Genomic DNA, 72,089 nt, shown 5'->3' with positions numbered 1-72,089 from the left:
TTGATGGTAGACACGCAATGCACAACGACAACTGAGGCTTAGCTTCATCCAACACAATGCACAACGACAACTGAGGCTTAGCTTCATCCAACACACCTTATTCGTACATTTACTCTTAAATGTTGCTTCTATTTACAGTATACTCTGTTACTTTTAATTTTTTAAAATAAAGAGTAACTTTAAATTTAAATTTAGGGTTAGTTTAACTGTTTAATGAAGCTTCTGTTCATATACCATTATTATTTCATTTTTTGTGCTTTATAATTTTTTTTCGCTCACAAGCGCATGACCGCGTAACCGCCTACTCTTCGGCCGAACAAATCACGCGTGGCCTACCCATAGACCTGCGAAAGTGAATTAAGGTCATCATCATCATCCTCATAGCTCCTTAACGTGGGCTTTACTGTATGGCACCTAGCATAGAGCTCTTCACCCGAACAAATCAGCCGGGGTCAACCCATAGACCCTACGACCGTGAATTCAGGCCATCATAATCATCAGCTCCTTAGTATGTGCTTTACTGTATGGCGTTTCGCATACACACATTAAGCGTTCAAGGCAGTTATTTCAAGCTTTGCTTGAAAACAGCTGAAAAACGTCACAGATGCACCTGTGGCTTAAGGTACTGTACTGGCATGCGGCTGACAATTTAGCGAAGGTATCAGGCATGACAGGTCCGCTCGTGAGCCAGCTGCATTGTAGAGTTCCTCGTGTTTGGTCTGGATCTGCGGCGACGCAGTACGTGTAGGGTTACAAGCCGTGTCGCACTCCCTAGCTCGACACATGAGTTCATGTGTCCTCGCAGAAAAAAATCAAGCGACGTATGCTATGATCGCATGACGGTGTTTTTTAATTCGGAGATAAGGTCCCTGTGAACTTGCTGTCATGCTTGCCTAACCCTTACCACAAGAATAAATAAAAACAGGGGCCTTTCGGTTCTTTAAATCATACAATCGACTATAATTTGTTTTTAAGCGCGGGCGAATGTCTCATAGCTGAAGTTGCGAGTTTTCAACACAATGCTGCTTGGGCTTCTTAGTACGACATTTCAACGACAAAGCAGCGCTCACGCAGACAAAGACCCCTATCATTGACTGTTGGGTTCGAAAAGACCAGCAACTACTTGAAGTACGGGCAGTCTCATCACTGCCTCTGCATTGCACCCTGTTCGACCAAGCGGAGGCGACCAGGAGACGGAGAGGCCATTCACCACCAAACCACGCTGACTAGATCTGGCATCACATAAAGTGCTTCCGCTCTGCGAGGGACTCGTGCGAGTGGCCGTGGACATGCGATATCCCGAGGGATCGCGCAGCGCTGCGTAACCAACAATGCCCGTGCACGCACGGGTGTGTTATGACGCATTCGCAGGTGGCGCGATGATTGCACCACAACGGCAAAGCGCACCACATTGCGGAGGATCCATTCAACTCGAGGTGACCCTGTGAATTACGAAGAATGAGGCAAGGACCGTGCAAACCCGCAAGCGACGAATGATCGCCTTGAGAGACGGTTTTGCATCGGATAATTGGCCGGACGGAACATGGACCGGGCATTTAGTCTGCAGCCAATGGGATGTTCACGAAAGGGAAAGTGCTGTTCTTTGATTGGGGTGCAGGGAATCCTTTGTGTTTAAAATGTCTATATAACCTCTTGTAAATACACTGTAAATAGAGCAGGAGACGCATCAAACACTCTCTTCTCTCAGATGACGTAGTTGTCTCATCACCAAGGTGCCAGCAGATACAGAGTTCGTTATCATTCCCCATGCCAGCAGCATCAAACTGCCGCTCAACCAGCAAGGCGAACGAGAAAGAAGAGAATGGGAGAACTTGACTTTGACCCTTGTGTGAGAGTGGTCCCCCACTCTTTTACCGCTATTCTCTTCCCCCTTCTCTCTTCCTATCCTTTGAAGCCCCCACTCCTTTTCCCTATGCTGGGTTGTATGAGGGTGAACTCCCCGTCGAGTTCAACAATATCCCCAGTTCTTTTCTCTTCTCTTTTTGTTAATAAATCACCACCACCACCCACCCTTCGTGTGTGTTCCCCCTTTGTCCTTGTCTATGTCAGCAGACCTTTATAGTTGTAATGTCAAGTTTTCAGCGTTTGACCCTACATTCTTTGGATGCTAGATATTCTCCATTCCCCACACGCGTATGTTGCGAGAAAGGGCATGCTAAGTCCATGGCATATGTTGTCGCGTGGTTATCGGTTACTGGTTAAGCTAAACAATCCCCTGTTTGAGATCTGTACTCGTCACTGTGCTTTTTACAATCTCCGAGTTTTGGATATGTGCCATGCTCCCTGGTCACCCGATCGTTCAAAGACGACGGCGTAAAGGCGCGTGCCCTGTGCTTGCCTGCTTGAGTTCGTCAGTCATTTCGCCTAATAAATAGTGGCATAACGTACAGCCGACTTTGCCTGCGTCTATCGAGACGCCACAATTTGCACTCTTAGTTAACGAGACAGAACACGCATGTAGATATGCAGCCGGTGAGGCTTTTATGGCGACCACGATATTACTGCACCGACCGCTGATGCCAGCTGCCCTATTGTGTCAGTATGGGCCCACGCCGTCCTACGACACTACCACCATCCCGAAGTCAACATTTCTGCTATTGGGGGAGCGCCAGCGGTACAATATTCACAGCCTGGAGTCCCGAAGCTGCACAAGGCTACCTGCGCCAGTGCCTCAAGGCAATCACTGTGAAATGGAATCCTTTGGCAGCGATATATCGTTTGTACCGGCGCATTTTGCCCGCGAGAACCAGCTATATTCAGTTGCTCTGACGACCACCGCTCCACAGTTTTCCACAAGTGCTGAGGTTGGCGTTCCGTTCGCCCAGCAAACTCGGCTGCCCGAAGCCCATAGCGGGAAGTTTTAAAACGGAGCCTGAAGGTTACCAGTAAACGCGGCTTCTTTCGCCAGCACTCCCTTTTAAGGAGAGTGCTTCTTGCTGAGGAGTGTTATTTCCAAGGCCAAATTCTTAGCCTCTTCCTCCGTTTACGCGAATAAGAATGTTGCGGTTAAACGCCCTTTCAACAGAAATTTCCTAGATGTGAGAAGTTTAGAAATATCGCAGTGATTAACTTTTTGCGTCGAATCTTGTGAACCTGCATTACTCCGGAGTAGATTCTAATCCCACATCACAGATGATATGAGGAGGACAAGAGTGACGGATTGCTTGGCTGACGCAATATGTGAGCGCAACTACACTGAGATTGGTACTTGGACCATGGCACTCTCCCTCCGCTCAGCGTGAAGCACTGTGCGCGCTATTCGCATTTCTACAGGACATTGGCGCGTCAACAAAATTGTAGCCGTCCCCTCCTTTCAAGGAACTTCTAACTCAATGCCCTGAAGAAGGACACGAGTATTTTATTTTATTTTTTTCTCTACTGCTATTCTCCTTAACTATACGTACTACCTTCCCCCCCCCCCTTTTTTTTCCCCCGCAGAGTGGCATGTCGGCGAACTGATGTCGGCAAACCTCTCTGCGTTTGCCTCTTTAATAAACAGCTTCTCTCTTTTTCTTTCTCCTTCGCGATGTCTTTTTTTAACGAGTCCCTGAGAGACTAGAACCATCGGCTTCGATCCATGGTAGTGGCATTTCCAGAAGGCACTCTAACTTGCACCTCTACCTTTTGCCTTGCGCACGCTTCGAGCAGGTGACACGGTGCTCAGCGTTTCCTCTGGGCGCACATCCCGTGGAAAAGCAGAGACAGAACGAGGGGCAGTCGAAGAGCGTCGGTTTCGCTGGCGCTCAAAACGACACCGTCGCTCGCTGCGTGTGGGGAATCCCAGTGCAGAGGGCGACAGGGGACGGTACCGTCCTGTTGCAGGCGAATGAAAACGATCCCTGCGGTGCCTTGTGTGTGCATGTGCGGAGAGGGAAAGGAGACGGATGTCATCACGGGCTCAGGCAACGGCTCAAGCTACTGGAACCGGTGCAGGCCGGATTGGTGGGATTCGATTCAGCAGCGTGGGTGCTGTACAATGCAGCACTGTGCCGCATCCTTGCAAATTTTCCGTGTTTTATAAGATAAATTCATTCACCTCTTACGGTGGTCAGCTTTTATTGGCAGTGCATGTCGAGCTAATGGAAAATGTAGCAGCTGCTGACATGTTGGAATGGAAGGTTCACTCCGTTTTTTGAACCCTTTCAAGCAGATTTAAAACTTGTAAATGCTTTCAAGCCACTTCGCAACGAATCATTGAAACGATTACAAACGTTCTGCACACTTGTACAGTTATAGATTGAGCTAAATGCCCAATTCCACTTATGTGACACGCGATTTTAGCCAATGTCTTCAGTATGCTGCACAAACACGGAAGCCCACACGCTGGATCCTAAACGTGCAAATCTATACAGTCGCACAAGATTTCAAGGATGTCGTGCTACATTAATCCCTTCTGGGTTAAACTCGAAGTGGGAAGTAAGAAAAATGGTGAGAAACTGCAGGTTTCTGAATGGTACTTTCTGTGCCTAAAAACGTCCCCAACGTGCCTAAAAACGTGCCTAAAAACGCCCCAATCGAAGAGCGTAACAATATGTATGGGAACATGTTAGTTGGTAGGCCATTACAGGCCACAGTGAGGAGCAACCAAAATTATAGGAAGGATGTGACACACGCGACAGCGCCTGCCCTTGTACGTCCCGTTGCTCGTTTAATTTTTTTCGCTCTTGACGGTCGGTCACCTAGGATGGTAAACCCATTAAATAGGCGACGGCCGAATGCAACATTAATTAGGTGCGCACATTTCTAGCAAAACTAAATAAACGTTTCTTTTCTCGAACGGAGTGCCCAATAGGGTTTTAGCGATCTAAAAAATACTGACGGACAATTTTGCGGAATACCAGTCGGAGAGTTCGAACCCCAAACAACCAGATGCAGTTGTAAGGTCGTGTCAGCACGGAGAAGCGTCAACGCTTGGGTTCATACGCCGCAGTTCATCTTAACGAGGTGTGTTGTTTATCAATTTCTATGAAATTACTATGCAAAGGATTGTTATTTGTCCATTTCTACGGTATTTCTGTGAATCAGAATACAATATAGATCCACCGGATGTTGATCGTTGGCGGAAACTGACCGTACTCTTGACTCCAGCAGCCACAGACAGGTAAAACACCCACGGTGCCGGAAACCCTCGGGGAGTTGCACGGTATGTGCGTATAGAGGATAGCGGTTACGCGACACTGCACCGGCGCCGTAACGCTACCTCGGCAGAGAGTGGGACTGTAAACAGCCTCGTGACGCCACACAATGGGGGACTCCTGCCTGTGCTCTGCTGGCGCATATTCAATGCGTATGTATTGCATTAGGCAAGACAAATCAGCGTAAATACACTAAAGTCTCACTTGCGAGCAGCAGTTTAGGCAGTACTTCATTCTTAAAGGAGCCATGAAGACAAAATACAAGTTGGGTTTATTAGGAAGACTGCTTAGTCCCGATAACAATGATACCAATATCATCGCAATCTTCGAACAAATAACGGAGATAATAAAAAAAAAACGTGTGAAGCAGTCGCGACCCCCTATTCAATTTCCCGAAACTTTTCTATGACGTCACGGAACCTCGTTTGTGCGATTAACGGCTGCCTAACTGACCTATCGCGACGACACATGACTGGACGTCTGTAATGGGGCCTCTAGTTCCATTTGACCGCAACACTTGAATGCTAACGTGCAGTTAACGCACTGAAAACTATGTTTTATTGTTAGCCCGTATGACGTCATTCTTGCTCATAACACGTCACTCTGACGCAAAATTTGAAAGTTTTTAAATACTTTTTGCTTTTTTTTCGTTAAAACATCTTTTGTGGCTGTAATAGAGCTGAGTGAGATACTGAATCCTAGTTCTTTCAAATTAAACGAAGTTGGATTTTCTCTTCATGGATCCTTTAAGAAGTAGCAGCGTCGAACTTACAAACCCCAATTCCAAACTTAATTGTAACGGGGTAAGCCGCACTAACTCTTTTTACGGAGTATTCGTGCCTTCCAGCTAGGTACGGCTTACAACGTGCATATATGTACGCTTAAGGTGCAGTTATATCTTAAATGTGCTGAAATTTACGTAGTTTCATCGTTAATAAAATGGGGGCAGGGTCTGTATTTTCTTGCACATGCGCAGTTACCTATTACAATCGACACAGCTAGTTGTAGCATACGTCATTCCTTCTCGAAACTGAATTTTGCACATCTATCTCGCGGGAACGTCAATTTCAAAGGCCTCAAAGGTATTTTTCCACCCAAAACTATTTTTTCCACGAGAAAATACAGCTTTTGTTGCAAACCAAGTCCTTGTCACAGAAAAAAATAATTATGAGGAGAAAGTGTAGGTTAGGAAGACAAGTGTGGGCGCAATCACTAACTTAAACAAATTTACTTTCTGCGTTATTGCCACCCTACAAAAACTTGATTGAATGGATTTCTGACTTAGTACATAACTTAAACAACAAATTTACTTTCTGCATTATTGCCACCCTACAAAAACTTGATTGAATGGATTTCTGACTTAGTACATAACTTAAACAACAAATTTTTCTTTCTGCATTATTGCCGCCATACAAAAACTTGATTGAATGGATTTCTGACTTAGTACATACCTTAAACAACAAATTTTCTTTCTGCATTATTGTCGCCCTACAAAAACTTGATTGAATGGATTTCTGACTTAGTAAACAAAACCCAATATATATGCGTTTATAAACTGTGGATATAGCAACGCATTTCTGCCTTTGCTTTTGCAAAATTCCAAAGCACCTGAGCACGGGCTTTATTGATAGAATTTACAAAGCAAGTCAAATGGTAAAATTATTGCTTGTGGAGAATGGGGAAGTTGCACCATCTATCATTCAGGCAGCACTTTCAACGGTGTACTGTTTGATCATGCGGTAACACCGTTTTGCACGCAGTACCAGTCAGATGGTCCACACGGACGTTTTACTGTACTGTACTGAACATAGATTCTCCGATAACACCTTGTTTGCCAATTAACTTTTTGTTCCATATGTTATGCCGCTCTCTGCAGCGAAGGCCGGGTTGAGACTGTGACCGGAACTATCGTAATATCTTAAAAAAATGACGTCATTTCACGTCTCAGCCAACCGAACTGCGTTACACGCTGTTTTTTACGTCCATTGCTCACGATATGGCTTTTACGTTGGTAGTCTGAACATAGCCTGAACCTTTCATAAACCTTTCGCAGTTTCTTCCGCGCTTTCTTAGGTAACGAAATATACTGTATTTGCTCATTATCAAACATTTTCAGCCCTACCTTCACACTACACTGCCCAGCATCCACCGCAATGATTTTTTTTGATGCCACAAGCTTTAAGCGGCATTCAAAGAAAGGAGGAATCCACCGCCATGTTCGCGGGAATTCTGCCACGCGGAATGGACGTCACGCATTTCGGCCACCGCGAAGTGACGTCAATGTTACCGGGAGATAAGAACCCTTTCGATATGCCTATCGCGGCTGTCTATCGGCCTATCGCGATCGGCCTATCCCGGCCAATAGAGGCTGATAGTGAGGCCTTGCACCATTTATTCCCGCAGCGTCACCAACGTTCATTTTAATCGCTTTTCCATCGCCGTCGTGTTTCCTTTCCTCTTGGGCAATTTCAATACCCACTATGACTAGCAGCATTTATGCAAATAAATGTATTGTTGGGTTGAGGTGTCACTCGGAGGGGTGGAAAAGGTACAAAATGGCGCAAAGAGTCCCTGCAGGAGGACGAACAGGAAGATGGCGCACAGCGACGCGCGAAGCTCGCAGTTTAGCACGTTTGCTTTGCCATCCTTTCTTGTCATCATGCAGGGACTCTCAGCGTAGTTTTCTCCCTTGCCCGCCCCTCCAAGTGGCACCCCAACCCAACAAAACATGTATTAGGAGCGAAGCCCCTTTAGGGGTGGGGCTTTTGGCGTCTGCAGTCGTCGTCGTCGTCGTCGTCGTAACCGTCGTCTCATGTAGTAACGGTACGGAAATACCAGAAAACTCGTTTATTCCTCGCGATGGAACGTAATGCGTGCTAAAAAAATAACGGGACACTCGTTCAGGCCTCGCGCTTGAGCGCTTCGTGAGGCGCACTAAAAAACCACCGGGACACTCGTTTACATCTTGGGCTACAGCGCTTCGTGCTTCAAAGACAAGAGACTTTTACAGCAAAGCTGTACACCTCTACCCCGCAACGGTTTCGTCTCCGTTCGCAAAAACGCCGAGTCGTCAAGAATACACTTTTGCACTGCATGCTTCGCCCCTCCCCACGTTTCACGTTAGTGGAGATGGCCCGGGATTTTGGTTTGCATGCCAACTGCGCGTCGCTTCAAAACGACGCCAGTGTTTTAGCGTATTCCACCCCTGGTGGTAGATTAGTGCACACAAAATTGCTTCTTTACTTTAGCATCTGTTGTATTTTCGATGGTTGCCGAGCTGAACTGCAAGACTGTAACAAAAGAAAGAAGACCACAAAGGATATGACTAGATAATATAGCGAACGTAAATGACTTTTGTGTATCCTTGCGAGGGTAAGTGTTGCGAAGGTAGAGCCCCTATTTGAGCATGAAGAATACCTTGCAGCACACAATATTGCACGCCGTATACCAAGTGGCTAGTGTGAAATAAGACAGCATGCTGAAGAGAACGTAACGCTGTGGTGACAAATGGTCCTGCTTCTTTTCTGCTTTTTTTGTGTCATTTGCACAATAGAATCTGATATGCCCTACTTCAATGCAGAGGCAAAATGTATGCTAGAAACATTCCTGCACTCTTGCCGGGATTACCATTGCGTTTTTATTGATCCAGTGACGTGATCCGCAAGTGGTAGTTGTATTTGCCTCGTCCGTCATGTCTGCATGCCGCACTGCGTGCATCCATTCAAAGCCTTCTGCTACGGGCACCGTGCCAACCCGAGACGCGCCGCCGACGAGGCTGACGAAGCGGCCGGCATCGCCAAAGTTATGCCAGTGTGCACGAGAACGAAAACAAAGCGCTTTGCGCTTTGGAACGCCTCTTAGATGATGGGACCACAGTCGTTGGACGGCTATGAGATAAGAGAAGATGCAGCTGTAGCTTCAAAAGAAAACTCAAAAAGCAATTGTCGCAGCCAACCTGACTAATTTTTCGCAACCTTAGGCCCACTCTGCACCTGCGGAACGCTTACAGGCACTCATTTGAGCTTTCTGCACCTGTGGTGGAACGACCGCGTAACCGGACGACCAGTTGATGTTAAACGAGGTCACGTTAGGCTCGCACCTCCCAGATATGTCTGCGGCTACGGGTGAGATTTATCGTTCGCCTTGGTTGGAGCCATAGCGGCAACACTTCCCTGAAGCGAGGCTGAGAACTTGACGCCGTGTTGTTAAAAGCGGCGAACGCAAGGCTGGCGACCCTGTCGTCCATAGACAGAGAGGCCAGCCCTCTTGAAAGGCGGCTTCGTCGATTCTGTTCCGCGGGCTCCACCGCTTGAACGGCGAAAGGGTACCGCGAGCGTGGGACAGTTCCCATGATAGAGCGCTCCGGTTGGCACCGGGAGAAGGCGTATCCGGAGTCAGGTGAGCTTGGCTTTAGAACATGAGGCCATGGGCCTTCATGTTGGCGGAGAGCGAGACTACTGGTGGCGCTGCAAAAAGCGCTTCCCTGACGCCAGCTAAGGGAATTCACCTGCGCCGTCTGCTTCACTCGTGCTCCCAACAATGCATTTTTTTGCGTTCTCTTGGCATGGGAAGCTTTCCCACACGTAATTTTACGACTCCGTATGTTTTTATCACGGTTGTGGGGATCGCGACTTTCACGCGAACCCCTTTTCTGGCTAGCTTCCCGTTGCGGCCGGCGTGCACACGCGCCTCGCTCACGCGACGGGAACCATACGGGAGGGCGCCAGCGACCGGACGGTTTGTTTTCGCCCTGGTGGAAGCGTTGACCCTTTTCCCCTCTGCCTTATCCGAGAACCAGTTCTTCCTCGATACTAGCGCCACCGTAAGGCGAAGTCTGGTGGGACGTAGCATGACGAGGGGACGGGCTCTTCTCTCGGGGATCCGGTAGCGCGCGGACGTTTCGGCGCGCGGGTCCTGACCTGGGGAACACGCCACAAAGGACGCGTTCGGACGAGCTGGGAGACTGCAACCGCGCTCGCACTCCGCAGCGCTCCGCTGCTCCGGTATGCCATCGGTGAGTCGAACCATCTCGATCTCTAGCGTTGTTTAATGTCTCGCTCCCAGTGTTACCGTTATGGCCTATGAGTAGTCTGTATGCAGTGTATTTGATTTGCACTTTGCAATAAATGCTGCCATTGATGTTTTGCCCTCGCCGCCTCCTGCCTTTGTCTGTCTCCGCAAACAACGGACCCGTCCGCAGCCGGCGCTCGCAAGGCATGTTTGCTGAGCGCGGATGGCTGCGGGGTGGGAAATCACTAGTGTGTGAAATGTAGAATCCCACATCTGGCGCCCCAACGTGAGGCCTTGTTTGCGGAGACGAGCAGGAGGCACGGCAGCATCCTTTGTTCTGGCGTCGGACGATCCGAGCACAGACAACAGACTGCAGGCCTAACTTATTGGAGCGAGTTATTAGCAGAGGCGAACTTTCCTGAGAGTGAGGCGAATGATTTATTGCTGCAGCGTTTTTAATTTGTTAAGCGCCGAGTTTGCAGCAATCGTGTATATGGCAGGACATCGGTGCCAATTAACACGTGGTGTCCGAATTTTTGTCGGGACGTTGTTGTTTATGGAAACGAGGGTTTCCGAGTTTGCATCCACACGAGGCCGGGAGCCCGCGCCGTTGTGTCAGCCCGAAGTGAGTGTGTACGGAAGCTGCAATTTGGGTCCGAGTTTTTCTTTTTGTTTTGTCGACTCCGGGAGTCGAGGCTCTGGGAGCCGTGTGGCTGGGCCACGTGTGCCGCAAAAGGCTAGCTGGTATTGCAGCCTGGCATGGGCGCTCCGATACCGCGGAATGCGGTAGGCGCCGCTCGCTCATAAGCTGCTTGTGTTGCAGCGAGCGTGTAGGACCCTAAAAAGCAGATGTCTCCTCACGGCTGCACGTACGGGCACGTTCAGGGTTTCTTTCGTTTGGTCTGTTTTATTTTGTTGTGTTTTTGGATGCGGGTCGTTTGCCCGCTTATGGTCAAAAGATCCAAAGAGTCAAAAGGTCCAAAAAGTCAAAAGATCCAATAATCACGTGACAGCCGAGTCAGAAGATCCAACGGGTCAAAAGGTCCAATGTGGGTCAAAAGGTCCAAAGAGTCAGAAGATCCAATGAGTCAAAAGGTCCAAAGCGAGTCAAAAGATCCAACGAGTCAGGAAATCCAAGGGGTCAAAAGGTCCAATAATTCCGAAACCGCGTCAGAAGGTCCGACGAATTACGAGAACTTTCGGAGCCATGGCTAGGGTGTGCAATTTATAGACTGCGTCATTTTATTGTATTTTTAGTGTTATTTTCGCTCCCATACTTGAACTTTCACTTCTAAATGTAGAAGATATGCACTTGGCGCGCCGAGTGACGCCGTGGCTAATTTGAACGTTATGAACAACACCATTCATCAAGCTTGTTTTTATTTCTGATTATTTTCTCAGGTTGTTCTCGTTTCTCGCTCCTCTGTCATTTGATACTATTACATTAGAATATTTTGGTAGTTATTGCTTATGTAGAATGTGAGCTTCAACGATGTCGACGAGCCACGACCACATGTCGCTCATGTTCGGCTACGCTGCGCTGACTTGTATGATTGCTGCTGAAAATATTCCGGACAAATGTTCTTGCATCTCGTTTATCAAAGTCAATATCCATCAAATAAATGACCCTTATATGGCTCATGATTACACCCACAAAAAATCAAGAGTTCGAATAGCAGTGCTACATTGCTACCCTTTGGGAAGCTGATTACTAGGTTTCCAGGCGACCTGAGTTGAAGTACGTCATGATAACCTGAAGCCGCTAGTTGCAGTCCGCGTGTCTCTTTTTTTACAGTCTCGATAGTGTAGTGCCAACCCCTGCTTGTGTGGCTTCGCTTCCATTTTCCATTTTGTGCAGCTAGAGAGCTACAGGCGGTGGGGAGCTGATGCTGACATTGGTCTCGGATAAGAACAAAGCCACGGCCAAAGTATGGCCAGTATGCTTTGAGGAAGAACGCCGAAAATCACAAATGACCTCTTCTTTCTGCAAATTAAATCTATGTATGTTCCAGAAAGCATTAACAATGCCTTTGGGCATTTCAAACCACAAACACACTAAACACACCGATTTCCTGGAAATGGGGGTGACTCCGAGACAGAAACGTCCGGTGAGGTAGAGAAGGTGCCCTTGGTAACGCATCCGTAATAAGGCATTATGCGCGTTGTGTTACCAGCCAACAGAAGAGCATATGGATGCAAAATGCCAAAAAATTAGAAGTTGTTTGTGATTGAGTTAGAAAGCGACTGGTTCCTATCCCCTAGCGAAGGCGATCCATTACGCAGCTTTATCACAGGTACTCGAAAGTGGAAAAAAATTGTTAGCGTCACTGATTTTTAAACAAAGTTATGGTGATAATAAGTCGCTAAAAATAAAGCGGTATACGCAACAATAATATTAACTCAAAGCTACAGTTATTACGGCAACAAGTCCGCAGATAAATAGTGCTTCATTTGGGAAGGCCGCATGACCTTTTCACTACGTTAAAATAACGCAGAATTACGAGAAAGAACACGAGTAATAAATAAGTACGATTTTGTGTCTGTCTGCTACGACGCACACATCTTGCTGCCTACAACGCGCGCTTGAATTGGTTTTTGTACCGAAAGCTCCGTGTACCGAAAGGCCCCGAAACCGAAACGCCCTATACTGAAAAGACCGGAGCCGGTAAATGGCATTGTTAATGTTCGCTTAACCATTGAAATAATTTCCCATGCCCGTGACGCAAACGTATTTTTGTATGAGAGCAACATGCATATACTTGAAAGAAAAACTAGCATATATGGCTCGGAAATTGGTGCTTAGAACGAATGAACACGCTCCTTGTAGGGAAAACGAAGAGGCAACGGAGTTATAATCTTGGCCCTTAGCAAACAAAAGTACGCCAAGGTGAGGCTCATAAAGAGACTAGATCACTTGATTGGCTTTAGCCCCGTCAAAAGATAGAAGTCAGAATGTATAATATTGGACCTCTTGACTCGTTGGACCTTTTGACTCGCCTTACCCGCGTCAAAAGGTCCAATACGAGTCAAAAGATCCAACGAGTCAAAAGATCCAAGGGGTCGAAAGGTCCACAGTGAGTCAAAAGATCCAACGAGTCAAAAGATCCAACGCGTCAAAAGATCCAATATTGGACCTTTTGACTCTTTGGATCTTTTGACTCTTTGGATCTCTTGACTCGGAATCTCGTTTGCCGAAGTGAGTGACCCGAAGGCTTTCACAGCCGGTCCTCCCGGAGAAGGCACGACCTTGGGAACAATGCGAGGGCGCATGGAGCGCTCCCCCTCTTTTGTTGATCGCCTCGCGCGAGAGAAAGGAATCTCTCCCGCCTCAGGAAAGACTTGCTTTGACCCCTCGCTGCTTGAAAAACTGCTTTCCGCAGCGTAGTTGTTTTGTTGTCGCGCCACGCGGGCGACGGGACTGAAGGGGGGCCTCATCCCTCTTCCACTGACGGGGAGAATTACGCGAGGCAAACTTTGCGCCCGCTGATTGTAACGTCGCAGGAGCCCTCTTGTTCGGCTCGAGAGAACAAGCTCTGTTCACGTAAACTAAGCGTCAGTGTGTTGAAACGTATTTCAGCATTTTTACGCAAGCGGTGTTCATGTGTGTGAACATATAGGGCTGTCGTTGGGAGCAAATACTGTTTCCGCGTTCATGTGTATGAATGAAGTGTTACTGATGCGAGCAAATACTGCTTTCGCATTTGTGTGGTTAAGCATCGCGCCGGGCGGTCGATGCGACCGTGTGTGTTCTTTGTGCCCTGTACCGTATAGGGTTAGAACAGGTTCTAGCTCTGTGGACATTTCCAGAGCGGTTGCATTGGTGAGAAACTTAGCAGCTGAACCATCGGATTGTGTCACGTTATCGATGCAATCGAGTTCGTATTTTCCCTACCCTGCACGCTGCAGGGTTAGGACAATTTGGCGTGCTTTGTTGACGCTAACAAGCTGGTAATTATGCCGAAGCCTTGGCAGTTGTGATATTCGACATCGAACCACATGATCGATGGGATCAAAGGGCTACTGCAGCCTGTTTTTTCCTGCCCTATGCATTGTAGGGTTTGGACTATTTATTGGGCTTTGTTGACATTAACAGAGCGATGGCAATGCTGACAACTCGGCAGTTGTCGTTAGGATCGCGCCACAAAGGCGGTGCGATCGGAGAGCTATTTTTTCTGCCGTACACTGAAGGTGCGGGGAGTTTCTTTGTGCAGCTAAGCCACCCCGGCTTGGACCACATGATGGAGCGTGTTTATGCTGCTGTCTACTGTTCCGGGCGAGCTGCCGAGCCTGCTGAAGGGGTGCGGTGCGGCATGCCGTCACCAGCCTGGCTGAGAGAGTCGGCAGTCTGGTCGCTCAGCGGCCACGGGCCATCACGGATGTGCCGCCACTTGAGCAACGCTTGCTTGGGTTGGCTGGTGCGATTCTTCCCGGAGCTACCCGCCTGCAGACATCAGCGGGCGACGACCGGGCCTGCTGGTACACTACCAGCGGTGGCATTGGACGAGTGGAAGCCGGCGTAGGCAACACGATGCAGTGACTAACGATTTAATCGACGAACGAACTTTTCGTCGCCTCTAGTCCTGTAGTCAGCTCTCACCGGCGTACGCAAGGAATTTAGGAGGGAGGGATGTGGGGATCGCGACTTTCACGCGAACCCCTTTTCTGGCTAGCTTCCCGTTGCGGCCGGCGTGCACACGCGCCTCGCTCACGCGACGGGAACCATACGGGAGGGCGCCAGCGACCGGACGGTTTGTTTTCGCCCTGGTGGAAGCGTTGACCCTTTTCCCCTCTGCCTTATCCGAGAACCAGTTCTTCCTCGATACTAGCGCCACCGTAAGGCGAAGTCTGGTGGGACGTAGCATGACGAGGGGACGGGCTCTTCTCTCGGGGATCCGGTAGCGCGCGGACGTTTCGGCGCGCGGGTCCTGACCTGGGGAACGCGCCACAAAGGACGCGTTCGGACGAGCTGGGAGACTGCAACCGCGCTCGCACTCCGCAGCGCTCCGCTGCTCCGGTATGCCATCGGTGAGTCGAACCATCTCGATCTCTAGCGTTGTTTAATGTCTCGCTCCCAGTGTTACCGTTATGGCCTACGAGTAGTCTGTATGCAGTGTATTTGATTTGCACTTTGCAATAAATGCTGCCATTGATGTTTTGCCCTCGCCGCCTCCTGCCTTTGTCTGTCTCCGCAAACAACGGACCCGTCCGCAGCCGGCGCTCGCAAGGCATGTTTGCTGAGCGCGGATGGCTGCGGGGTGGGAAATCACTAGTGTGTGAAATGTAGAATCCCACACGGTGTAAGTCTTCATATGTAATAAACTTAGGTAACGAAACTTTATTACATATGAACTCAAGGCCTGCTCTAGTATATGCTTGGTTTCTTCTCACCCCTTCAAGGTAACCATCACCTACTTCACAAGATTCTACTGGAACGCGCGAAGAGTCGTGCTGGTTAATGCGGAGAATGCGCAGGGCGTTGAGGTTTGTGTACAGCAGTTTTGTCCATCGAACATGCCCTACATCCGAGAACGAGAAAGGCCAAAAAAAGATTGAGACATTATTTAAGTGAGGAACTGTGGGTTTTGCCAGAAGGCATTACACTCCTCGGTTCGGTGGCCGTTTGGAAGCAAAGTGCAAGAGTTCTTTTTTTTTTTTTTTTAAACATTGCAGAATAGTCGAAAGTATTGTGTCGCACGTTTATACGTCGTCACAGCGCGTGCGCGTGTCGGCATCTAGTGGGGCCGCAAAGTTTAGGTTGGGTTCAATAGCTTATTTGGTCTTCGGTGTCCTCAGTTCTTATTCAAGGCGTCTAAATAATACGTATGTTTATTGAGGAGAAACTTGAGGCTTGAGCATCATACCAAGTCGTCGGTTGAAACTTGGAGTTAGTGTGCTTGCTTACAGGGTAAGCCTTGCATAACAATCTCGTTCACTCAAAAGGTCCGCGTACATGCTCGCTTTGCTACAAATTGCCGGCTGGCACCCTTATCGCACCGGTACTTCGTCGAAGAAGACAGCCACTCTGGGATCCATCGCAGCATTTGCGGCTACCGTTCACTAAAGGTAAGAATTCTAGAATGCATGATTTAGTGGCTATTTCGCAAAACGAAGTTCTAGCTAAGTAATGACGCAAATTCCCGGCGCCACGGTTACCAGTTGAAAATATCAGCAAACATTTCGTTCTGGTGAGGCCAGTGGTCGAGTCTTGCGCATCCTTGAACTTAAAGAACCCTCCTATCGCACTTTTTTCGCGTCAGTGTTTTTTGCAAACTTGTTACTCTGAATGAAACAAAAATATCATGAGAAATTTCAATCTGTGAAGGTGGATTACCAGATAGAAAGAGAATAGACTTTAATGATACTGGTGAAGTTAGCCTGACCAAGACACCTGGCTTGTTACACCAGATGTATGAAGAAAATGAAATCGATGAAGCGATGATGATGTCTATAATGATGATGATGCACTCATTAATAGAGTCCTGTTCCGAGAGTCTGATCAAGTCCTGTACCTCGCCGGAAAGACAATAGAGCTTTTGTCGCTCGAGATGCTGGTTTAGAGTTTAGGCCTAATTTAGGCCTAACACGTCGGGACTAGCCTAATTTATGCCTAGCTCGTTTTGGCCTACCACGTCACTTAGAGTTAGTCTTCTAAGCAGTGGAAGGCCCAGGGAAGGCTAAAAGGGACGTCTTAACTGCTTCGTACTGAGTACACTAACATAATACGTGGTTAAAGTCCTCGCGCACGTCAGAAAGAGTGCAGGAGGGGGAAGCGGCCTGTTTAATCTTGCAGCAAAAATAGCTTGTGTAAGCGACATTTAGCCGCATGCTGTGAAGAACCGCTTCGTCATGTTTGGACAGTCCGTCAGGCATCCTAAAGGTCCCGTGCGGGTCTATGGAGTAAAATGTGGAGTAATTTTGCGGTGCAATAGCCCACTTAGTGCAGCTTTGTAGCACCGGACATAGAGGTGACACAGTATTCAGGGAAAAAGCATGAGCAAATGCTGTTTCTCTTGAGCGTCGACTGCGGTCACCCTCGAGAAAGACGCATATACACGCACACACTTTTATTTTGACTATTCTAATTTTTAAAATGGTGCTTTGCCATAACTAATCTACTCGTGCCCAAGTGACGAACTGTAAAATCCTGAGGTCCAAGTCAAGTTCTGGTCTTTAAAATGGTGCCTATCATGTATAAACGATGAGACGTATAGACTTGAAGTCCAAATCAGTGTTTGAACGGCATGCGACTTTATGATACTGTCAAACCCGACTATAACGAACCCGGATAGAGCGAATTATGCTATATATCAAACAAAAATAAATCAGTTACGGAAATACACGGAAACATATTCCTTATAACGTTCCTTATAAGTTCACATCTGATATATAGAACTGGGCGTGCCTAGAATGGCCGCCAAAATGCATGGTCTCGGAGTGGTGATTGAGATTCTGATTGGCCGCGACCACTGAGCAAACTCCTCGACTGAGACTTTGCGCCTCGTATGGAGCGACGTGACGCCCGACACTTTCCGTATCTGTTTCAGACGCGCGGAACTCACGATGGAACCCGCCCAGTCAGTGAGTCCGGCCCAAGACGGCAGCTCGCCAACCTTCCCGATGCTGCGCCGAAAGATGTGTCCGACGATTTCGTGAGTGCCGACGACGACGTTGCCGTCACTGTAAGCCCCTCGAACACGGGCACCATTAGCAGCACCGTCGTAATGCTGATGAAAAGCATCGAGGAGGCAGAGGATGTCGTGAGTGACAGCGGTCCGACGCTTAAAGAAGTGCTTTCGGCAATCGATGTCCTCCGCCAATATTTCTTCGATACTGAAGGACACGGACTCGAACTGGCAAAAACAATGTCTCGTGTGAAGAATGCTGTGCTAGTTAAAGGGGCACTGACACAAAATTTTGAAGGCGAGATAACTTCGGAGATAGATTGGTGGGAACACATATACATCATCTGCAAAATATCAGCGGCGAATACAGCTTAGAACATATTTAAAATCAATTTTAAAGTGTGGGAAACGCAACCGAGCAGCCAGCAGAGGACCACGCGCGATCGACATCCCGAGAATATTGTGTAAATAAACAACATCCAAACACGTCACGAGTTTGTGTTTGCCGCTTCCGCACTGCCGGCGTTTTTCGCCGGCTCGCCCGGCTCGCCGCTCCAATCGGAGGGCCGGAGGGCGGAGCTTCTGCTCTCGAGAACGAACGACCCGATCGTTGGCGGCGGAGGCGCTGTGATTTCGTCAGCTCATCGGGCAGCTGGCCGCGACCAAAGTTCTACAGCGATTCCAGGCACTCTGTTCCTATTACTTGTTATTTACATTTGACGCGAAAACGCGCCGGAGACACGAAAAGCCCACTGAGCGAGCCGCACGGTCGCTGTGCAGGCGGCGGCCACGGCCGCGAAGTGGCCCAGGTAGCTCGTTACCGCTGCACGAAATTGTACCCAAGTGGCAGCTTATGAGAAAGGAGTTAAGGATGCGATGGCGGGTTGCAATAAAAATTGTCATCTGCACCGCTTACGAGAGCGGTAATCGAATATCCGCCGCAGTGCTAAGCCAAACACATCTGTAGGCGGACCTGTAGGCAGACCGGCCGGCTGCTCCCAGCGCGCGTCTTGCCACCCACTGTCTCGAGCGTCGCGCGTCGTTCTTTAGCCGCGGTAGCATTTGCACTCGCAGCGCCTGCGTCACGTCCACGGTCGCTTTTTAATTAAGCGGCTCACGAGATCAGTACGTGGGGGCATTCGCAGAAACTGCCGGCGATGCGGATTCGACAGTGCTACGGTGGCTCTGCTCTGTGATATCCCTCCGATGGTCACGTGGACAGCTTTGTTCACATAAAATCCACAAAATCCATCGTTTCGCGGCACTCGCTGAAACCGAAACTGCGACTGGCCGCATTGAAAATGCCTCTAATTAAACAACCGTCGCACGCTGAAGCAAATGAGGTTTCTACAGGTTATAAGTAGGTCACTAGCTACTTATCGCAACAAAAAAAAAAAAAACAAGATGCAAAATTTTTGTGTCAGTGCCCCTTTAAGGCTGCCAAAACGAAAGGAAAAACAAAAATCACCGCTTTTTTTGGAAGTATGCAGTTAAGGTGGAAAGTAGCTTTATTATTTGCAATAAATCGATTGTTTTGTGTATGGTAATGTCATACTCTGTTTTGTTCGTTTCTGCATGCGGGGATGACAAGGGGATTCCCCCGTATTGCGAACTCGTAACAATAAACTCGTTATAAGCGGGTTCGGCTATATCGAACTAATCGTGGGGCATATTGCAGTGCGCTATAACCGGGTTTGACTGTAGTGACCACGTGCTAATCGCACACGCAAGGGGTCGTTCGTTTTCCGACGCCTGGCGCTGTATAACGCCTCTCCCTTGAAAGGCACATGGGGCGTGGGGAGTTTTTGTTTGAAGACATATCAAATTGGCTGCAAATTTTGTCCAACAACGCTAGTCCTGTGTCGCCTCTGCCATGTAGACGACTCTCTCCGTTGCCCCGCCCATTTCTCATGCTCTTTTCCTTCCTCCCACAGTAAACACGGAGGAGGTCCGCTAAAGTCCATTCAAATTTCCCGCGTTCCACGGGTCGAGCCATCTGTACTGCAACCTTTGGTTACTATTGAACTTCGAACACTGCCACGAGGCCCCCATGCTGCATTTTTATTTTTGGGTCATTATATTGTTTCAACGCGCATTTTTATAACTTTAGAATACAATTTCATTGTTGTTGTTACAGAATGGTACATCACCAGAATATAGTCAGTGCAGAAAGGGGTCCCAGAGTAATGAACTGTTGTGGGACCCCTTAGCACCGGCTGATCACCAATAGTCTGCTATTGGTGATATCACGCACACATTTATTATAAATTAAGACAACACTGCGAGTACCACTTTTACATTGACATTTTCCCCTCAAATTTGCGTAATGTTTTCCTGTTGCTCAGCAATGATGACAAGTAAGAAGCATGTTTCCAAATGATGTGGTTTGGAAAGATTTAACTTATAATAACTTCTCGTTCAAGGATTCTTTTAACTTTTGGCCGGGTGGTTAAATCGAGGGACAGACAGAGAGACAGACAGACTGACAGACCGACATGCAGGGAGGCAAACAAAACATTTCGGGTTTAAATAGCCCGCTTTCGGCAGCCCGAGAGAAACTATCGCCTTTAAAAGCTGCCGCGAGGCGTCTATGAGGGAGACAACTTTCCTAAAATCTGTTGTCATGGTTCGTATTCGTAAACCTTAGTTCACACCTGTACTTGCAAGCCGGCGGAGGGTCGACATACCCACGAGCAATCCGGTTATCTTTAGAGTGAAGCACATGTGGCAACAGGAATGCTCCGACGCGCCGTTTTTTTTTATTGAGGGAGTTCGCGTCTTTCGAAGACGCAAGTGGAGCTTTCGTCACTGGCTTCTTATCTTCCCGAGATTGCCGTATCGAGTGCACTTTTACCTGACTTTCTTCCAATGGTCTCTTATCTAAGGCTTGAGCTTCAAGGGGATTCCTGCTGAGGCGAACTTCCGCGAACACGCCTGTGTCAGGGCTTCGGAATGTACTCGAACCATCCGTACTGCAATACTCTTGATTATATAAATCCTGCCTTGGCGTTATCAGTTAGTTGGGGTGTCGTTCACGACGGGTTATGACGCCAATCAGCGTCCGAGCAATCTCTATAAGACGGGCTGATCCAGATGGCATAGCACCTGAACGTTTAAGTCAGTGCGTTCATTTTTTCCCACTGAGGAACACCTCAGGCGTAGGCTGTGGCTGATAAAAATATTTACGCTTGGTAAACCAACGTGCTTGGAGCTCTGTTTTCTTTCAAAAAGTCGTTGTATCTGGCAGGTTATGCATGGTAGATATAAAATTAAATACCGAATGTAGTTCCTGGTTCAATGCTCGCTCTTTTACGATCTGAGAGGCACGAAATAGCTCGACAAAATGTGCAGGAAACCGTTCACAAACCCCGCGGGAGGGCTCTTAGTGTTCGCGCTATAAATACTTGCGGAAAGTTTCTCATCAGATCCTTGCGAGTAAACAGAAGGTTTCTTCACCCTGCCCGTTAACTTGAAGGACGCTCTTGCCGACGCAAAGAATTTTCCCGCAGCTATATATTTTACAGGGCAATGAATCGGGACAAAAAATATGCGGCGTGCACAATGAATAGGAAAAAAACAAACGCCCATGAAGATCTCTGAAACTCGAAGAGGTCAGTACCCCGACTGTAATAGCAAATTTTAAAGACGATTGACTCTCTTGCGCCTCCCAAACGCGAAATTTCGGTTCGTCTGTCTGTCACTCGATTGATCCACCCTGCCAAAAGTAAAAGGAATACTAGAGAAAAAAAACTATATAGGCAAGGCGGCTGCAAAGTATGAAAACTGCTGGTACGCAACATAGAAATCAACATTGTTTAGCAAAAACAGAGTAGGATTATTTGTGGCAAAAGGTGTGTACATAACTAACGGTTGCAGCGTTGTTTTGATTTGAAAATTGACGGGAGATCGGTTTTTGCAATAGCGATAAAAACCACAGTAAGCAGTGGCCACGAAGTCACATACAAAACTAAATACTAAACAAGATGCCTCCTCGAGCTTTTGAAACAACAACAAAAAACGGTTCCAAAAGAGGGCGAGATGTACGAACGTGGGAAAATTGAATGGTATTGCTCAAACGTTAATTGTATTTATTATGGGAGGATGAAAAATAAAGTGCTGCATTAGGGGTGGGGGTGGAAGACGTGAGGGTGTTACGCGGTTCGACAGAAGACTATCATCTGTACACGAAATCTGAGAAGACGGAGCAGGTACGGGGCTAATTTCTCACACACTAATTACTCCTTTACAACCCACCATGCAATCAGCAAAAGTGCGATGCCTCGTTTTCCATTCTCGCTTTCTCTGTGCACGGTCGTTATGCTTAAGCACACATATCAGGCCTAGCAGTCTACTTTGCTAAGTTGCCCATTCAGACAACGACCACTTCTTGCACAAAACAAAGTCCCCCTAAAAGTGCTGCAAAGCCTCCAGTCGCCTGGAATGTGCATGAGAACCCGATATCGGCTTTTCTGAAGACAGGGCTGAGTCTGTGCTGGTTTCCAACACGTTGTCACGTCTAATGCACGCGTCACTGCCAGCGAGCAACACAACGGTCGGATGGGCGGCAACGTGCGTCGGAACCGAGTTGCTGTTGCATAAGTAAGTCATTTTCCTAACATGGGCGTGTGCGCCGGCATTCCACCGAACTGGTGGCTGGACGTATTCAGACTTTCGTTGTTGTCATTTATTTTCGTGCGACTGTCTGTTCGTATGCAGTCGCTTTCTGAAGACCGGCCAGCAGAACTATAGTTGCCTACCGGAAGTTTCCAATGTTTTCGCTCTGCACAACACCTCAGAGAAACGCCCTTACTTTGCGGGAATAAAAAATATTATTTGATTAATAAGCAGCAGAATAATAGGATGATAGGAGAGGGTTCCTCGGGCTCTGGGAATTCGGGCGTGTGCGGTACAAAAAGATGATATAACAAGAGAGGTCCTCCCATAATGCCATTCGCAGCAGAGAAGAAGATCGCGATACGAAACTAAACGTATGCGGCGCGGTAAAGAAATGTTGTCCGGAAGGGAACCTTTTTGAAAGAAAAGCGGTGCAGCAGAACCGAGAAAGCGTGCTAAAGAAACGCCAGGGAACGCTGTTTACAGAATGACAGAAAATGTCAAATTGAAACCACAAATGCGACTGCATTGTGGCACGAGCACAATATAAAGCACTATGTTAATAACTTCCCAGTAACTTTGGCTGGAATTTTTGCATGCTACACATTCTGACAAAACAAGGATGCACCCGTTGACTCCGTACCGATGGCTAACCAGCAAAGCGGTAATGTGCGGCAGGTGTTTACACGTGTGTTCCTCCTTAAATGTTTCCTTAAGGTCTCTTTCTTCATACGTTGCGTATTTGTGGTATTTTTTGTTTTCATTCCCGTTCCTGCACGCCGCAGCGCTGATTCTATGCTGTTTGCTCCTCGGAAGTACGTACTACACGCATCCTTCCCATTTTGCAGTAACATGCGGCCGGCACTTGCCATTGCCGCGTTCGAGTTTGGTTGCTTCTGCCGTGGCATGCTGCCCTGTTTTCTCGTTCGCCCGCCCGCGGCCGCAACGCTTCGCGATTTTGACGGCCACACGTCGGGGCACTGGGTATTTTATTCGGCGAAGGGCGCTCTTCTGTTTCGCGCCACCGAGCGTTAGCTTCCGCTCGCCAGTGCCCGCCTATTTGCTTGAATCATCACCCAGCAAACTCCCAAGGGTCGGGACCGCCGCGGACAGCACTTCGCATCGCAGCCTCGCCTTCACGCTTCACCGCTCCCGTCGAGTATCGTCTCCCGGACGCAGCACGACGCCAGACTCAGACTGTGCCCTGTGATGTGTGTTCATGCGCAGTGGTGCCAACCAAAGTGGCAACCTCTCACTTCTTTTCTGTATATCCTTCGTTTACCTCTTTTTAACACGAAAGTTTTTTATTCCCGGATACACGAAGATTTCGCTGACGTCATATCCGTCACGGAAGTGGCGCAAGTACAACGAAGCAAGCGACCTATAAAGGGTGCACCCCTGCACACAGGGTCTTCTTGCGGGGAAGCAACCTTTAGTGTTAAAGAGCACGTTAGTATACTCGTTCGGGTTGTTCGTTTTCGGGTTTTATATTTTAACACGAAAGTGTTTTATGCCGCAATACACCACGATTTAACTGACGTCCTATCCGTCACGGAAACGACGCTAGCGCACCTTTGCCGAAGCGATCCGCCAGCAGGACGTCGCTCGCCAAGCACATCCACAAGACAGCCGCCGACCCGCAAGTCATGCTCACCTGCAGATTTCGCTCCACATTTCACTTTCGTGTTTTACTGATTCCTATGACAGAGGAGTCAACCGCAGTTTTAAAATTTTGCCTCCCATATCCTATTCTTCCCCAGAATATTCCCACCTACGGACTGGATAAAATGCAGGTAAACCCCTGATGAGCTCAGTAATATCGCCAGTTAATTTCCTTCCCCCCTTCCTTTGACATCGAACCACTACCACCCCATCGCCACGTTCGAACTGCCACCCATCCCTCCCCGTTGTTATCGATTCATCTGTGCTTCGCGGAGTAGCTCACTGCGCGCCCACTCTGCTACGGGCGAGATAAGCCCAGCCACATTATCTCTCTAACCTACAACGTGTCTCCAACGTGGCTTTTTCACACATGCTAATCGGTTGCGAAGGAAACGTTTTATGCGTACACAGGAGTGTTTTCGCCTCGACATACAAAGCTTTGCTTCAAACGTCAAACGAATATTGATCGATCCCTCCATTTTATCTACCTGCTTGACTCAATGAATCGGTTGTTTGACGTAGTAGAAAGAAATATGTTGATTTGTTGATCGGTGTTGCCTTTCGACTCTTCCGATCACTTGAGTAAGTGAATGAGTGAGCGAGTAATTAAGTGACTGAGCGAGTCAGTCAGTCAGTAAATCAGTCAGCCATCCAGCCTGCCAGGCACTCAGTCAGTCAGTCAGTCAGTCAGTCAGTCAGTCAGTCAGTCAGTCAGTCAGTCCGTGGAACTTTATTGCCACGAGAAAAGTGGGCCTAGCTGAGCGCGAGGTCGCCGGTTCGATTCCCGGCCGGGCGGCCGCTTTTCTGGCGGAAGCGAAATAAAAAAACGCGCGTGTGTACGAGATTTCGACGCACGTTAAAGATCCCCAGGTGGTCAAAATTAATCCGGAGCCCTCCCCTACGGCACGCCTCATCGCCTGCGTTTCGTCGGCGCGTTAAACCCTGCAATAAATCAAACCAATCAATCAATTGGTTTCCTCAATCCAGAGAGCCATTGAAGTGACGTGCTGCCTATGCTGGTCCGATCAGCTGCCGTTTTCTACCGGAGCAGGAGCTGGTGAGTTCTCTCTCCTTCTACGGTTTGGAGGGCTTGACAAAAGGACTGGCGTCGGAATTATTCTGGAATCTTATACTATGCGGCAAAATCTGGAAGTGACGCCGCAGTGTCTGCGTACGGGATCATAGAGGATGAAGTGTGCGACGCCTAGGTTCGTGGAGTGTGTGAACGTATTGTTCTGAAGTTTACGAAGAGCAATTTCTTAAAAGTCAGTAAGTTCCTCTGAGACTGGGTGATATCGCCGGAAGTGCTCCCCGGCGCACGGTGTGAAAATAAACTTGAAATAGCCACCGGGATCAGTGCATATAACGTTACCCTCAAGAAGATTGCACCGAAGCTTCCGTCTCTCTTCACAGAGACCGCCAACCAACGAGAAGTTAGAGATGTGATGTGACACCCCGTCTTTTCGAGAGGTGTCTGGCGTAACTCTCCTTTTGTTCCACGTTTAATAATGTGCTTTTTAAATAAGGTGAACAAAAGCAATTTCACGCGCATACCTAAAGACTGCTTGAAACGCGAAAAAAAGAATCCCGGGCGATCCCCACTAACGTGAAACCTGGGGAGGGGCGAATCATGCAGTGTATAAGTGTATTCTTGGCGCCTTGACGTTTTTGCCCACGGAGATAAAACTGTAATGTGAAACCTGGGCAGGGGTGAGGCATGCAGTTTATAAGTGTATTCTTAGCGCCTTGGCGTTTTTGTCCACGGAGACGAAAACATAACGTGAAACCCGGGGAAGGGCCAAGCATGCAGTGCATAACTGTATTCTTAATTTTTTGGTGCCTTGGGGATTTCTGCCCGCGGAGATGAAACCGTTGGGGGGTAGAGGTGTACACCTTTTCTGTAAGTTTCATGCCTTTGAAGCACGAAGCGTTCTAGCGCGAGGCCTTCGAAAACGAGTGTCCTGCTGTGTTCTTTTATAAAAGTACGCGTTTTTCCCACAGAGTTGAAACGTTCTAGCTCGAGGCGTTGGATAACGAGTGGCCAGGTGTGTTCTTTTAGTAAGCGTTACGTACTAGCGCGAGGCGTTGGAAAACGGGTGGCGGATAAAAGAGCCACCAACGGATTTTATTCGACTTCAACTAGTTTTAGGCCAGGATGAACCGCCTTCTATCCATTCATTTCTATGCTACAGTAGTGGCGGTGGAACCTCAGAGGGACTGGTACGCGACAAGCCCCCCAAATGTGGGATATCTTTGCATGCGGCGCCAGGTGATTTCTTGCAAATTGGTTCGCCGAATTCTGGTAGATCGACATGACGCTGGCTTTACGCAGTCTTTCAACGATAAATCAGTCTCCCTTAGCTGGCGCCAGATGCAAAAGCCACCACCCATTTGCAGAAACACCAGATCGGTGGCGTCATCTGGCGGGAAGCAACAAGGCAACGCCAAAGGCGCCAAATTCAACACTCGGGGAAGACGAAATTGCATACGAAGGAACTTTTTTTAAAAACAGGAGATCCAATGTGTGAGTCGCGGCATCCAGATATACGAAAAAAGTCGCTACTGGTGACATCAGCATGTGCCAGATTCTGCCTTCTGCATTGTAAGAAATAAAGTCGAGTTGGGCACGTGTTTTTTTAGAAAAACGGTACCCGCGCTGCGGCTGCCTCTCTTATGAGGGTGGGAAACGAAAAACCAAGCGGGTACAAGAGCTCTGCATAGTTTAAAAATGCCAAGGTATAGTTGTTATAGCTTGCATTAGACTGCATCCGAACTTTACCTTCGTTGCTTAAAACCCGTAGCAATGGATATAGTGCAGTAACCTCATTAGTACAGAATTAACGATGTTCCATTCTTCATGGAAATTATCGCGCGTCCTCAGCATATTCAGACGTGTTGAAATGTACACCTGTTGTAATAAAATAACATTTATAACGCATATGGTTATATTTTGAACCCTTACAATTCTTCCTATACACAGCGGATTGGGTGCACCAGGCTCAGTCTTATCGGGCATCGCGATGGGTGGAATGTTTGTTGATTCCTACGACTATATTGCCTTGGTTGGCACAGATTTTGGCGAGTTATTAAACTTATACATGAAGAAACTTCAGGTGTGAGGAGAGGGGTGACAATTTCTCCTCTTTTTTTTAACATTTCGGTGTCATGTTACTGTCGATGTTTTTATGTGATGTTCTTGTCGACGTTTTTATGAAATTTCTTCATCTGCCAGCAATGTTTAATTAAATTAGCAGTGTTGGTAACACGCTCAGGGAAGGAAAGTATAGTGCTAAACATTTTCCCGGCGTGAAAACAGTTGTCAGGATGGCCGAGCGGTCCAAGGCGCTGCGTTCAGGTCGCAGTCCGGTCTTCCGGGCGTGGGTTCGAATCCCACTTCTGACATCATTTTTTTTTATTTCGAAGTGCTGAATGACGCGAAAATTTCTGGTCGAAATTGAAACCTTGGCAGAACCGTTCACTTCCATTTACGAATGGTAGCGTATTTGTTGCTACAAAACATATGGGGTGTACCTCAAATGTCGGGCTTATACGTGGTAAAGTTTATCACCTCCGCGTTCTCTTTATTGTCGAGGGATAGTGTAGCAGGGAACTGATGCACTGGATTCTTTACTTAAATTTGTTCCTTTTGACGCATGATAGCAGGGAAGCGACAGTGAGAACTACAACAAAAAATTAGTCCCGAACACAGCACGAATCGTAGAAATTATGGAGTGATTAAAACTTATCGTTCATTTTCAAATACTTTTTTGAAGTTTTTTGAGCAGCCTCTTAATCATACCTTTGCCGACCCCCATGTGAGAATGAATTGTAAGTACACACATACGTTGTATGTATGTATGTATGTATGTATGTATGTATGTATGTATGTATGTATGTATGTATGTATATGACAGAAAATAAGGGTTGGCAGTCAAGAAAACCTCGGAAAGCAAAGGGGAGGTTGTGGTGGGTCATAGAAAGAGATGAAGAATTTTTTGCGTCGAAAAGAAAGTGGTGAAAAAATTCCCACCCGGCGGGCATTTTTTCACCACTTTCTTTTCGACTAAAAAAATTCTTCACCTCTTTCTATGACCCACCACAACCTCCCTTTGCTTTCCGAGGTTTTCTTGACTGCCAACCCTTATTTTCTGTCTTATTTCACGGAGCCCCTCATTTCCCATTTTCTGATTCGCTGTATGTATGTATGTATGTATGTATGTATGTATGTATGTATGTATGTATGTATGTATGTATGTATGTATGTATGTATGTATGTATGTATGTATGTATGTATGTATGTATGTATGCATGTATGTATGTATGGATGTATGTACGTATGTATTTATGTATGTATGTATGTATGTATGTATGTATGTATGTATGTATGTATGTATGTATGTATGTATGTATGTATGTATGTATGTATGTATGTATGTATGTATGTATGTATGTATGTATGTATGTATTGATGCATGCATGCATGTATGTATTGTGTTCACTTGCGGTGTATGCATGTATTTCGATGAATTGGTTTCAGTGAGTGGAACTGTTTATTAAAGGAGCCATGAAGACAAAACACACGTTTGGTTCATTCGAAAGGTTTCCTCGTTAGAATCATAACGACACCAGTTTTAACGTTCTCTTCGCTCAAATAAGCTACATAATTAGGGAAAAAGGGAATGGCCATGCGAACCATTAGCTCATTTCCCGCAACAGAACCTATGATGTCATATGAGCCCAGCTGTGCGATTGGCTGAAGCCGGCAAAAGCAAACACAATTTAGGCAGAGCTTATAAGCTTGCCGAACGAGCTATTTGCGCCTAAATGCAATGCATATCCATTTTACAGCAGTAAGTATGGTGCGGTAAACAACAAAAGTCACGAAAATACACGTAAACATAGAAGTACCAATGCGCACTGCTGTTGGTACTGGGTGCACTATGCTTGTTTTAGCTGCACAGCACTTCGACGCTTCGCAGTTGTCTTATACGACGCTGGCCGATGACGATGCCTTACGTGACCCTGTTTGTCAAGCATACCCCATGTTTCACGAAGCGATTACTTTCTACCGTAACAAAAACAAGCCAGGTGTAAATACGGTCAAAAACAAACCGACGACAGAGTGCTGAGTATGCTAGCGCCACGTGGGAGGTTTGACGTCAAGCAAGGCTGCAGGGCCGAATGGCGCAGTGGAAGTTTGTTTGTATACGCGCCGTTATGACTTCATTGTAGACGTCACCAAAACACACGATTTGGCTGGAGAAGCAAAATTTTAACCTAAATTGATTTATTTCTCCGTGAATACGGCATCATTTGCTGCTGTACAGGCGCTGGGGACGCTGTAAAATACGAAATCTTTAGAATGAAACCAACTTGTATTTTGTCTTCATGGCTTCTTTAAGACAAGAGGTCACAAGGCCCTGGCAGGAAGCATGGTATGCACGTGGGAACGGGAAGGCAACAAGTCCCAATGGGCACTGTTCCAGTCTTTGGGCCATATTTACGAAGTACTCACAATTTAGTCGTTCAGTGTGCCTGAATTTGCGCAGTTCAAATTAAAGGCGGTTGGATGGCGTGCTGACCAAAGAAAATGTGCAGTCACCTAATGGAGGAATCTATATCACCTCTGTTTGATGGTACCGGGCCCACGGAACATGAGATGGCAGCCACGGGATTCCGGCCATGGGAACCGTTTTTACTGCAAAGCAGTATATTTCTCAACCTCCCCCCCCCCCCCCCCCCCCCCCAGTTTTTCTTCCGGTGTCATCGATTTACTTTGGCAAGTTGCGCAGTCGGCAGCTAACGGCGGTAGTGTGGTTATCAGATCATCGCAAAAAATAAACAGTAGCAGGGATGACCGCAATAAATGCACTGACGATTCCTATACTCCCTAATATGAAATTTGTGCGCGGCGCAAGCTGCATGTGTTTTCGGTCACGGGGCATTTCTGGTGCGCCTCAGGAAGTGTACGCGTGATGAGCGAACGCACGGCGCCGTGCGCTACTCTGGTGCTACAACGCAGCACGCCCCCGCCGCCGGCGAGCATGTTTGTAATTTGTAATTGAATTTATATACACAGCGATTTTCGACATTATCTTATTCACCAGTATAGCTTCCTTTATCTCAACGACAAAGCGGAAAGGAAGTATACATAAATAGTAGACATTTCTTGCACACGAAAAGGTTAAATCAAAGAGAGAGAACGGTATTTAATGTGGCTCACAACGTTATCGTGGCAAACATGTTTACGTTAAATCAAGTTGACGTTGAGAAATGTGGGAGCCCTAGCACGCCATCTCAATATTCGCCTACGTGGCGTCATCTCAGACGTATGAGCCCCGCCTTCCGTGCCCCCCGTGGAAGACGCTTCTCTTACTACCCATGTTTGTGCTGCAAAAGTGCGACAAGTCCTGGTTACGGGTCGGCTTCGTGCTGCGAGTTGAGACAAGGCTCCTGTGCGAATGACAGTTTGGGGACTGGTTTTCGTTCCCGGACGTGTCGCTAGTCTGGAGCGCGTCACGGCTTCAGGGTGCGTGGTGACTTGGGAGTCGTTCACGAGCGGACAGGACGGGTCACTTGAACATGTCGAAGGCGCTGGACACGTCACAGCTCCGGTGCGCGTCAAGGCCCCTTCGTGGGGCGTATACGGGTCGTTCTTCCATTATGCGATACATCTTCTGAGGGAGTCAGGCCTTTCGGACGTGGTGAGGGTCTCGGGCTGACAGCATCCGTGCGGTTGATCTCAGATCCGGGATTTGTCAGGGCTTTGGGGCGTGTCCGTGCTAGTGAGCGAGTCACCGCTTTGTGATGTCTCCCGATTCCGGATGGTGTCATGGCCTCGGGGCGGGCTTTGGCTTCAGGTTTTGTTAAGGCTTTGGCGTTTTCTTTCGCCGGGACCCCGGGATGGGCCTTTGCTTGGAAGCTTGTCCTGGCTACCGGACGAGTGATTACATCGGAGCGGGTTCTAGTACTAGTGGGAGTTAATGATTTTGGCTGGATCGCGGGTCTGGAAGTGATCGCCCGTGGAGGGGTCGTGACTCCGGAACGGTTCACAATTTGGAGTTGGCTGGGGGTTTCGGGGCAGGCCACATCTCCGGAATGGCTCCTGGCTTGTTTGTCTGTGAGCGCTGTAGGACGCGTCGAGCCTCCTGTGCGCAGAGCAACCCCAGGGCGGGTACTACCTTTCGTGTCGACGAGGGCTGTGGGGGAAGTCACGGCTCCAGAATGCACCAAGTTTTCTGATCGCGTCACGGATTGGAGATGGGTCACCTGTCCCGTACGTTTCTCGGCTTCTGGGCGTGCCGGGTCTCGGTTTTCCAGCAGCGTACGGGTGCTGTTTCTGGCGTTTCCCTTGGGAGTAGTGAGTTTAGGCGCTTTGCCACTTTGGAAGCCTGCGTAAGCGGAAGCATAAAACAGTCTTATCAAATGTAGTGCGCGCACGATGCAACCGACCTCATAGTCTGGGTTCAGTAAATGCCGTAACGATATCGGGAGCTCATGGCAGGTAACACAGGAGTGGTTTCTACGGGTAACAATAGAAACGACAGCAGGAGGAAAAATGGTTAATTTAGAGAAGTACTGACGATAACTCTTATATGTTTAGTGCAAAAGACTCGGAGACTTTTTAACTCGGACACTTTTAAACCAAATACGTCTTAACTCGCAGAAATCTCTTTCGAGCGTTTCGGTTGATTGGAACATTTGCGTACTTGTGATGCCCTACTGTGGCGCTTGCTGCGCATGCTCCAGTTGTTTCTATATTTATCGGCTCCGGCGGGGATTAGAGCTCAGTTGAGAGTTGGCGTTTGTCCTGCCTGCTTTCTTGTGTACCGTCTTTGGTTTTTTGCGCCGAACATTTTTGGCAATCATGAACCAAGTAGCCCCTCAACAAGTTTTGTTAAATTACTGGCAATAAATTTCTCGCTTTACATTTCTATGCTGTAAGGAGTACATATTAGCCCAGTAATTACGAAAATAAAATCAAAATCAGCCAGCCGCCAACGTATAATTAATTACAACGCATTTATTCCAACCATGTTTCAAGTTCGGTCGTCGCGCGCCAAATGGCCGTTCAAATGCAGGCCGGGCGGTTTTGCGGCCGCAGAAACTACTGGTGCTAACGTCAATCAAAAACCCGTGACGTCAGCAATGCCAGCTCTCGCCACCAGAATTTGATAGCACCGTCATCTTGAAGCGGTATCGTGAGCAGCGCACGAGGGAGATACACGAGGCATTCGCTATCCACACAATGGGAGATAGGTGCGTGAGCACACCCTCTATCGAGTTGTACGACAGGAAGATAAGATACCTAGGATCATGATCGATGCATTACACGTGGCTACTTTCACAATCAACTTTCTTTTTAGTGTGTTTCTGTTATGGATTTCCTTGTCTTCTTTGTTTTTTATTCTAGTATACATTCATTGTTCTTGTGGTGTGTTACTCTGTCGTCCTTTGTTAGAATGTGCGCTGTTCCTTATCTTGCATCTGAAAACCACCAACTAGCCCAACATGCCACCCTTTTGGATCATCTAAATAAATCTCAGTTGGCCGTTCAGGGCAGTGTTTGTCTTTACTTCCAATCGTATCGTTTTTGGCGCTGTTTTCTCTGAGTGACTACATGACGTCACCCTGAACCGGCCAGGAACGCCTAGAGAGAGAGAGAACGCCGAGGAACCCTGAGAGAGAACGCCGACAGCGATTTCGCTAGTGTTGCCGATTTGAGGTAGCTCGCGGTCGGGACAATTAAACTCAATTTTAGATGTGATTCCAGCCTCGGATCGCTGCAAACGTTTCTATGAGGAATTTTTACAAACTACTCAAGCCAATTCTATCGTTTTTAGGCCTCTAAATGTGCTGTCAATATTCCTTTAGGCCACACTGAAACTTCGCAGAAGTAAACGCGAACACTCTGGAAAGCACGGAGCTCATCTTGGGGGCTTTCAGCGCTGCCCTCAGCCACCCCAAACTTCTATTTTCGCGGGCCTTACTCGTCGGCCAAAGCTATGAACTTCATAATATGCAAAAAATGCGGTTGACAACTGAGCACTGCCACGCATCACCACAGACAACAATTCTCAATCGGAAGTTCATCTTCCATGGCCACAAATGGAGGTCACGACGGCGTGTGTTGCAGGGATTCTTGTTTTGGCACCCACAATGGGCAAGTGTCCCATCAATTAGGCCTATCGCACCTTAGTGTGCAGTTATAAATGTATCCGCTGTTCCTGGAAGCACTGCAGCAAAAATGCTTTGTTTAATATTATTTCTATTCGTAGTAACAATATTTTTAATATTAGCATAGTAGAAGTGGTAGCGCAGTAAGTATTCGTTGGTGTCTTTCAGCCGAACAAAATTTTGTCACTAATAATGAGCACCCTTAGAAATTTCACTTAGAACATCGCCCACAAAGGTGTTAGCATTTCGAAACTTGGGGTGCAACACAAACATGGAAGTATGTTCAGAAAAACAGCGAGGGCAGTTTTTAAGGTACGTCTGCGGTTAAGAGTGGCCCGTGTTTCAAAATTGAACTGCCACCACTTCGCACGACTTCCACCAGCGCCTTTAAGCTGTAACTGTTAAGGTGATTATACCCATGTCATCGGCATTCCTGCCCCTAGACCGCAGCGGCGCAGGTGAGAAAGGGCACTCGTTGTTGTAATGCCGAATCATGAAGAAAACGTCGCCCACTGCTTCACATCCTTGCTTGGCATTCCAACAGTAAATCTGAAAAAAAAAGAAAATCTTTGATTAAGGAAGAGCGTCTTGAAGATCAAAATTTAGACATCCATTTGATGCCTGCTTCGTCTTTACAAACATTGCAGCATGCGGATAACAATTTAGGCATCAAAGTAAAAAAAATGCAAATTTAATTTTTGTTCATCAGCATGATGATAAACAGTGAATACAATGTTGGAAAAAAAATTATTCCCTTCCGTTGATTATACTCCGCGTTGAAGACTTCCGAGCAACAGACACAACGTATACGTGCAGAAAAAGTTCCCAGTTTCTAGTTACAGTGGCACAGTTTGAACATATGGATATTGTTTAGCGTAAATGGAACTTTTCTTTTAGATCATGTGAGGCGTTATACACATAATAAACCCGAAGCTCAATTTTTATTTTAAAAGAAAACGTGGAGGTGGTGTTGCGAAAAGGAAATAAAATCGCTCCATAAATGTCGGTAAACTCCGTCATGAACACTTGAGAAAGGCGCGAAAAAACATGAACTGGCAGTTGGCATAAGCACAGCTCCGCCGCTTCTGCTGCTGATTACTTCCACCACCACTCCCCCCCCCCCCCCACTTTTCAAACGATAGTGCGCAAGGAGGGGTAGGCTCTTACAGCTAGTCACCGCAGGGTGGCGCCAAAAACATCGAGAGCTGTTCAATAGACCTTATGCGAAATTGCTTGGTGATCTAGCAACAGTGATGTAAACGAGACCGTCGGCCATATTGGTACGGGCGCCGATCGGGAAGTCTCGTATTGTTTACTGTGGAAGGGCAGGTGACGGTAACGCGGTATGGCTCAAACTGGACGGCGTTTTCCGGCTCCCGACCGCGGATTGTGGACGAAGGACTTGTCTGCGCTGCCGACTGTGTCTGAAGACTCATACCACTCGGGGTGCCGCGCCAAAGACCCATCCGAGCGGCAGCGGAGCAGGGCATGCCGCCTAGCCACCGAGGCGCATTGCTCGCCTTCATCGGTGCGGACAAACACGTGCGACTCGCGGTAAGTAAATCCTTCGTTATTTTTTACTTGACGCGAGTTAACCGGTATGAGCATTTGTATAGCACTTTGTTCACCGTTGTTTACCATGCAAATGCGTAGCGGCGACCCTGTTGCAGTAACCCTGAAAGAGGAAAGCGACAATCGCCAGAGCGTACCGCTAGTGGGTGGATTAAGTATTTTCAAATGCTGTACATCGAATTTACGGGATGATTTTTGGCGAAGATGTTTACGGAAAGGTTGCGGCCGTTTTCCGTGACGGTCGTCCGCCCGCGCGTTTGCCGCAAAGCAATCGCGCTTTGCGGCGAAGTCAACTACAAAAGCGCACATACCCCTTGAATTTTCTTTTTTTCTCATTATTTATTGCGCACGTTCTGCCGCAAAAAATCTGTTTGTATGTCTTTCTTCTCCTTTTTTGGCGGTGGGGTGGTTGTGTTTGTTTCTAAAGCGCATGTTTTTGGTGTGCACGAATAGATAATACAGTAAAACCTCGTTAGCTCGAACTTGCTGAACTAGAAGATTTTTTTAATTGGATAGATAATCGGTATAGCCCGAATGTTTGCCTGTTTATCTCAAAAGGTTCTGAAAGTGAGTTCCAGATAATCATAATATTGCTTGCTTAAGTTATGACGAACACGATTATGCGGGTACTGGTATCATTACCCACGGTGAGGTTTTTAAATGTTAAACTTCCTTCTCTTGAAAATGCATTAACAAAGCATGCAGAGATACTTGCACGCTCCAACTTGACAAACAATTTTGACATCATTGCTGTTTGAGGTGTAGATTATTGCCCTTGCAACAGTGTTAAGCAAGACACAAAATCTGGTCATTTTGAGTCTGTTCCTTGCGGCCACTTCTTTCTGCTCGGTCCCTTTACCATAAACTGTAGCGGACTAGTCCTGTTTTTCCCTGAGTGATATTTACTGTTAGTCTCTCTGTTCTTGCAGGTTGGGCCTCATCCGTGTGCTCAGCAGCTGCTTTCGCTCCCAGAAGAAAAGTGGCCGGCCCTGTGTTGTGTGCCTCACCTTTGAGACGGACAGTGGGGCGATTGTGGAGGCAGCGTGCGAGTGCCCGGCGGGTTGCAGTGGAGCATGCAGTCACATCCTGGCTGCTGTGCACCTAATCGCCCTCTTGCAGGCCGAAGGTTTTAAGAGGCGCCACCGGAGCTTGCGTGCACTGAGCTGCCACAACAGTGGGGACGTCCAAGACAGTAGGGCATCAAGCCAGCGAGTGTCCAAGACATTGACTGGAGAAGCCCGCGAGAAAATGGCCCCTCCCTTCCCTTGCCAATGCGTCTGTTCGATGCACGTCGAGTACAGGAGCAATGCGAGCAGCAACAAAGTGCTGTGCAGGCGCTTGGAGAAAACTTGGTAGCCTTGGGAATGGGTTTTTTTGCCCCAGTTGTGCTGGCCTCACCCCCCACAGTGACAGAAACAAGGACTGGCATGGCACCTGAAGGGTCATGCACCTATGAGCTACCAGCAAGCATTCATGCCACATTTCGCCGTGTTCATCTCGCGAGCACGCAGAGGCTGGGCAACGTCGTGTTTACTAGACCGCGGCATGCAGGGGTGCGCGAATGCTTCCCTTTGTTTCATTTATATCCACAGTTTGCTATACTGCACGCGCTATAAATCAGCGAAGTAGTTTAATTTACTGAGATTTTCACTGGATACAAAAAATGCAAAGCACTCAAGCTGATGCGCGGCGGCCTGATGCAACTCTGGGCGTCTTCTTTTTTTTTTTTTGAATAAAACTTGAAACTTGTCTCAGCTACCTACATCAATGGCCACTATCATTACGTCGGAGGCATGCATGCAGCATATGACAAACTAGGGGAGTGAGTGTGTATTTTAGTCGCAAAATATTCGACAGTAAATACATCGTGGCTGAAATAACAATGGGCACCAAGTTAACTTGACGTAAAAACAAATTCAGTCAGGAAAATCGGGAACCAAGGGCAAAAGCTCGAATTTTCCACCGTTAGATCATAATAAAACAGTGTACGCCACTTCTGCAACGACACGCAGCTAAATGCAACGTAAAAGAAACCAACAACACACTCCCATACCGTGCGCGCCCGCCACAGAGGAAATTTTCAACCGCGCCGTGACGGCGTAGTGCGGCAAGAAAAATTTGTTTACAGCCCTAGGTAAGATAAAGGTTCGTGTAGGGGCTAAGCGGTAGCATTTAACAATGAAAAGAAGCGGGCGCAGAGACACAAAGACGAGTGAAGAAACAGCCTAATTTTGGCAACGTGTGGTACTGTTCTCCCGATCGAGCGCCGCTGTCAGTCGCATGAATAGGTTGCGCACGCTCAGACTTCATTTAGAATACAAAGGCTGGACCACAGAACTCCAACCCAGCTGTTTTTTTCATCCGGACAGCGTCTACGGAATCCCGCGCTTAGGGAACCAACGACAAATATTCGCTCCCAGCGCACCGCGCCCAGCGTGTCACAAATGTTGCTCGCGACGGCATAGTTCGCGTCAGAAAGTTCATTCAAAAGCGTGGAACTTCACGTACCTTTTCTCCATTTGGATTGGTATTTCCGCATTGCGTGCACTGCGGCACGATGCAATGCTCCGGCATTTTAGTCCATCACCAAGAGCGGTCAATGCCCGCCTTCTATGTTTTGCTAATTGGTTTCGGTTTCAAACGACCGTACCAAAATGGCGGACCTAGTTACCGGAGTCGACGTGAGATGGCGGGGCGCATTTTGCATAGGGTTTATAGTATAAGTGAAACAGCGTTGATGTAAAAGTACTACTTGAACATGGATTTTTAGCGCTCCGATGAAAAGAAAGAAAGGGCTAGTGCAGGCAACAATTTTCACTCCCAAAACGCACCAAGGCTGCCATGAAACCCTCCTCAAATAGCGCCCTCTATATCCTACAAATAAATGTACTTAATCTTTTATTTACGTATTGTCTTGGTGTTGACTGGATTGGACAGTTCGGTTTTGGGTCTTGTGGAATTTTAGGAGTGGCTGGCGTGTATAACACGTCATTCGCTTTCGTTGTAACTTCAATTCAATTGAATTCAAATTTATTTTAACATCACATGATGTTGGGACGTACGGGCAAAAAGCCATAACGAGGCTTGACTGGGCCCGTACCCCCGGCTTTGCCAACAGTGGAAAGGTTACACAGGGTACATTATCAGCACATGTGCAGTACAGTGCATCAATTTGAAATAAAAGAATACAGATTCGGATTCAGAAGGAGAAGAAAGATCTGTACAGTCAGGTTAATGAAATGGGGTGAAACGTACAGAGAAAAAAGTACCACATGATGTGTACATTACCAGCAATATACATAATAAGTGACTCAGAAAATTGCAATGAACAACAATTCAAAAACCGAAAGAAATAAGAGCATACCAGGAAAAAAAAGAAAACAGAAAGAAAGAAAAAAGAAGACGAAAACAGACAACAACCAAAAAAGAGAGAGAACAGCTAAGTCACAAGAAAAAGTGCGCACAAGGCAAAGAACTTAGCACAACGCGTATTTATTGCAGTCATACATCGCAATTTGAAACAAGTGGAAGAAAGACGTTTTCTCGCAGGTGCAAAGAAACTACAAGAAACTTTTCCGCAAGCGTTTGAATGCGATGGAAGCCATACCTGACTTGCTTTCATGTAATAACGTATTAAGAATGGACGGTAGATATATATTTCAACATCTGTGTACCATGTTCTGTTCGGCATGTATCAACTTTGTAAGGTTCAGGATGGCGAGTGCAGTATCTTGGATCATTTATTCTTAGGTTAGCTAATTCAGTCAAAGTGTGTTCTCTTTTGTTAAGTTCATTTTTGTTGCATCGACAAAATCGGAAGGAATATAAAGATTTAACACTGACAATCTTCAATTGCTGAAAGAACTGGGCAGTGTGGTAAAGGTAGCAAACTTTAGTACCTATACGAATGGCTCGTTTCTGTAGTCCAAGTACCTTGTTGATATTTTCGGCCGTGGTAGTCACCCACACCGGTGCTCCATAATTGACAGATAAAGAAAATAAACACGTGTAGAAAGGTCGATTTACTGAAATAGGAAAATACAGACAGTGACGGCGCATACAACCTATCACTTGTGACAGTTTTCCGTCTAGGTAATTAACGTGCCGATCCCGTGATAACTTTTCCGAGAAATAGACACCCAGTGTTTTAAACCAGCGTACCATTTCAATTTGGGTATTACCGATCATAATTGCTGGAAGATCGATAAATTTATTGCGTGGTCAAAATAGTATTGCCTTCGTTTTATGTACGTTTACTTTTAAATTGTTCTTTGTCGCCCAGGTGTGAAAAAGTTTAAGCGTTTTGTTCGCCTGGTTGGCTAGATCGACACCTGTTTGGCTGTGAAAAAAAAAGCTCGTGCCACCGGCTTCTAATCTAATCTAAACTTCTAATCCATTCTCTGCCCATCTCTCATCACACTCCTCGTTTTGCGTACATTATTAAGAAGCAGAATGAAAAGATGAGGTCAAGGACTAAGAAAGAAAGATTGATTGATTGATTGATTGTAGGGTTTAACGCGCCGACGCAACGCAGGCGATGAGGCGCGCCGCAGTGGAGGGCTCCGGATTAATTTTGACCACCTGGGGATCTTCAACGTGCGCCGAAATCTCGCACATACGGCGTTTTTGCTTTTCGCCTCCATCAGAAAAGCGGCCGCCACGGCCGGGAATCGAACCCGCGACCTCGTGCTCAGCAGCGCAACGCCTTAGCCACTGAGCCACCGCGGCGGGTAAGGAAGAAAGATGGCTAGCCCAGCAAATAAAAAAATACTAACTAGCAGAGCTTCCCGGTTTAGTCATTTTACGTACCTGTGACTCAGTTATTATTATGAAGAAGAAGAAGAAGAAGAAGAAGAAGAAGAAGAAGAAGAAGAAGAAGAAGAAGAAGAAGAAGAAGAAGAAGAACATGCTTTATTCCAAAAAATACATAACAAAACTGTGAAGCACGCATCTGGGTCCTTAGCCGACAAGGCTAGTACGGACCCATTACAAAATGGTGCTTGCACAACATTTATAAATTCACGGATCGGCATGGAGGTCGAGAGGAGACCTCTCACATTTATCAACCAACCTAGTTATCTCTATTTATCTGTGATGCCCTTTTGTTGTGCAAGCAGACAATGGAAAACAAAGGGCATAAACTGCAGCAGATAGTGCTTATTGGTCATAGCTACGAGACCGCTTGGGTGTGACCCTATCACGGTCCAACCATTTTATTAAACTTGTGTTAGGCAAAGAACACGAGCCGCAATTGGTTTGCTTAAACAAAGTAGAATGGAAGCAAAATTTAAGTAAATTGCACAACATCCTCATAACATTACAGAACGCCAGGACTAAATTTTTCGAGGTTGTCATAGCTTGGAAAGACCGCAAAATTTCAAAAAAATGTGAATTTTGATTGATGACTACTAGGTCTTTCCAGAATAGGCTTTAGTGCAAGCACATCAGGGCCAGATCTGAATAAATTCTTGGAAATATATTGGTGTTTAATTTTCCGAGGCCTTTTTTTTAGAAACTGCCACACAGGCGAACAAGAACTGAAATAAATTCGTGGAAATATATTGGTGTTTAATTTTCCGAGGCCTTTTTTTTTAGAAACTGCGACACAGGCGAACAAAAACTGAAACTTTTTTAACGGAACATGCGTGTACAAACACTTGGTCGTAAAAAAATCTATAGGTTTAATGTAGCATTAACTGGTGCACAAGCGGTCTTTATGTAATCAGTAAAGGCATGTGGGGGCAATAAGATTGACCTATGAAAGTTGAGAACGTTTCGAATCTCTAGTAGACACATTAAGATGTAAAGGGGCATTTTGGGGTGTATTGCGTAGTTATGGGGTGCGATAAGCCTGAATTCCCGCTGAAATGTAGGTTAGCTGAATGTAATAAAGGCAGCACCGATGCAGGGAATAGGGAGATACAAAAAAAAAACGTGGACGATGTGCCGCATGTACATGCGCAAGACACGAGTGCATTTACGTACGCACACGGAAAGACATAGAAAGATGCAAAAAAAAAAACATAAAATTTGAAATATTGAGCTCCATGGAGGAGAGCCACCAATGTTATTGATACCGTAAAATTAATTCAGATATATATTCCTATTAGGCGAGCCACCCCATTTCAATAAACAATCTAACTGATTTTCTGTTTTGAAACGAAGTTTTTACCCTTGAAGGCTTCACAGCAAACATTACTTGAGTAACAAAAACTACAAAAATATCAAAGTGCGCTCGCGTACCTTTCGGTGCATGCAGTGCTCGCGCCGAATAGTCGTCATTTCGGCTCCTCCGCCCGGGAACGTTCCTTCGTCAACCGGGCAGTAGCTTTTCCCGTCGTAACAAAGCGGGCAGACGACGTGTTGGCACGGCAGCCTCCATCTACACATGGCAACGCGGCCGCAGGATATGCACAGCATACTTGGCGGGATCGGCCCCACGAAAGCCGTCGGTTTCCAGTCCAATGCCTCGCCGAACCCGAACACCGTGTAGACATTTCTTTTTGCTTCGTCTGAATGCAGAACACGATTGCTCCTTCTAAAATCGGGCCGTGTGGCAGCCATTCGCAGTTCGAGCCCGAACCAGGGCTATTTTTTCACACAGATTCACCCGGCTATCCGACTGGCTCGCTTATCTCCGTTCGATATGAGCATTGCCTAGCAACTTTGCATGTTTATTGGGACGCTATATTGCCGGAAAGGAAATAGGAATTTATGTTCGACTGATATCGCCATAGTGCCGACCGACCTTATAATAGCGCCAAGCAATAGGTTACAACAAACTTCTTGATAACAGGGGCTTTCGGCACATTTGTTGCGACCGTTAAAATTTCTTGTACACCTAAGTGCCTTTAGCAACCGCTATAAGTGCTCGCATAGAGACGATATGAGCAATAGTAGATCAATCAATCAATCAATCAATCAATCAATCAATCAATCAATCAATCAATCAATCAATCAATCAATCAATCAATCAATCAATCAATCAATCAATCAATCAATCAATCAATCAATCAATCAATCAATCAATCAATCAATCAATCAATCAATCAATCAATCAATCAATCAATCAATCAATCATTCAATCAATCAATCAATCAATCAATCAATCAATCAATCAGCCAATAAAAACTATTAGTTGAGAAGGCCGCTGTAAAAGCTTCCAGGGCAAAACAATGCATTGACGGGGCCCCGGAGGCCATTATAAGGCATGTAGGCGGTGATAGACAATTGTTGAGTTCCAATGGCGGATTGGGAGTGATCGCCGAGCTCCGCCGCAGAGCGCGCTGGTACCTCGAAGAGCTGGTGCTTCTAAAGTGCCTGTGGAACGAACACGTTCCCGCCGGAACCAACACCGAAGCATGACGGGAACAGGCATTTCGCGGCAGCCTTTATGTCTGGCCCTTCCGAAACCGTCTGCTTCCCTGCAAGCGTTTTCTTGCCGGGTCCTAAATAAACTCCCTTCATCGGATTTTTTTCCAACAAAATGACTTCAGTAGTTTCGACTGCGTCCAGCGGCGCCCGCCACGAAACATTCGTCGACCTTTTCGCAAGCATGCGAAAAAAAAAAAAAAAGAAACGCTTGATACACCAGTTCGATCCAGTCGTCATTCGACTAAGCTCCTCGCCACTTGATTCCGAGCTTAAGCTACCGCACGCTTTCGTTACGCAGCAAGCATGAACGCGACACGGCGTGCAGAACCTATATTCCCGTTGTGACTATGGCTGTTGCGCGTATTTGCCGGAGCTGTCGCCATTCCTATCCGAAAAGAGGAGTAGACTGGAAGCAGACGGTGACCAAGTCACGAGAGAAGACAAGGCCACCCGCGAGTCCCGGCCGACTGCGTCGATTTCGGGGGAGCAACTATTGTTGTTGTTGTAATATTAAACCTAATTACACTCCGTGCCTTGACCTTTGTCATCGCAGGAGGGGGAGATGGGGGAAGGTAGGTGGAGGAAGGGGGGGGGGAGGCAGTGAGTGTCCCGACTAAATGTGGTCCTGTACGGCGGCTTCTCGAACATATACGAGAAGAGAGTCGAGGACGATCTTCCTGTGTTCTGAAGACCCTTTTGGATGGGTCCACTCCCGCAGCGTTTGTGGCCTGACTTCAGGAGGAGGTTTTTCTGGTCCCTCAAGGCAGGGCAGCTCCGTAGCAGAGGGTCAAGGTCAGCGACTTGTTGGCTGTCAGGTGATCCGCACTGTTTGCAGGTACCGTCGCCGGGTTGTAGACAAAAGCGTACCATGATGTGTGGCGTCACGGCAGTGTTCGTCCGAATGCCTCGGAGTGCGACCGTGGCCCACCGGCTATAACCGGATGGGATAGGGTCATCCTCTTCAGGTAGACGAAGTCGAAGTGCTGCGCGTCGCTCGGCATGTTCTTTGGCAATAGCTTCCTCGTAGTCATACTCTCGGTCATTCCCTTCCTCTTCCAACTCGTCGGGTAGCAGCTCCAAAGATGAAGGTGTCGACGCTTGGATAGCGGGGAAGACGTTCGTCGGTCGCGACGGAGGTTTCTGGCAATTATTGGGGTTGGCAAGCATCTCCTGTGCTGCCTTGTGTGCCTCATCGTTTCCCGGTATCCCGTTATAGCCAGGGACCCAGCGAATTGTAATTGTGCGGCCGACTTGTCGAAGGTCTCGTGCTACTGCACGAATTGTTGCGACCGTCCGACTGCGCGTGTTATTTTCCCCGCATTTTCTCACGGCTTCCTTGGAGTCCGTATAGAGCAGGAAAGTGGTTGGTGCCTCCATCGGGCTTGTGGCGGCAATTCTGTGCGCTCTTCCGTCGCTAGTAGTAAGGCCCTCAGTTCCGCTTCCTTCACAGACGGGGTACCCCGGAGAGCCTTGGATACTTTATTTTTGGTCTTGTCACAGTACCACGCTATGGCGACATAATCATACGTCAGTGTAAATCCTGCACACCCCTTCATCGTCGTCGGTACGCTGGAGCTCTTTCAGGTGTGTCATTGCTGCTCGTTGGCGACGTGTCGGATGTGCTGTGCTTGTGTTTTTGGGCATGGGCTGGTGATCAACGATGGCTATTTGCTTCCATGGTTCAGGCGGTGTGTAGATCGGAGGCTCCGTGTCCAGCGAGTGACCAAGTTGACGTAGAATTGCCCTGCCGGCTTGAGTGCTTTCGAGGCGTAGTAGTTGTGAGGCTTCTAAGCTTTCAGCTCTGTCTTCAGTGGTGTCCATCCCTGAGTGAAGGTGGATATTATAAACCATTGCGAAGCGAGGAAGACCAGAGACAACTCGCATGGCTTCGCGGTTAAGGTATTCTACAGACTCTGGTTGTTTTTTTTGAGAGTCTACAGAAGTTATACCTGTACGTCGCCTCTGGAACCAACAGGCCGTTTACCAAAATGAGAAGAACGCGTTCATCGGCGCCCCACTTTTTTGAACTAACCGGACGGATCAGGGCAAAGGTGCTTTTCCACGTAGCGGTCAATTTCTTGAGCCACTTGGTGGCTCCCCCATCCTCGTCTATGTTAAGACCGAGAATGCGGACATTAGGTCGGCCTTAGATTTGTACTCTATTCATGGTGAGCTTAAACTGGCTCTTTGTTTTTTTTTGTGTAGCCGTTTGTTTGCCACTACTACAAAAACAGTCTTCTCTGGAGATGGAGCGAGTCCTATCTCTGTTAAGAAAGAAGAGATTGTGATCAGACCTTGCTGCTTTGCTTGTTCTTGTTCGCCTATAGAGCCTCCCTTTGTCCAAAGCGTGATGTCATCTGCGGAGATCGTGAAACGCAAGCCTTCAATCTCATCCAGGAGGGGGGGGGGAGGTCAGCCATGTTGATATTAAATAGCGTTGGCGATAAGAGTGAACCTTGAGGTACTCCGACGTAGTTTGCTGTTTTGGGGCCTAGTGTGTCACCAACTCCTACTCGATAGTGGTGGTCTCGCAAGAAATCTTGCACAAAGGCGAGTGGCTTTCCGTTCAGTCCTCGGTTGCGTGCGCCTTGGATAACTACCTCATATTGTACCGAGTCGAATGCTTTTTTTACTTCTATTGCTACCACTAGACGGGGATCACATGATGAGGTGTTAGCTATAACATCTTCTGACAGCATTTTTAAGCCGTCTAGAGTAGAAAGGTGCCTCCGGAAACCCGTTTGACGTGGGTGAAGGTGGCCTGTTGTTTCTAAATGCCATTGAATTCTTGCGAGAACCATCCTCTCCATAAGTTTAATAATAGTAGAAATAAAAAAAATCAGCCACTCTTTTAAGTCAAAAAGAAAAAATAAATCCAACAAGGGTTGCTATTGAGTGGCGTTGCCAGTGCGTTTAGTGCGTTGTTTTGTACAGATCGTGCGCGGCGACAGTCAGCCGTCTCGATATGCTGCACAATAATTGGGGCAATTAACGTCTAGTCTTGCACGGTGAGTTCTACTGCCAGCTTAAGTAGAAGCAGAAGGATGCTAGAATTTTAGCACAAAAGCATTACAAGGCTCATTGAGCAATTCATGGGCCCAAGCTCTCTGTAGCTGCTTCTGTTGTCAGGAGCGCGCATCTGGCGTCAGAAGAAAGACATCTTCCCTGTGAACCGGCCACTGCTATGGCGGAAGCGATAAGCGAGCATTGGCCAGAAGCTGGAATCTGGTGCAGCAACTACAGGTCGGTTTGAAGAGGAGAAGTCCCGTTTGGATGAAAGAGTGTATCGAGTTTTACCTAGGGTCTCGCGCGCGCAATACAGTTAGTTCTCCAGAGGGTTGCCTTATGGAGTTATCCAGACAGGGCTGTGAGACTTGCTGCAACTTACGCCATGACATCAAATTGCGTCTCCGGCCGGGACAGATGTGGGCGCGAATATTGTGTCAGCTAACCACAAAAAGTGGCCCAAAATACGCGGGCTTACAAAAAACCAACCGAAGAGCTAGAATAGAAAGAGGCGAACCTCAATATGTCTAATCAGAAAGTACACCTACTCAGTACCTTCTAACTACAAAAATTCCTTGACTAATTTTCGATTGCTCCGAGGCGTGGTCACTAACGCCCGTGCAAACACACTGTCTGTGCCTCTTTTTAACAGGACTATTGCAGGTCGAGTTGTTTGGTAAGTCTGGTGTAGGTCGTCCGTCACGCAGAGATGGGAGCAGGATGACAGACCCATCGACATAGAGGGCGCAGTGGGCTCACCGCAGGTGGTCTCGCAGAGATAGATTACTATACCTACCGAAACATGACACCGACGTCTCGCCTCCGCTGACGTCGAAAAACCGGTTCCACACCTAGCGATAGAGGGCGCAGCAGTCTCGCAAGCACGGATTCCTACCCCCTTGTTAGCGACAGAGAAACGCAAAGGAACCTCCCCCCACTGACTTTCAGCTGCTGATTCTTTTTCACTAACGGTAGAATATTTGTGGCACCAGCGGCGCTGCCCTCCTCGCACGAGAGCCCGTTGACAATCGGGTATATACAACAAAACCGGAGCTTCGCTTCTTGAATAGATTTCACACTGGGTGGAACAGGTTTTAATATTCGAAAAAAAAAAAAACGATTTCAGCAGCTCATTCCCTAGTAATTTACTGCGTAAAACTCGAGTTTTATTCTAGTGAAGAGACACGTCGCGGTCATTTCCCTCCGTAGAAGCCTGCTTATCTGCAGCAGAAGGGAATCGCACAATATTTACAACTTCAGTGCGAACAACGTAATTACGAGAAGTAAAGAAAACTAGACGTAATGTTAGAAAGCGTTTGGAACGCAATATTTATATATCTTGTTAAGAGGAAGTTTTTATTAGGCTATAGTTACAGCAGTATTCTGGAACTTTTCTGGCAGTATGGTTAGCAATCGGTCAGCCCGTGTAGCTTGGCTACGCATGCTCGCCTCCCTCCACCCATGCACGCATGAAGGGGCGGCAATTGATGTGCGCATGTTTGGAAGTAATGACACCGGCAAAACTAGTTCTTGTAGCGATTGAAAGTGCTTGTGTTTAGAAGGGGAAAACACCGGCCAAATCGTCACCTCAGGAACTTTCTTAGACGTCAACAAAAACCCAGATCCGGGAACAAAAGTTTCGCTATACAGACTTCCCCGCGCACGGTATATGTGGAAAGAAGAACATGAGCAGCTCACCTCGAAAAACCCACCGCGTCCTACGTGGATTAGAGTGTACACTTATTTAACATACCTTCAAGCGCTCATGCATGAAGTGTTGTTGCTGCTTGCGCGCTGCCGCTGAGCTACGGGAGCCCTATACTGCAGAAACATGCCGGTGCATCAAAAATCAAAGGTTTATTTCACGTCTCATGGGTTACACAGTGGCAGAAGGGTTTAGCGTCCCGTATTCTGTGTTGTTCATGGTCGAAGAGAAGTACACGTCAAAGAAATTAGCAGTGGCTTAGCTCGGCTATGCCAGGATACACGTAGCGTGAGCTAAGGTTCAGTGGTCGTTCTTAAGTTTATTGGTTGTCTAGAATTAGCTGATTATCAGGCTTACTGATGGTGAAACGATTTACAATTCAATCCAATTCAATTCATTCCAATCCGATTCGATTCGATCCGTTGCGATCCAGTCGCGGCGGCGGAGGCTCAGGCGCGCCAGCTGTGCGCGGTGAGATATCACTGCTCCTCGCGCATGCGCAGCACGGCTCTCCAGGAGCCACGGGAAACTTCTCAACATCGGCCAGTGTAGCTCACGCTACAAAAGCGAACGGCTATATGCCTCACAGGGCAGATTTGGCGTGTTTATTAATATCGAATTGCAACTTTAGCCCCATCCTTTCATGCCTGGTACGATATCTTCGTGGTGCTTCTACGGGAGCTTACAAAATGACCTTACGGAATTGCAAGAGTGACATCCCTCGTGAGCCTCAGTCAGAGTTTACCGTCTGCGCAACCATGAAACGGGAGGTGACGGATGAGGGCTCTTTTAAAAGCGAACCGCTTCCCGCAAAGGGGACAGGCGTGGCGTTCTTCTCCTTCCAGATGCACCTGCCATTTGTGATGTCCCAATGACGCCCTTTGCTTGAAGCACTGGCCACATTCAGCGCACTGGTAAGGCTCTTCGCCCGTGTGGATGTTCAAGTGATCTTGTAGGGTCGATTTCCGTTTAAAGCCTCGTTCACAGATGGCGCACACGAAGGGCGTCTCTCCAGTGTGGGTTAGCTCGTGCCTGCTCACGTCCGTGCTGGGGGGAAGAAAAGGTTCAATAAAAACAATTAAGAGTACGTATTTAAGGAATCCGAAAGTAGATAATCTAGCAGGAGACAAATTCTACAAACCACCGCGAGACGGCTTTCTTCGCTTTCTGCGCTGCCGGGAAGTGTGGGTTCAGCACCTTGCTCGATTAAATAAACACAAAAGTAAACGTATAACCTCTGACTTCTGTCGCAAAAACATTGCCTGCTTCATTTTGGAGTGCATTTAAAGAAAGAAACACTTTCCTTTTTTTGCAAATCCTATCTTGCAAGTACCGTGATTCAACTCTTGTTGGGTCAGGGTATCACGCTATCCCAGAGGGCCCGGGATTGCGTGAAACTCGGGATACACAAGCTCTAGCAACGCGCACGTGTCATGATGACAATATTTCATGGCGGAATTCAAGCGCTTACAATGCGAGTGATGCCATTTGCTGATTATGGAGATGATGTGACCAGTTGATGGCGCGTGCTCGAAGGAGGCGGGACTAGGGCGTGGTGCATCTTTCAGTGCGTTCCCTCGCTCCAGTGTTGCCATGGTGGCTATTGGGTACAGAAAATCCAACTAATTCACTTTATCACGGTTTTATTTTATTATTCGGTATTTCACTACAAAGTTCGTTTATTTGTTATTTCAGGCGTTCATCATCATCATCATCATCATAATCATCATCATCATCATCATCACCAGCCTGTCTACGCCCACTGCAGGGCAAAGGGCTCTCCCATTATTCTCCATTTACCTCGGTCTTGTGCCCTAAGGCGTTCATATAAGGTTTTTTTCTTGAGATTTTTGGTCCTAAGAAGCCATTTCTGCCCATTTCTGCCGTCGATGGTAGACAATGCAATCACGCGACTAAGGCCGACTGGCAAAAAAGAAAGGGTGTGATGGAAACGTGCCACATACAAATTGCTGTTCATTGTTACGTTATCCAAACTCTCCTTCCGCTTTTCGATACACAATTTCTTGGGGCATTTTAATCTGCGAACATGCTTTGATGAGAAAGCTTGGCGATACTTATTAACAACTTCTTTACTGATAGTTTGTACTTGCGTGCTTTTTCTCATTTTCATTTCTTTGTCTTTCGGCACGAATCACCTAGACCGGCTTCTTTTCTGCTATAACGTATTTGCGTAAGTTCCTTCTCTTCCATTTCTTAGTGAACTACGTCGGCAAGCAAACTGACACGAACCATAGCATCCCTAGAATCTGGGTTTTGCGCGGCTCGTGTACACCTGTCCTCACGTGCCACCACGTTCACGTGTCATGCACCATTCCACAACTTTTACTTCTGCAATTCATAGTTTGGTGAATTTTAAAAACCGGGCCTATTAGCTCGTCAAAACTCCCTGTTGAGTGCATATCGTCCAAGTAGGCATGTGCTACGGAGAAAAAAATAGGAAAAACCACTACTTTTCAGATTTGTTTGCTGTATTACGCTTTGCTCTTCACCGGTCTTCCTCGGCGAAGCTCTCTACAGATGCAGGTACGATTTTTGGCCATGGTGGCCGCTTTTCTGATGGAGGCGAAAAGGGCAAAAACGTCCGTTTGTACGAGATTTCCGTGCATGTTAAAGATCCCAAGCTGGTAAAAATTAACCCGCAGCACTCCACTACGGCACGCCTCATCGCCTGCGTTGCATCGGCGCGAGACTCAATCAAAAGCTCTCTACGGTGGTTGATTCTTATAAAGTCTCATGCCCTCACCTTCATTCACTTCCCTCACTTCCTATGCCCTCTTTCGTCTCTTGCTAACCTTCCTACTGGCGTAACGCTGTTACTTTCGGTCTTTACTACCCTCTTCACAAGCTTTGCATGGTTTGTTCCCTGCGAGACGACGACGACGCTGGAAAAAACGGGTTGAAATGCGCTGAGATCGTCTCCAATAATAGATACGCGTCGTTGCTATGCTGCAGGAAACGCTTTCGCAAGAATGGCGCGCAGTGCCTCTGCCGCGCTGACGATACGGTGGTGCAACACCACGTTGGAAACAGTTTTGCGAAAAGAAGATAACTGAAGCGCTCGCTCCGGCTGCAGACGATTAGACACATGTGCGGAAGGCATGTCCGGTGAACCAGCTAAAAAGTCTAAAAACACGTTTGCAAGGATCTTGTTGCGCACATACCGGCTGGCTGTTGACTGGTGGCGGTCGATGGTGCAGTCACTACTAACGCTTTCGTGGCAGCTGCCCGTAATGTAAAACTGCAGCGCGCACAATACGTTCTGCTGGGCAGTTATAGAGGGACAGCCGTCTGGAAGCCCACGCAAACGGGGGTCTACCACCAGATTACAGCACAGCGACGGCGCAGTACCTTTTGAGAGACCAAAATGGGCTCGAAATTCCTACTCCGCTAAAGAGAACGTTCTGGCGGAATAGAAATGTGCCTTCTACTGCGACCGTGAACAATCAGCCATGCCGCAACAGCCGCCATCACCAGCCTCACGTGTTCGACACAGCCGTGCAATATAACTCCCGAGTTTCCTCCGAGTTGTCGTGTCAATCAAACACACCCAGCCCGTTCGTAGGCAGGACGTAGGGACCGAAGCCCCACCCACCCATGGCGTCCACTTTGCCGATGGGGTAGCGTCGCAGCCACGAAGGCACTTGCATTTGATGGTCCAGTAACAAAGCTTAGCAGTAAGCAATGACCGAAGGCGTCCCCTGGCCATCGTCAATCAATGCTGCCACAGTCGTTGAGGTGTTCGGTCCGAACTAAGAGTCCGCTATAGTCCGTACGATACAAGCCACCAAGACGAAAGGATTTCCCCACGGAAGCCGTCTTCCTACACAGTGAAAACACAATCGATGACAGAAGAAATGGCCTCGGCGTCTAACACGCACTCGTCAATGTTCTAACACACTGAATTGGAGCGATTTCTGGTACTACGCCCGCCGTCTGCACGTAAACAAAGTCGACCACGTTTGACAGATTCGGGAGAAGGGCGCGTTCTCTTCGCTACACTTAACTGCTTAGCTTAGTTGGCTTAAGCTTCCGCAGAGCTGCACTGGAGCCACCCTCATACCACGTGGCAAACAAATTAAGTGGAAGAACAGAACACCGAGAAAATCAGACCTGGCCGCCACCGCCTTTAGAGGGCGGAGATTTCAAAGAAGGCTGGTGCCAGGCCCGAGTTTTAAACGAAATAGCGGGGTTATCTAGTTTACACAACCAAGTGCATATTTCAACTCGATTCTAGACGGCGCTGCACGTGCATGTTTGCACAAGCTCGTGCTTTTTCAACGTGAGCGGCCTCAACCGGGCGCGCTGATCATGCCAAGTGTGCTCCGCGCGATTGAGCCGGTTTCACTCGAAGTTTGTGAGATGCTCCACTATCCCTACTTTGTTAGCTCTAGCAGCTGGAAACTCGAGAACGGGCAAGCTCGGGCCTTCTGGAGCAGGTCAGACCGAGTTTAGAACATGTTAAGCGTCTGATGTCAGATTGTTATATGCTTCTGTTTTTCCTGACGGCAGGAATGGCGGGAAAAAAGTGCTCGGGACAGCTTCCTCTGTAACCTACTTTGGGGTATCGAGCATCCAATAAAGCGCAATTTGTTTTTCACTTGTTCCAATGTGTTTCTTTGTCACACAAGCGTTCACGAGCTTTCTTGAGAAACAAACATTTGATGGAATCGGAGAGCTTCAAAAACCAACGAGAAAAGCCGTAGTCCCGAATCAGTGTGTTTCAACTTTAAAGCGGAGTCACCGAGGGCCATAGAGCATAATATTAATACACACTAGAGGGATGTCTGTCGCTGTTTCCGCGTGCCGCACCTGGTAGCACCATAGCAGCTCTGATTGTTTGTCGTACAAATAAATTGGCTAGTCACATATCTTCGTTTTGCCGAAATCTACAAAAATAGCAACGCCTTTTGCTCCTGATGGTCCGGCATGAAGATGCGACATTATTTCTGACAAATATATCTGAGCTCTAATTGTCAATAAATAAACAGTTCTAAATATCATTTGCAGTAATCACGGCGTTTGTTCAGCCACAAGCATCTTTCAAGCGTGTTCATGAGCGACGCCAACGATTTATTGATTGGTTGATTGATTGATTGATTGATTGATTGATTGATGGGTTTATAGCGTCGACGCAACGCAGGCGATGAGGGTCGCCGTAGTGGAGGGCTCCGGATTAATTTTGACCACTTGGGGATCTTTAACGTGCGCCGAAATGTCGCGCACACGGGCGTTTTTGCTTTTCGCCTCCACCAGAAAAGCGGCCGCCGCGGCCGGGAATCGAACCCGCGACCCGATGAGAAAGACGAGAGCAAAGTTTCTGCCAGGTGCACGACGGCCCGCTCGATGAAATGTGGCTCACCTGGACACTCGAGTCGGATTTCGGTCTAGAATATGTACCGTATTTGCACAATTCTAAGGAGCCCCGGTTGATAACTCGGAGTAGAGGTCAGCACACGGAATCCATAAAAATAATTTGGCGCCGATTCCATGGTGAACAGAAAATATTATCATTATCATACGCCTTCAAAATGTGCAAACATTTGTTTGAGCATTATTTGGGACATGTTGTGGTTATCTAAAGATTTTATGTTAAGCTTTGCAGTTAGAAATATGGTCGCTTTGTTTTCACTAATCGCAAATACACGAATCTGCACGCCCAATGCACGGGGCACTGCCAGGTTCCCGTAACATGATTACTTTGCGTTTAAACGAATCCTCCATAATTCATTGAACCGCCTCGTTTCGGCTTCTTGGTGGTTTCTGTTTCGAGGTTTTTGAGTTTGAAGTGCAATTTTGAAGGTCAGATTTTCCTGAAGGCTAATTTTATGAAAAATGGTGCCTGTTAGAATGATGACATTATGGTAATGAATAAAACTTGATGCTGGGGGCTCAGCAGAAAGATGGCAGTAAGTGGCGCAGCGTAAGCTGCATTTCCGTTCTAAAAAACAAAAGGTTACTTCTGGTTGTTTACAGTCATTAAGCTGGTCAATGACGTGGTCTGTCACCTGTTGTTGCTGGAGAACGTGCAGTAGGCGCACAGGTATTTCGCTTGTGGCCGTGGAGCGTGCATCTTCTGGCGATGCATGTCCAGGTACTCCCGGCTGGCGAAGCAGTCGTCGCAGGCTTCGCAGGGGAAGGTTGGAAGCGGTGGGGTGGCCATCCTGTCGCCCCTGGAAGTTAGAATAACGGGAGGGGGCGATAAGTTTTCAGGCAATGTTAGCGTTCCCATGTTATTAAGGGTCTTTTTGGGTATGTAAAAAAGTATAATTGAATATCCCGCGATGGGAGTATACATACTCCATTGAAAGTTATGTGGTCATTCATTGTTGTGGTGGGGGGACTGATGCTGAATAAACATGTGCGAATTTTGTGGGCAGGTTTGCTGAACCGAGGTGATTCTTTCGGTAGCATCCCTAACCTCAACTCAACGGAATTCCTGGAGTTTAATGAACGCGCTTGCAAAGCTTATGAATCTGATATTTTCAAGTCACGAATGTGCTATTTGCGACGAATCCACTGCTGTCCCAAAACACACATTGCATGATTACGTGTTCACCCACTCCTTCATTGTAGGCGGCCGGGGACGAGGGTGGCCGAGCCGATGTTTATTTGGATTGCAATGACTGTACCATGACACGGTCGAGAAGCTTGGAACAAGGTGCTGCTCCGAGGCAGGTGCTAAGCGTGTTCAGAGCGCGAGCTGGCTGATACTGCTTAATATGATGACACTGAAGAATACGATGATGATAGCGTCGCAACAACGGGGATCCTTCCCTAACGTGCAGCGTGTTAGAAAGAAACTAAATGATATGATTTACACACGTGGGAAAAAGCTTGATAGTTTTGTAGGGTAGAAAAGTGAGGAAACGCAAGTGCATCTCGCGGCATGTGGATCCAGGAATCGCTGGGCTGACTGCAAACACTATCAACAGCCAGGGCCGCTGGTTGAAAAGGAGGTCCGGCATGCCTAAGCGGACGGGAGCCATGGGCGGGCGCGTGACCGGGGAGTTGTCAGCAGCCGCCGCAACTTTCGGTGGGGGCGCCACACATCGACGGCTGCCCCGGCTCCCGCTTCAGAGCGCCTTCAGAGTAACGGCGGTCACCGCCCATGAAAGCGGCTTTAACCAGCGTCTTTTCTCACGTATATGGAAACTAATACTACTACAAGTGACGGGAAAGATGCCTCTGCAATCCCTGTTGGATTTGGAAAAGGTTTATTAAGCCTGAAGTAAATCCGTAAAATTTTATCTAGTTGAATGCAGTCTGGAATTAGTAATCGGGGTTTAAGACGGGTGTGGTGACGCCATCCGCTTCCGCAGTCGTTCAGCGGCCACACGGCGGTTGCGAAAACGCCAATACAACCAGTTACAATGCAAATTTGGTTTAAAAATTTCATTGGGTTTATGCTTTAACATAAAACTGTATGACTACTGGCATTTATTAACCTAGCGTATTCAACGCTATCTTCAAGCGGAATGGAAAAACATGCATATTTTAAGCTGACAAACGTAGATTCAGCTGCCTATGAGCTCAAGCTGCCACGCTGTGCGACTGTCTCAGAAATTGGAAAGTTATGTGTCAACAATTGCATTTAAAAGAGCCTTGCCAGGTGGTACGAGCTTTATTACAATGCTGTGTGGAAAACCAATGATTGTGTTTTGTTTCAAGTAACGACGAGACGCTTGCGTGGTTGGAGATTGATTTTTCACGTAAACTGAAGACATGAAACAGAAAAACCAGGCGTCGGACGGAGTCCCCCGCCGAGAAGACCCACAAAACCCACAAAACAATCGCCATCATAACGTTGACGGTCGCTGGCGTATACGCAGTTTCTTCGTAAAGTCGGGCAAGTACCACATTTCCCCAAAGTTTACTTGTTCAATTACACAGTTACCAAATTGACGAACACGCTTGACAAATCCGCAAAAAAGACAAACAGGATTTGCTGCTATGAATAAAAATTGACTTGCGAATTTTGAGATTAAGGTAGCTGTTAAGGAGACTTTCAACTGCGACCCGCCAGAGTTAGCCTTCAGCTGCTTCCGGTATATAATTGCGGAAACGTGCGTATTAACCCCACAGCAGCAGTCGTGCAAGGTGCGAGGTTGCTGTGCGTCCGTAAAAAAACATTAAATTTAAGCTAGGCCTGCAGTGCCTTCTGCAACTTTGTGCGAGTGACCACGTGTTCGCAATGGGGATTGATGCGGCGCTTAACGTTAGTACGTCTCTTGTTTGTCAAAGCACTCACTACTGCTTCGTTTTTCATCGATTTCAATCTGAGCGTGTGATCTGCAGTTTCATATTTGAGCACATTACTGTGATGAATAATGCCGTAGGAACAAATTGATTCGTTGATTGACTGATTGATTGATTGTAAGGTTTAACGCACTGACGCTACACAGGTGATGAGCAGCGCCGTAATGGCGAGCTGGGGATTAATCTGACACCCTGGGGATCTTTAACGTGCGCCTAAATCTCGAACACATGCGCATTTTCGCTTTTCGGCTCCATCAGAAAAGCGGCGCCGCGGCCGGGAATAGAACTGGCGTCCTTGGGCTCAGCTGCACAACGCCTTAGCCACTGAGCCACCGCTGCAGGTTACGAACAAAAATATTAGGTTGAGAAACATACTTTTCTCTCAAAGTTTGTGTTGCCAGGTGGTACGAGCTGTATGACTATGCTGTGCGGAAAACCAGGGACATGCGCTGCTGAGCACGAGGTCGCGGGTTCGATTCCCTACCGCGGCGGCTGCTATTCTGATGGAGGCGAAAGCAAAAACGCCCGTGTGTGCGAGATTTCGGCGCACGTTAAAGATCCCCAGGTGGTCAAAATTATCCGGAGCCCTCCACTGTGGACATTGGCATGGGTCTGTGCAGCAGACGCGACCATCTGTGGTGCGGCGCCATTATGTGCTTTTGCGTAGCGTAGGTTCTTGTTTCCTGGCGCGGCGGTGCTGGACATAGCCGCAAAGTTGTATTTATGGGTGGCATTGGTAGGCGCTATGGTGTCAAGCATGGCGTCGGCGCAGTAGTGACGCAGATGGGCTTTCAGGAGAATGTTAGTGTGAGATTGAAAGGTGTTGTCTCAGACACCCTAGTACACGAGAACAGCCTTGTTGACTCGTCGTACATTTGTGGGACAAATGATGGTAGCCGGAGCTGTTCGAGGATCCTCTCAGGTAGCTGCGTTGCTGCGTGGTGGTTGCGCAGCTTTCGGCTGCTCATGTCGTAGAAGAATAAGTGGCTCTCTAGCGTAAGGAAGCAAATATTTCAAGGATGTGGCTATAAATCTGCTATACAGTGGCCATCCAGATGGGAACTCTGGATGGCCGCTGAGTATCACGGCCCATCGCCTTGCGAGGGTTCTGGTACAGGGCCGAAGAGAGCCACGGTGGAGGACTGATGATGGTAACGGCAGTACCTTCTGTTGCCATTGTCGTCTACTGGGTTTCTATACCATAATTGTTGAGGATGATCTCCCTAGGGTAACTAACTATACGCACTAGAGGCAGGGGCCGGAAGCTGTATCTGGACAATGAGGTTATAAGAGAGCTTCTGCATGGTAACGGGGTGACTGATATCCTGATACCGCATGTCATTGATATAAAAATGGCTCTTCAGGATGACGAACCCCGCGGCGTGGTTTTTGATGACGCCAATCAGATCGGCCCACATCGACCTGAAAGGACGGTAACTATTGGTCGCGTTCCCTTGCCTGCGTTGTGGCTGGGGAAGCAGTGTGGCGCTGTCATGGCAAAGCCTATTCCTTCCGAGTTACATTGTAGAGTCATGTCAAGGGGAAAGAACAGAGCGGCGGACATGACGTCCCTTCGTAGGCAAAACAAACCAGAGCTTTCTTGCAGCAGCTCCAGCAGTAACGATAATTGGCGCGCCGCCCTCGCGCTGCATCCCAAGAGCAAAGGCCGCATAAGCGGCGGGGGCGCGCAAGATGTCGATACACGAGACCTCGCTGAGTGCTGCTAAAGTATAATTTGTTTTGTGTTGCAGATGAACGGCAGTCCTGTCCGCGGCTCTGTTCTTTCCCTTTGATATCGCGCCCTGCAATCAGTCAATTTATTTGTATCCGAAAAATATACATATGGGTTGTATACAGAAGGAGGTCCCTAGGTAGGAGACTATAGCTGGACGTCCTGTGAAGAATAACTTAAAATATTCCGAATAAAAGCAGCAAATGATTAAATAGACGTATATGTACACGAAAGAGAAAGCGGAGTCAATAGGTGGATGTACATGGTAGCAATAACTACACAGAATCAACTTAGAAAAACAATGAACAACAAATCATCGGAGAAACCTTTGTTATGTCTGAGGCAGGGACCTGAGGTAGCACTTTAATTCTTTTTTGAATTTGTGCACTGTGTTGGAAGACTTAATGGCGGGCGGCATAAAATTTTATCGGAATATTGCCGTGAAGGGCACTGTATGTTCGCTGTAGTTAGTTTTTACTCTCGGTAAAATGAAATTGGGAGAGGAAACCTGGGGGTGCGAGTATATTAACAAGACTAGCGGCCAAAAAAGACGAACACGGAAATTCATTTCGATGTGCGTTAAACAAAAAAATACATAGGTTATAGCGCGAAAGTTTAGAAAAAGACAAAGTATTATTTGTATGCAGCAATGAATGAACATGCCTGTAGTTATCCACAGTAAAATAATAAATACGGTGAGTCTGGCATGCCTGACTTATTATCAGAGCATGTTTGATTAGTTGTGGTCGCTTATAGAGTAAGGTTGAGTGACGTTGCTTGAACATTAAAAACACGTTGAAGATGCACTGAAGGCTGAGAAACAGGAAGCCCAGAGATTCTCCCAGCATTGCTGCTTGGAACACAGAATACACAACCCAAGTAAAATATGCAAAAAAACTAGAGGACTATCGCAAAAGCGTACTTCACGTCTTCACCCTCCCACCTTTAATAAGAGCTTGCTGTTGCATGAAAAATGCACCCGGTCTTAGCAACTTTGACGAAGGCTTACAAGCGCAGGTCGCATAAAAACAAAGACGAAACATTAAGTTGTAGGCATTGTAAGAGCTACCCGAAGGCAGATAGGTCACTCACAAGAGAAGAAAAGCTATCAAACTACGATATACTTCTGCCACGTCTAGCACTTGCCCTGTGGAGATGCTGCCAGGCCCTTTCGTGGAATGCCGGCACAAGCGCTGAACGGCCAGAGACGCCCACCCTGGGCGACGGAGAAGCGAGGGGGGCACCAGCCGGCGGGGCCGCCCTCCTTGTAAGCCTTTGCTCGTACGATGACGATGATAATGACCCTTTCGTGTCCGGTGTTGGCATCAGCTCCTCGTCTTTCTTTGGCTGAGCAGGTCGCCCATAGCTCGATGAGCTCTTTTGTAAAATACAGGGAATAGTAATGGCTAACAGTAAAAACAACCGAACAGAAAAAGTCAGGAAGAAATAAAGGTGTGTAAAACGCGAAGAGTCTTCGACCATGTCGGAATGGCGGAATCAGATAGACGTCAGCTACATAACCAGAGAAACCCACGTTCGATACCAACCACGGGAAAAGTTTTTTGAGGCCCTTGGTTTGCCTTCGCTCATCATAATCATCGTTTTCTGAAATTGCGTAAACTTGTTTCCTATAGTGAGCGTTGGTGCGACATCAAACGCAATCAGGGAGGCATAGACAGTTTCGCTTTAAAACACGGCTTTGAGAGCAATGGAAGAATGAATGCCAAATATTTCGCTCGGCAGTCATGTCATAGTGCTGAGAATCTTCCAGTGATGGGAAAGATCTGTTATGCCAGATTTTCAGCCAAGGGCAGTGTAATGAAGCCTGCAGGCACAGACACCGTCTTCTTGTTCGTTGTCTTTTCGGCATTGCTTTCGCGGAGGCTGCACGCACTGCTGTAGCCAATGCTCTGCCGGAATAAAACATAACGTCTCATGTGAGGGAGCACTTTTTTGAATATGGAATATGAGAGTGCTTTGATACGAGCAAACTTAACGGTACGGAATGATTTCTTGCCTAAAAATGCAGCTAACTTAGAGTATTTCGCGGCAACCATTCACACCCGCTATACCTTTTTGACAGCCATATAAGCGAATAGAGTAGCCTCTATGCTACATCAAGATTGGTTCATAAAAATATTGAATAAATAATGTTATTAATCATTTTTAAGCACGTATTATAGCTTATATAAAAAACAAATGCATTTTACTTTTGCGCATTGTGTTGTATGTTTTGAAAAACAAATACATTATGATTATAATGTAATGATGATTTTTATTCGATTATGGAGAATAAATTGCTTATATACTACGCTTTTTATCGATTTTTAAACGTCGTTTAGAAAAAGAATTGCTGGTGGCTTGTTCGGGGAAACAGGTTTCGAGCAGAAAGCGAAGTTCTACTGGATTTGAAAAGGCACTCCTCTGTTGGAGGCCAACGTTCACTGAAGTCTTGGAGAAGAACGGCATGTGCAAAAAAAAAAAAAAATAGCAGTACCAGGTAACCGGTGTGACCACAACCGAAGAAACAAAATCATGGCTACGTACCGTCCAAAAAACTCACGTGTTTCCTGTAGGTTTTCTTATGGCTGGGTCGATTCAATATTTTTTTTTCGTGATCTGGTACGTGCCACTAAATCACAAAAAATGAGGTTCAGGGGGAAAGGAGCGCATAGATGGCGAGGAAATTTTTATCGTTACCACTCCCATTAGCTGAGGTGGCTCCAGGCCGCATAGAGTGAAGTGGTAGCCGGTATGGGACGTTTCAGCCAGTGGCCCTGAAGAGACAAGGATGATATCGTAACGACTTGCAAAAGGGGATAGGGGAGTCGAAAGACGTGATGTTGATGGCGGTACCTGCTGCAGGATAGACATACGCTATACCGCTCGTGCTTGACCGTATCTGACCCAAAAATGTGTGGTTATTGTGAGTGTTCGGTTTTAATGCATGGGGGCGATAGGAGTACTAGGATTGAGAAAGGGCAGTGAAAAAGTCCTGTGGCCGGATTGACAACCGGGTTCCCTTGAGTTCTGAAGGCGTCGTCTATCCAATTGCGCCATTCCAATCCAATAACATCGACGCTGTTTGAATTGTGTACTTTGACTTTGACCATTGTTGCATTGGACAAGGCTTAGAGTTTTAACCATCAGTCTTTTCATAAAGGGGCTTTGATGTTTGTTGTTTGGGAGAAGCAGTGTGGACCCATGGGGATCGAGATGAGTGCGTACTATTAGCGGAACATTCAACGCGAATAAGAGGCATCGGCATGAAATGTATTGAAAAAATCTTGTGAAGAACTTGAAATGAGAGGAAAGGACTTTAAAAAGGGTGTTTAAGAAAGTTTGAGCTGAGTTTCTTGGCAATACTTGAAGTAGATTATTTGCATCGAGAAGGTGTTTTGGAGCCTTATGAGGGTGCAGTATTGAAAGGGAATGAGTGGACGGTGGGCGGTCGTACACTCTCCTGCGCAGCCACTTAGGCTGCCTGGCTGCCCGCCGAAGAAACGTTATGCCCAGGGGGCCAGTCGACACGATTTAATGCTAGAACTATTTCAGGAGATGGTGAGGAAGATGATCTGTCCAAGAAGGTGTTTCATCATTTGAAGGGCTTCAAAACAGTCAACGATAATGCGAATGCGGGGAAAAAAGTTTATTAAAGCGAAGATATTGTGTCCTCACAGATGCTGTTGTATTCCAATAGGCCCTGCAGAAAAGCGAACTTTTTCTGATTATGATGGTGAATGATCGTGGGTGAAGGAAAGAAAAAACGTTTCCCGTGGTCAGAATCGCACCTGGATCCTTCGCGTTAATAACCCCGCGTCTATTCGATTCCTGCATTTCGGCATTTTTTCTTTATTACATAGGAGCATACACTGAGAGGTGCCAGGACGAGGACTACATAGTCAAGCAAACAAAAGAATACACTGAAGTTATGACAAGCACATATACATCAAAATTCAGGCAAACACACATAAGCGTTCAAAAGAGGGAACCAGTCAAGTGGTTGGTCAAGCCAATTATACACACTATGTATAAATGCCACAGTTTCCCAGAAATATTACTTTATTTATATTGGTGGTTCAGCATGCCTATCACATAAGCGACATCACCGCATACAGTACAAACCAGTCAACACAAACACACCATGGGGTGGCTGATTAGGATAATGGAATGGCAGAAGTCGGAGTGAGAAAGACGTAATATCCATGTCTTTTTTGAGCATTCGCGGTAAAATGTCCCAGAAAAAGACAGCATCTCTGCAATCTACAAAAAAGTGATCAATTGTATCTGGTCGAGAACAGTGCCGATAGTTTGTCGATCAAGCTATAAACAGACCCCGGTCTTTCATCCAAGTTTAACAGGGAGCGTGCCAGTGTGTAATTTTTCCCTAAAAGTAGCTTTGAAATTTCTTTGCCCGTTACCGAGGGAAAAACTGTGAGCAGCTTCAAAGCGTCGAATTACATTGCCATGGAGGCTAACTCCTTCTAAAATGCAACTTAATCCAATCATACACAATGCCTCAACATAAGACGAATGAAGTTTTCAGTGCCGATTCCTCTATGAACATACCTTAGCCAGCTGTTTCAAAACCTTATTTGCACATTCTTTTTCAGATTAAATTATTTCATCAGGTTGTAACGAGTAAACATACCTGTGCGTTAAAAGGGGGGTAGCGCTAGAATTGTGTAAATACGCTAATCCTCGACTCCGTGAAGTGTACTGCCAAGTGAACATGGCGGTCATCTGTTTGTCCTCTCCTAAACTGATTTTACAACGGCCTGGTTAACCTACTCATGAGGCACCCCACCACTAGTAGGCCGTGGGATAAACCATGTTTGTGGCGGTAGAAACAAGACCATTATGATTGACTATACTACACCCCCCCCCCCGACTGCGTAAGTTGCTTGGTAGTTTTCAATAACTTGAACAGGCGCAACGAATACATCGTGAAGAGAACAGGGGATTGCCACTTTTGTGAGTTACATCTTGTGTACGAATGGGTCCACAGGAGATGCGTTATTTTTTGTGTAGTATGGGCATTGTTTCCTTCTCTGTTTTGGATTTACGCAAACAAGTGTATTGCCGCTGAATATGCCGCTGAAAGACCTCCGGAACAATCAAAACAACAATGAGAAAAAAAAACAGGTAATGAGACCCAAGGGAACGTCTTCACCAACTTAGTCGAATCTCTTCGTTGCCTGTTTATTACGCCACATCTGATACACGTTTCCGAGTGCAACGGCGCAGCGGATTGACTGTGTAACCATTAGTCACTGAACAGCGCCCCAGCTGTGGTTTTAGGGATCTCACAGAGGGGGGGGGGAGATGAATTGGACACACCCGCTGAGGGGTATTAGCAACTGTTTGCCTGAAATTCTACGTTCATGCCAGTCCCAAAAACTCACAGTGGCCTACAGACCATATAGCACATCTTTCACTGATGTTCAAGCCAGAGACAAATGCCACCGTCTCTGCGCATAACAGCGGTGTGACTAGAGACCCCAGAAACCCCCAGAAGATGTCAACACCTTCACGCATAAGCGACTCGATAGCCCGAGACGGGAAGTAGACAGGTGGTTATTGTCGGCGCTTTATTGTTTACTTTGCGAAGCAGCACAAAAAGGAGTGGTTTCTGGCCCGTGGGAGGAGGAGGGACAAAGAAGGAAAAGTGTCCTTTTGGGCGAGTTAGTAGGTCATACAGCGCGATGGCGACCAAAGACAAGCCCACTACTGGAGGGCGGTCGTCCCATCATGGTTGTGTTTTCTCGCATTCTAGTTGTATTTGCTCAGTAAGGGAAGAGAGGGCAGAAGGGCTGGGATGAAGATGGATAAGTAGAATGGACAAGCACTCCCTATGAGCTATATTGCGTAGAAATATTTAATGGCATGCACATTTCAACACTGTAGAGGGGTGCCTGCGCACACATCATCCCGCGACACAAATCCAGGCAGAGATGACGGCCGAACCACATGGGCGCGGAATAACGACGTCCTCGCGCATGCGCTGCTTCGCGTTGTTCCGGCGAAAGCCATAAACCCCGTGGTAGCTGCTGCACGGCCGAGGCCTAACGGCACAGGACCCGCTGCATCCGAAGCTCGATTTTACCATTTCTGAATATTAGGTTACACCCGCACAAACAACAGTAAAAGCAGGCCGTCTTTTTTACACTAGAAGCCATTTTAACAGTGTAATGAACGCGTAAGGAATACCCTGAGCCGCGTTCTCGCTACCAGCTCCGCCAGTCAATCTGCCGTCTGAGTTCCACTAAAGCACGAAAGCGGAACTGGTTTCAGCGCACTCTGCGCGCAGGTAAGTGCGAGTATATTTGGTTTCCAAAGACTTTGATGCAACACGAACCGATAGCAATGCATTCACCGTACGCCCAGGTATGCCTATATACGTGCGCTTACTGCGAGCTACCTCGAACCCAAGTACGGCGATATTACACGTCCATGTGCTTGGGAGTGTGTGCTATTTGTGGTTGCATAAAAGAACACACTCGATTTTTGCGAACACATTGACATTAACTGAAATTGTCCGTGCCTCCTTGGTTGATGTGAAAAGGAGCCAACAATAATTCATGCGAAACAGTTTCTCGGCTATCGGTCAGCACCTTCAACCATGAAAATGCAGGCAAACATCCAGATACCGAAGGACATTCCGGAAGGTATGTACGTCGGTTAGATCTGAACTCATGCTCACAGGCTTGGTTATTGACATACCTGATTACAAAAAACGGGTGGTACAGTAGCACACCAGGCACTAGGTATATCCCGGGGTTGCTGTCGTTTGCAGGTTTCCGCTCAGCTGAACTAAGTTCTTGAAGTGGGGAAACCCATTGATGTGTGAACGATGGGGTTTTCTTTTACATCGCAAGGGAGGCCAATTGGCAGGGAGATTTATATACAGGCCAATAAATCGGTTGTGTTATGTCAGCCCGTATAGCACTGGGAGGCAATATAGAAATTACTCTTCTCCTTACCGCTCAAATTGGGCATTATTTTATTACATATCAAATCCGTGATTAAGTACAATTCTTCAGTGCAAGGCACACTTTCGTTCTGGTGGTTGGAGTCGTGCAGTCGACAGTGCAAATTTTTCTGTTGCCAGTCCTCAGTCTTGAGGGTCCGCTGTGACCTGCGACTGAAGGTGAATGTTGAGGGTGCCTTTCATAGCGAAGCGCTTTCCGCAATGGGGACAGGCGTAACGTTCTTGACCTTTCAGATGCACCTGCCGTTTGTGATGTCCCAATGACGCCCTATGCTTGAAGCACTGGCCACATTCAGCGCACAGGTAAGGCTCGTCACCAGTGTGTATGTTCAGGTGATCTTGAAGGTTCTCTTTCCGTTCGAAACTTCGTTCACAGATGCCGCAGTTGAAGGGCGTCTCTCCAGTGTGGGTTTGCTCGTGCCTGCTTACCATACTCCTGGGTGAAGAAAAAGGTGCAAGGAAAGGAAAAAAGAGAGAGTACTTATTTAGGGAATTATTTAGGGTTATTTCGTGGTGCATTTGAGGCAATAACTTTTAGTGTTCCCCGCAAGGCTATCTGCAATTTGAGTGTTGTCGTGTTGGCTTCGGTTCAGTTCTATTTCAAGCGTGAGTAGAGAGAAAATAACTTTAGTATATAAACGCAAGAGCGTTAGTGAGCTTATTGAGCAATTTGTGTTGGCGCTAGCAGTTAATGTGCCCGCGGTTACAGAGTTTCTCATGCAGTGTGTGTGGAAACAGATCAGCACCAGTAACCAGCTAGATCCCATGGCGGCAGGAAAACGGAGCGCTGGCCCGGAAGCGGAATCAGCGCAGCAAAAAGTGGTGCGTGGAAAGAAGGAGGCGTGGTGGAAGGCTCGCGGGCAACGATACCATTGCGGAGACCATAGGTTGTCTAAAATAGCAACGTGCCTTCGTAGTAAAGTTCTTTTTTCCGCAGTGCGTCGTCGCATGGTGTTAATCAAACATGGTCACTATACGTCCCAGAAACTGATGCCATAACACCAAATGTTGTGTTCTGTGGGTGATGGAAGCGGCAAGATTGCGTCACGTAATTAAAAAAGTGACTATAAACATTGCTAGGCTCCCATACCAATAGAAGTGCTACATTAGGAATAGGTGAAGTTGAATATGTGTAATAATAAGTTGGACCTGCACACTGGACTTTAACTACGAAAATTTGTGAACTGCTTTTCCAATGTCCCGCCTCCCCATCACTTTTCAAGCTGTATCTTCTAAAAGTCTTGAAGGCTCTGTTAGCACAAGAGCCACCCGCCACGGCGGTCCAGAAATAAAACTTCGAATTGCTGAAACCATTGCATTTACCTGCGGAATCGGCGACACTTTAAAGGAGCCATGAAGAGAAAATACAACTTCATTTAATTTGAAAGAACTAGGATTCAGTATCTCACTCAGCTCCATTAGAGCCACAAAAGATGTTTTTTTAACGGAAAAAAAGCAAGAAGTATTTAAAAACTTTCAAATTTTGCGCCACAGTGACGTGTTATGAGCAAGAATGACGTCATACGGACGAAGAATAAAACATAATTTTCAGTGCGTTAACTGCACGTGAGCATTCAAGTGATGCGGTCAAATGGAACTAGAGGCCCCATTACAGACGTCCAGTCATGTGTCGTCGCGACAGGTCAGTTAGGCGGCCGCCAATCGGGCAAACAAGGTTCCGTGACGTCATAGAAAAGTTGCGGGAAATTGGCTAGGGGGTCGCCTTGGCTTCACACGTTTTCTTTAATATCTCCGCTATTTGTTCAAAGATTGCGATGATATTGGCATCATTGTTATCGGGCCTAAGCAGTCTTTCTAATAAACCCAACTTGTATTTTGTCTTCACGGCTGGAGGCATGCAATGTCACACCGTAAGGCACAGAAGCGTAGATTTCAGGTCTCCTTATGGAGGCTGCGTTGGGTTTTTAACGGGCGAAGGCTTATTGTCGCGAAATTGAATCGCAGGCAGTTTATTGTTATGCAGTTATCGACACCTTGTTTTTACTATACACGTCAGTGTGTTTATGATTTAAATGGCTGAGTATTCGTATTTAACAATGCAGAGCCGCACACTACAGCCAAAACTTCAACGTAATGAATCTGCCTAATTGGTATTTCCTAGTTCCTAAAACTCAGCGAAAGGATAGACAGGACCTATCTGGTGTGTCGTCATTTTATACTCCGCGTCTATACATGCAGTAAACTTCAGAAATGAGTTTTCTAGCGTTGGCCGCATTCACAGAATAAGCAAAACTGGGTGCCTAATAGATAATGTCATCCGTACTTTTAAATTTTGAACGAGGTTTGTGGTCCGGATCCGCAATCGTTGCGGCTAGAGGGAATACGTCCTGTACGGTAAGAATGAACTGCCAATACTACTAACAAAATGGAGCGAGTAGGTCAGAATGGGTGCACCACATGTAGACCACACATCGCAGCGTCCATGTCAACTTGTATGCATTTTTATCTTAGCTGACGCAGCGAATGCGGGCAGAAAGGGCTTGGGCCAGCTTGCTCAATAACTTTCCGTTCAGTACCGAGAGCTCTGGTAAAGAAGAATTCATTTTGACTTTTCCAGAGTGTTCCTTCCTGACAGGCGCGATCACAAGCTTTGTTGAGAGAGAAACGTTTTATGACATCGGAAGGCTTTCAGAAACCAACGAGAAAAGCCGTAACCCCGATTGAGGACCTGTTAACTATGGAACAGTGTCACGGGGGCGCAGTGTTTTATACAAATATATACCAGAGAGAAATCTCTCGCATAACCACATGTCGTACTTGGACCTGCATAGCAGGTAGAAACGTTTCTAGCATTCTTCTCTTGGTTAGACACAAGGCTTCGTTTTGATTTGGAAGACCACATACAGAAAAAATGCTAACGTCTTTCTCTCTTGGTTGTCGTGGATGAAGATTGCTAATAATTCCTGCCAAATATATCTCTGGTGTCCAATTCTTAATAAAGCATCAATTTTAAATGATCATTCTCAGTATTACTGGTGTTTGTAGCCACAGCAACCTTACAACCTGTTCATGAGTCTTGCCGGGGTCAATGAGCGTGCATGACGTCACACTAATTGAAACGCGGCTCGCTTAGACACTGGCGCCTATTTGCCTGAAGCAGAAATATTCTACGAAACTGTATGCTGGGGGCGCAGATGAAAGCCGTGTGCAAGTGGCGGATCTCGAGGTGCTCTTCTGTCCTGAATAACTAGAGTCTCCTTTTTCTTGTTTGAGTCATTAAGGTCTTCAATGATCAGCTGTGTCACCTGCAGTTGCTGGAGTATGGGCAGAACGAGCAGAGGTGTGGCAACTGTGGCCTCGTGGCGTGCGTCTTCCGGCGATGCGTATCCAGATACTCTTGGCTGGCGAAGCAATCATCGCACGATTCGCAAGGAAAGGTGGGAAGCGACGGAGCCGCCATGACGTCGCCTCTGCAAGTTGCAATACCACAAAGGGGCGGTGAGTATATCAGGTAATGTAAGTTTCTTAACTTTATTATTTTTTCCCGTAAGCTAGAAAAACAAATTTAGCCACCTTGGCGATTGAGAGGCGAAGAGTGAGGAAACAGCGGAGCTGGTGGCCTTCAACAGCTGTAACGTGGGTTTTCTCAGGTGTAGCCATATTATCGGTACACCGGACCGTAATTCCTCCGAGAGCACGGCGTATCTCTACTAGGAGTACATGTGCCCTTGAAAGCTGACCTTCTCACTAGGCACAGCCAATCGCCTACACCTGCCTTCCCATCTAAACACCTGCGCGCCACGCGCACTCTCCCCTGCTTGTCGGCTCCTTGCTTCCTCAGCACTTCTCCTCACACTTCCTGGCCCAGCATTTTTTCCTCTCCACTGTGCTGCACTAATTTTGAGCGACGGCCGGTACGGCCGGATTGCAAGCCGAAATTTCCACTGTTGAAAGCGTTAAATACACCATGAGGGGCTATTTGTCTTGCTTTCAAAGGCGTGTAGTCATTCATTCTTCTCGCGGAGGGTAAGTAGCCTGGGCACAAGATGTGGCAGTATTCTGGGGAGGGGGGGAGGGGTTATGGGGAACTAAGTTCTATGTTACTTCGTTTAGTACCAATCTCTAACCGCCGCTCATAGAAGTGACTTCTAACAGTCCGATCAACGCCCTCGTCTGGGTTAAAATCGTGATATATTTATAAACCGAAGCTGCACTTTGCGATGAATTCACAGGTGACCAAAAACACATTGTTGCTATGAATTCGCGGATGACAAAAAACACATGGTTGGATTACATCTTCAACTACTCCCACATCATTAGCCACGTTCGAATACCAAACACAATGAATCTCCCATGGCTTGATTTACCTTCTGAGAATGTTCTTTGACTCTTGGTTGTCACCCATACAGCAAAGTTCTGTCTACGTATCTTCAGCATTACTAACACCCCTGCAGATGCATGGACTGTCGAAAAGCAGGAAGGCGGAAGAGCCTCTCAGCTTGGAGTCTTGAGACATAGAATTCATAACCTATGTAAAATTCGCAAAAGCATCGATAATAACTGCAGACATCTTACTTCACATACTCATCGCCCCACTCCCCCGTTTTCCAAGAAATCTGGCAGTGATAGGGGAAATTAACCCAATCGTGGCTGCATTCACGAATGCTCGCGAATGTAGGCACATCACCAGAACGACGAAAAAAGGCTCATTCAGTTGTAGCGGCTGTATAGGCTACAAAGCATAGGGGTTTCGACTGAAGGAATGATATCGGGAATACTGCAAGGTATTTTTGCCCATCTAGTACTTACGTGCTGGAGTTGCTGCCAGACGGGTTCGTGGAATGGTTGCAGATATGCCGAATGGCCAGAGCGGCCGTTTGGTCGACGGAGATGCGAGGAGAGGCACCGACCGGCCGAACGGCCTTCGTCGTCAACCTTTCGTCGTAAGATGGTGATGATGATATTAGTTCGTGTCACGTGGTGTTGTCAGATCATCTTTCATCAGCTCCAGTCACTGCACCATAGCTGGACCAGAAGTAGTGTAAAATAAGGGTGCTAGTAATGGCTAGCAGCAAAAAACATCTCAGTGAAGCGATCGGGAGAAGTCACCCCTAGAAAGCAAGCAAAAGATGAAAGAAAAAGATTGCTTTCTTCAGTTATCTTATAGTGCTGAAAATTGTCGGGAATAAAATATCATGCCAGATTTAAAAATATAATTACACCACCTATCTTGCAATGGTAGAATAATGAGGCATATCGACACTGTCACTGTGTTTTCATTGCTTGTATTGCTTTCGCGGCGACTACAACGTACTCCTGTACGCAATGCTGTGCCGGTATGAAACATTACGCTTGCTATACGTGGATATTTATTTTTTAAGGCGGTCAATTATTTTGAAAGACACCTCATTCGATGTGATTTAAACGCGTGCTTTGCAGTAGCTCCTGTTATGATTTCTAGGCACTGTATCTGTACAGGCAGATGAGAGTACTCTGATGCGAGTCACATGCAAGGGGACTTATTGGTTCCTTACCTATGAATATACTCAAAACGTAACATATCCTGGCATCAGCTGACGTCCCTTGAACCTTCGTGACAGCCACATGAGCCAATAGGGTAGCTTCTATTCTAACTAGAAAATAAACTAAAGAAATTGAAAATAAATAACTATAATTAATCTGGCGAAAACGTGTATTAAATCATATTTAAATAGACAAACACATTTTATTTTGTACGCTTTGTGCTTTATTATTTTGTTTAACAATGTAATAATTGTTTCCTCCGAACACTTTTCCGACCATGAAGAATACATAAAGTTTACATAAAAAATACATAAATACATAACAACAAAGTTTTGATGGTTTTTAATCTCTGTATGAAGAAGAATAACTAATGTTCTGTTTGGAGGGAGCTGCTGAGTAGAAAGGGAAGTACGACTGGTTCCGAATAGAAGGCCTTGAATTAAAGGGCAGAGTTCATTCAGGTCGTGACGAGTAATGACATGTGCACGAAAAAATAAAAGCAGTGGTACCAGAACACATGTTTGCCTGCTTCAGAAAACACAAACACATGGCTAGGTGCTGTTAAAAATATAATCTCTTTTATTTGGGTTTCCTTATGGCTGGCTACATCAAATATCTGTCGTCGGGATAAGGGACATGCCCTTTCATCATGAAAAATGGTGTTCTGCGGCCAAAAGGCACAGGTGACGGCGGAGGAAATTGTTGTTAGAACTTTTATTCGTTAGGGCGGCTCTATGCAACGCAGTGTGGAGGGCGGTACAGGACGTTTTAGCCGGGGGACTCCCTGGCCAGGAGGTTGTGGCTTCACAGAGACTTGCAAGAAGATCTAGAGGAGTTGAAAATGGCGATGTTGATGGCCGTACCTGGTGCAAGATAGACATATGATATATGCTCTGTGCTAGAATGCTCCTGAGAGGAAAGATTGCGTAACCGGATGAAATAATAAAAAGCCAGATGGTTGGTAGTGCATTAAGGACTTGTGAACAGTTTCTGAAAAAAGGCACAACTGTCGACTTCGGCAGTGCTCATAACCAGGGCGTGTGCTACCCAATGAGTAACACAGATACCGCAAGCCATTTTTTAAGCAACGCTGACTGGTTTTCGAGGGTTGTCTCTTGAAACAAGGGTAAAGTGCCCTCATGGTTAAGTAGAACAAAGGAAACACATAAAACACACTTAGGCTACTTGTGCGTGTGGTATATATTTCTTGTTTTCGTGTTAACTTCTCGCTCTGTTTACCCTTCTTTCATCGTGAAACAACTAACCTGACCAATCTTTACCCCATGTCTATTCGCCCTCTGGTATAGTTAAATTATGATGACACGCTTCCTATGTTCCTTGCACAAAAGTAGACTCCCACCTGGTGTTCAAAACACTCTCGAGATTCTTGGAGTAAATACAGCATGTGTTCGTTGTGGGTAATTCTAGAAAACGTCAACACTCAAGAATGACGAGAGGGTGACGCTATGTGCCTTGCACAAAAGTAGGCTCCCGCGTGGTGTTCAAAACACTCTCGAGATTCTTGGAGTAAATACAGCCTGAGTTCGTTGTTGGGAATTCTAGAAAGCGTCAACTCTCACGAATAACGAGGGGGTGAGGCGAGATGGGGATATTGTTTTTTCTAAACGTACCCTCAGCACTATCACCCCTGATCTAAAGGCTACGCAAACCTTAGCACACGCTGTGGATATTGCCACCAAAACGTAAGCAGCCCAACTCTACGGCTTTAACAAAACGCACATAAGAAAAAGCCACCCTTCGCACCATCACTAGTCTACCAAAATATTATCGCCTGCAAACCTTTAAAAGTGCAGTTACTCTTGCCCCTTGGCAAATATCACTCAAAAGATAAATATGTCGATCCCTTCATAAACTCGCGTTACCTCATCAAGGGATCTCGATCTCAAACGCCTAGAACCCCACGAAATACCATCATCCCTGGCTCCCTGGCACCGCCCTTCAGTCACGGACTTTGCGGCCACCGATCACGTCCAGCGTTATGCTCGCCCCGTCCGTGTTCCCCGTATCCAAGCACTCTGGAACAGTAAGAGCCCCCATGAAATCGACATTTACACCAACCCAATAATTGCTGCTCCACTAGTTGGCATCGCATGGGCTTCACCTGATCTCACCTCCATTCAAGGCAAACGATACCTTAATACTCCCTTTGCTAAAATCCTGAAAGCGAATTCCATGGACTTCCTCATGTTCGCCTTTCAACCCCCCGTCCTTCCCTACATGCGCATCCTGAAGGACTTATACGAAGCATTACATATTCTAAAAAGCCCCACATCGACCAATACAATCGCCAACAAAATCTTTCATCAGATTTCCGTTCTGAAATCGAGCGGCATTTCTCTTTGCATCGAGCAGTCACTTGGATACGAGGAGCCATGGCTGCGAAACAAAAGCAGTTAATTCGGCGGCACGTGAGTGTATAACCTTTAGACTTCCACTGCTATACGACTTGGCCCCTCCACCCTCCTAGCCGCTGCCACCAGCAATACAGCTCTTATCATACAAAAAAATTCACACAAGATTGCACTCACGTGAAATACTTGAATGCTGAAGCTGTTGTAGGTGAGCATCGCCGGGCACATAGTTAAGTTTCAGTATCATTGGTTGTATGCGTAGTTGCGGTGCTGCTAATCATCACCGTGTACACCGAGGAGGTCGTCGTCTTCTTCGCTGTGAATGGTGGTTGCAT

General features: G+C 47.0%; 1 protein-coding gene and 1 non-coding gene across 2 annotated transcripts; one reads left to right on the top strand and one right to left on the bottom strand.

Annotated features, from left to right (window-relative positions):
• The first annotated feature begins 27,382 nt into the window (after positions 1-27,382).
• On the top strand, positions 27,383-27,466 carry Trnal-cag (transfer RNA leucine (anticodon CAG)). Its single transcript has one exon. It is a non-coding gene; the product is annotated as a tRNA-Leu (tRNA).
• Positions 27,467-30,288: 2,822 nt separating this feature from the next.
• LOC144143484 (uncharacterized) lies at positions 30,289-41,404 on the bottom strand. Its single transcript, XM_077675233.1, has 3 exons — positions 41,057-41,404; positions 33,658-33,790; positions 30,289-31,455 (listed from the first exon to the last, which is right to left on the bottom strand). The coding sequence occupies exons 1-3, from the start codon at positions 41,375-41,377 to the stop codon at positions 30,686-30,688; spliced, it is 1,224 nt and encodes a 407-aa protein (XP_077531359.1). The 5' UTR covers positions 41,378-41,404; the 3' UTR covers positions 30,289-30,685.
• Positions 41,405-72,089: the final 30,685 nt, after the last annotated feature.

This window comes from Haemaphysalis longicornis, unplaced genomic scaffold, assembly GCF_048455015.1.
Source record: "Haemaphysalis longicornis isolate Haplotype H1 unplaced genomic scaffold, Haemaphysalis longicornis Haplotype H1 scaffold_6, whole genome shotgun sequence".
NCBI classification, from domain to species: Eukaryota; Metazoa; Arthropoda; class Arachnida; order Ixodida; family Ixodidae; genus Haemaphysalis; species Haemaphysalis longicornis.
Note: the sequence above shows the minus strand (reverse complement) of the source record. Positions and strands in the feature narration are given on the sequence as shown.

What these genes read in the sequence shown, in the direction of transcription:
- LOC144143484 (XM_077675233.1), bottom strand. Translation starts at nt 41,377, where the DNA reads ATGGCTGCCACACGGCCCGATTTTAGAAGGAGCAATCGTGTTCTGCAT. An exon ending in AGCACTGCATGCACCGAAAG is followed by an intron (nt 33,791 to 41,056) that starts GTACGCGAGCGC and finishes TTTTTTTTTCAG; the next exon opens with ATTTACTGTTGGAATGCCAA. An exon ending in CAGGAATGCCGATGACATGG is followed by an intron (nt 31,456 to 33,657) that starts GTATAATCACCT and finishes CCGCTTACGCAG; the next exon opens with GCTTCCAAAGTGGCAAAGCG.